Source organism: Diadema antillarum, unplaced genomic scaffold (genome assembly GCF_040938485.1).
Source record: "Diadema antillarum isolate AM-2024a unplaced genomic scaffold, OU_Dant_1.0 seq00000725_RagTag, whole genome shotgun sequence".
Taxonomy (NCBI): Eukaryota; Metazoa; Echinodermata; class Echinoidea; order Diadematoida; family Diadematidae; genus Diadema; species Diadema antillarum.
The window spans coordinates 658,318-721,395 of record NW_027271628.1 but is presented as its reverse complement, the minus strand read 5'-3'; the positions used below and the strand labels follow the sequence as shown (position 1 = coordinate 721,395).

At 37.5% G+C, this 63,078-nt stretch overlaps 3 protein-coding genes across 3 annotated transcripts; 2 read left to right on the top strand and 1 right to left on the bottom strand.

Annotated features, from left to right (window-relative positions):
• Nucleotides 1-11,271: 11,271 nt before the first annotated feature.
• On the bottom strand, nucleotides 11,272-16,588 carry LOC139738153 (neurotrypsin-like). The gene is made up of 3 exons (XM_071648814.1): nucleotides 16,456-16,588; nucleotides 13,394-13,741; nucleotides 11,272-11,621 (listed from the first exon to the last, which is right to left on the bottom strand). The coding sequence occupies exons 1-3, from the start codon at nucleotides 16,517-16,519 to the stop codon at nucleotides 11,272-11,274; spliced, it is 762 nt and encodes a 253-aa protein (XP_071504915.1). The 5' UTR covers nucleotides 16,520-16,588.
• A 4,841-nt stretch (nucleotides 16,589-21,429) lies between these two features.
• LOC139738152 (scavenger receptor cysteine-rich domain-containing group B protein-like) lies at nucleotides 21,430-47,019 on the top strand. The gene is made up of 10 exons (XM_071648813.1): nucleotides 21,430-21,483; nucleotides 21,833-21,962; nucleotides 23,059-23,388; nucleotides 29,428-29,751; nucleotides 36,570-36,614; nucleotides 37,665-37,785; nucleotides 40,546-40,832; nucleotides 42,329-42,655; nucleotides 44,698-45,021; nucleotides 46,655-47,019. The coding sequence occupies exons 1-10, from the start codon at nucleotides 21,430-21,432 to the stop codon at nucleotides 47,017-47,019; spliced, it is 2,307 nt and encodes a 768-aa protein (XP_071504914.1).
• Nucleotides 47,020-52,111: 5,092 nt separating this feature from the next.
• LOC139738146 (CD5 antigen-like) lies at nucleotides 52,112-62,151 on the top strand. Its single transcript, XM_071648808.1, has 5 exons — nucleotides 52,112-52,308; nucleotides 53,739-54,059; nucleotides 57,328-57,654; nucleotides 60,638-60,961; nucleotides 61,385-62,151. The coding sequence occupies exons 1-5, from the start codon at nucleotides 52,254-52,256 to the stop codon at nucleotides 61,885-61,887; spliced, it is 1,530 nt and encodes a 509-aa protein (XP_071504909.1). The 5' UTR covers nucleotides 52,112-52,253; the 3' UTR covers nucleotides 61,888-62,151.
• The last annotated feature ends 927 nt before the right edge of the window (nucleotides 62,152-63,078 follow it).

Here is a 63,078-nt window from a genome sequence, read left to right as displayed (position 1 = left end):
CAATGAAGTATGCTTGTGTAGGTCCTTATGAGTAAACTGTTTATCTGAATTTCAATGTTTGTATTGAATAGATAGAGGATTTATCAAAGAAAAAAAAAACACTTTTAAATAACATGGTAAATGATGTACCAACAAGAATTAGAATTAATGAACCTGGTGAATTTTAAAATACTCTAAATGATGTCTGACCTTTCTTTCTTTTAAATCAAAACTGAAACAAATTCTTTCGTCATCCTCACGAAAACAAAGAAATAGATTTTTAAAAATCATTTATCTTTATTTTCATAAAAATAAACAAATGAATAAATGATAAGTATTTTTCAAAAATTTTAAGAGCTTGCGTTTTAGCCAAATTTGTATAGAATTTCAAGTTCTTATTCATGCTTTGGTGATCTTTCCAGATAACAGAATGTAGACACTGTCTTGTTTTTGTTTCTCTCCCTTTCTTCGTTGTGCCTCTCTTTTGTTTGATATCCTGCCTATTCTGTCTCAAGTGATTATGTTCTTGTCCTTGTCATAGTCATTTTTTGATTTCCGATTGTTTCGCCTGACATCAGGATATCAAAATTTTTATACATGGAGTCTTTGACGGATCTTGAGATGTCCTCATCTTCTAGAGTAATTCACAAATTTTACAAGCTATGCTTTTGTTGTGAATTCCTCTTTTCCATGTAGAGTTACAAAATAAGTGTGCATTGCTTGCTTGTTTATTCATCGACACCAAAGTTCATATCTTATTGCTCTCAGTGATTGTTGAGTCTCTCCTACATAGAAATCATTGTAATCCTCCTGAGAACATCGAATGCCATAGACCACGTTTCTCTGCTTTTCTTTAGCGACTCGGTCCTTGACATGCACTAATCTCTGTCTTAATGTGTAGTGGGGCTTGAAAGCGGTGGTGATGCCCTGTCTCTGGAATAATCTCTTGAACTTGTCTGCGACAAGTCATGTACGTACGGAATAGTGATGGTGACTTTCCGTCCCTGCACCCCTTGAGCTCTCCGTGTGTTCTTTTGAAGGCTTTGGGGTGTCAGCTTTTGTAGAGAAAGCCCAGTCAGGGTACCCAAATCCGGCTAAGGCGTTTTTGATGTTGGTCTTTTCCTTTGTGACCTCAGATGAACTGTGAACTATGGTGTCTGCTCTATGGAAAAGGGTCCTGATGACAGCAAATTTGGGAATCAAGGGGTGATGTGACTGGAAATTCAGGTATACTGGTCTGTATGGGTTGGTTTTCTGTACACTGAAGTGGAGAGGAGACCATCAGATTCGACGTGGACCTCAACGTCTAAGAATGCCAGATTCCCATCCTTGCTCGTTTCCTGTGTAAAGGAGATGTGTGTGTAAGGAGATATGTGACTGAAGAGGGAAGCACTCTCTTCTTTATGAAGGATGATAAGATTGTCATCAAAGTAACGAAGCAAGATACGTGGAATGTGTCCGGAGTAGATCCTCAGTGCTGTGGTCTCAAACTCTTGCATGTAAATGTTAGCTACAATGGAGAAACCGGTGATCCCATAGCACATCCATGTCGTTGTATGTAATGCATGCCGTTGAAGGAGAAATAGGTTGTGTTTAAACACAACGACAAAGCTTCAACAATCTGGTCTATAGAGAGTGTAGTACGATCCTTCCATTAGCTGTTATCCCTACCAAGACATTTATTTACTGCATTTACTGCATCTGATGCGGGCAGTTCGAAAGATCCCAAGCAGCCATTTGCACAATATCGCACTATTTAAGGGCCATTTCATCTTCGGGAGCACCATTCGCCCGAAGCCAATTGATAATTGGCGAAACGTCGCACAAGTTTGTTTTCCAGTTTCTTGATTCAACTAATTATTAATCTTGTACTTCGACTGGATGAATAAGAAAAATTTACATCAGACTGAAGGCCCATAAACAGTACTTATAATGGTCTTTTGTTCATATGTAAACCTGCAATAGCTACATAAATTCTTATGTATAAATCGTTTCATTCATATGAAAGGTTTGAGAGGCACAATGAGTTCACTGTATTCCTGTCAATTTTAGATATTTGCGATTTTATAATCTCGCTTAAAAAAGAAGAAATTAGGAACAAAATATGGGACTGTTTTCATAACTTCAAGAATATCCCTTGCTATGAAACAAATAAAGTATCATTGCAATGGTTAAGTTCTGCACTATCTAATGATGCACTTACTTTAAAATGTTTACGAATGTCTCTGAGCCCGTTCTGCTATTAAACTCCCCATTGTTACGTTTAGTATGTGTACATGCATCTCAATTTATTGTACACGATGTTTCGTGAACTTTAACTGCATGTTTTTTCTCATTCATTCTGTAAGGTCAATTTGAGCCATAACATAGACTTTTGTACTGTCCAATTCAAAGCAAAATTCCTGCTCAGGGGAAATATAATTATATATCCTGGTTGTTGTTTGCAGTTGTTTGCTGACAAGAGACTACTGAATCCTGCTTGTGCGTATTCAGAGTCAGCAGTGTATGGCCGTCTTGATTTCAAACCCAGTCATCATACAATGCGTTAACAGCTGAATGCATTCGAATGCTTTGTCATGATAATAATGCTGTAACAGAAATCATACAAAGTAAGCTACTAAAAGAATAGTAGATAAACCACACATCTCTGGCAAGTATAGAAAGGTAATCAGTGTCTTAGAGTGGAAGTCAAGCTGTTAAAGATAGCAAATCTTTAGAAAAATTTTTAAGGATATTCAAAAATAACTATTATATCCATCATATTACATATCATATAAGTGTCAGTATTCACAGCGATCTGGAAGGCTTAATGATTTTTGACGTATGCAGATTTGCATGGATATGTATAAGTATGTATGTGTCTGTTGATTAAGATAACTGGCAATCGAACAACATAGCAGCATTCCCAGTCCAGAGTATACATTTTTATTTAAAAAAAAATACATATCTGCCGATCATTATAAACACCCGGAAATGAGACCGAGTTTGTTGCTAAAGTCAAAACTTAGATTAAGCGCAACCTAATACAATTTTGTTGTTTCTTGTAAGGGAAGCTACTTGATTTACAATAAAGACATAAAAAAGCGGCAATGCAACAACATACCGTCTTTTGTATCTAAATGATTTATTGAATTGACCACTTGATTTTCCTATACAAATGTTATTGAAATTTTACAAAAATCGATGATATCTTACCGGTAATTTCATTTGTACATAGCATTGAATAGAAATGAATGGTATTACCGAAATTACACCGGTGTTAGTTTTGAGACTCTCTGAACAGTTTTAGTACATTAAATTTCATATCTCACTTTACGTTGATATAATACATAATAATACCGAATATAAAAAAGGAATACAAACAAGATGTAAACTATAATATACAGTGGACCATGACAAGAAGAGGTCTACATAGATATCTATTCTCTATAAGATTCAAAATATGAGAGAACCGCATATCTGAACATAACAACACTAAATACACTTCATACTACAGTGTGTATTGCCTAATAATGATTACAACAAAATAAAATGATTTATAGCACACTTTTATTGAAGTGCACATACATAGGTGGCTAGTTCTTATGTTTTCAGATTGTACCTTTCTCTGAACAGAAATTATAATAGAGTAACACCCTAAGTTCCAATTTGCCATTTAATTAAACAGTTCTGGAGGATTGATTTAGGCGGGTTCTTTGTGCTGGAACAGATGAGATGAGTCATACATATGTATGTATGTATGTTTATATATATATATATATATATGTATATATATATATATATTATATATATATACATATATATATATATATATATATATCTTCGTATTCTTATTTGAATTCTATCATTTGTGGAGAAATCATATTCACACACAGAAACAAAAATACACACAATGAAAAATAGCAGTTAGTACTCCACTCATAATTGTAAAATGATCACGTAAATCTGTACATGCGAAGAGATCAAAATATTCCTCAAGAAGAAATACTTATTAATTATACCACGGCGTGCAACAATGGACAAAATGAATACATGTGAAACTCTTGAATTAATAGACAACTGATAAAGCTGGTTAACCGCACAAAAAATGCATACATACACAGCCAAACAAAATATTCTTGGAAACACTCTGTAAAAGTAAATTGCATAATCAAGATCACCGTTGACGTGTACTACAATAAATCTCAACATAAAGTAAGAAGAATACTGTGAATTTTGCAAAGCGAATCAGCAATTGATGAGACTAAGGAATGCAGTTGAATAAGATATTCTGAAATATATGCAAGGAAATATTCTGGGTTTTTTTATATTTTAAATGCAATTTGTCAAACCTAGAACGTTGTGAAAGTTTACTTGACAATCTAAAAAAACAAACAAACAGTGCATATGCACGACAGACTCTTTAATGTACCTTATGGAACAGTAATATCTGAAAGGAAAGAACAGAGGAATAGGACATAAGTTGGCTGCTTGTAATGTTTGGGCTGGGTGCTGTTCGTTATCCCGAAGGTTCGTTATTCCAAAGGTAAGATATTCTGAAGGTTCGTTAATCCGAAACACACAAATTCCCTATACCTAAAGGTTCGTTCATCCGAAAATGAAATAGGGCTGTTAATCCGAACATTTGTGGCGTTATTCCAAAAGGTTCGTTATTCCGAAGGTTCGTTAATCCGAAAATGAAATAGGGTTCGCTATTCCGAAGGCTCGTTTCTCCGAAAATGAAGTAGGGTTCGTTATTCCGAAGGTTCGTTAATCCGAAAATGCAATAGGGTTCGCTATTCCGAAGGCTCGTTTCTCCGAAAATGAAATAGGGTTCGTTATTCCGAAGGTTCGTTCATCCGAAAATAAAATTGGGTTCATTATTCCGAAGGTTTGGTGATTCGAAGTGATATAGGGTCCGTAACGAACCTTCGGACTAACGAGCTCTGTTTAATTTTCGGATTAACGAACCTTCGGAATAACGAACCTTATTTCATTTTCGGATTAATAAACCTTCGGAATAACAAACCTCATCACATTTTCGGATTAACGAACCTTCGGAATAACGAATCTTCGGAATAACGAACCTTCGGAATAACGAACCTTCGGACTAAAAAACCTTCGGAATAACGAACCTTCGGAATAACGAGCTGTAACCTTTTGGGCTGACTTTCTCACGATATTGAATTGAAAAATCTCCTGAGTTTCGTTTAATGTGCAATATCACACTACATGAGTCCAATTCCCTTCCTCCATATAAACTGTCATGACTGAAGCGTTCAATAAAATGCTGGTACGGCACAGAAGTCCGTAATTCCATTGACGACCTTTGTGATCGCAATGCCAAAGGTTTCCTGGAGGAGTGTTCCTGAGAATGTAGAGACTGAATGTGAGATTCTTCATCTCCACTCATCGGGATCCCTGTAAAATGATTTATTTCGATGTGGGCAGCTCTTCCGTAACCTCAGCGTAGCTAGGCGGCGCCACGACCTTTGTGTCCACAGTCATAGTCGTTGGATCGTAGATAACCGCTTGGTTCTGAGGTGATGGCATCGGAAGGTTGGTTGGGCCTTTTGGGGAAGTCGAAACAGCAGCACTCTGCTTGGGTTTCTTCCTCGAAGAGAACACGATGCATAGTACAACGAACAACACACCGCCAAATACCACAAATGATGCTACTGTAATGACAGCAATCAACCATGCTTCCATCTCGGTTCTTGGTTCTGGTATGACCACCGGTGAGGGAGCAGCTATATGAAAGCAAAAAGTACAGCCTGTCATAATGTCTTGCATCTATTGCAATCATTGAAAAGACCACGGAGATTATGTTCAAATTATAAAGACACAAGTCTTCAAAAAAAAAAAAACCCTTCATGAATGCTACATCATATTCAAACTTTATATTTTGAATATTGCGGCTTGGTGAAATTGAATCTGTTTTTTAATTACCCACAAGGTTGTATGGATGATTCTACACGCTACGGCGAACTTTAATAGACAAGGATGAATGGTAATTAGGCTGGCTTGTGTAACCCACTCACCTGTTACAGTGACATTATAACTTAACACATCTTAATTTTATTCAATGCATTGCAAAAACAACTTCCATCTCTGCAAATGTATAAACAGGTTCTCAAGGCAACAGATGCCATACACGTATCAAAAGCATGCGTAGAGCATTTGGTATTGTATAATAATATTACACGTGATGCTGTTAGAGGCATTTTCATACAAATGGCACTGAAATGAACGCAGTTTGTTTCATTTCACTCTATTTCAAATGTCTAAGTTATGATAGCTTCTATCTGTTGTGGTGTAATATTGCAATATGCAATAATACAGTTGATATTAAATCTCAATTTTTTGAACTTCTTGTATTTTTTTTACATTCTATATTTTGTTTCATAGTCAAGTGAAATACAAATTAAAAGTGAGCTGAACGGTCCACTGAGTCACGAGTGTAATACCGATGCAGTTCCAGTTGTAGTTAAACCTTATAAATGAAACTGACATGTCTTGACTGTTTATACTTACGAGTCAAAGACAAGCAGTAGAGTCCGACGTCGTCGGAATGTTGGCAGTAGCGTGTGCCCCATTCGGGAATACTGCAGTCTATCAGTTGCGCCTCTGAGCCGTTGCAAGAGACCTTCTCCAGATGGATTGGTCCTTCACCGCCTCCGTAAAATTCGTTCGCAGAACGAACTCCAAGAAAGCCGAGTTGGCGACAAGCGACCTTAGCGTCTTCCATTGACCAGCTGTAGTCGCAGATAGTACCCCACTCGTAGTCATGAAAGATTTCGAGTCGGCCTTGGTCAGGCAATGCACTGTTGACAAGACGTAGGTCACCTTCCTCTGCAGGTTGAGAGTGTATGAAATGATACAAAGTCAATTGAAAGAACACAGCCACTATAATGATAATAAGAATGCCACATGATTCAAGGAGTTCTTAATGACAACTGTTGATTTTGATTATACGATTCGTTTAAATTGTAACGGTGGAACACTTATGTCGGAACTTCGTTGAATTCGCTGTTCCTAGGCTGAAGACGTATTGTATTGCTTTTAGAGAAAAGGACCTGAGGTATTCCACCTCTTCTAAAACAACTGTTAGCTTTGAGAGCAACTCGATCATAATAGCATAGGCGTACAGCGTTTCTGATTCCGGTAACCAGGATGAGTAGGGGAATAAGCCCAAAGCGCGTCCAAGGCATCGAGCATGCAAAAAAGTTCTCAACTCCGAAAAGTTGTAATTTTCTGACAATCATGGTAAAATCCTTGGATTCGATTAGCTATTTTAATTGTCATAGAATCACTACTTTTCAGGGCTGACAACTTTCATGAGACGGGATCCCGGTTATGTGTTTTCTAAGGATACATTTGAAAATTTATGCACTTAATCGTCGTGTCACCAGCATATTATAACAGCTTCACAGTGATGACCAGTGGCTTTTAAATCAGTCAAACCGAGAAACTGTGTAGACTTTTTTACGCTTTATCAAATAGGAGAAAGATAAAAATGGACGTATAAGGTATTGGCTGCATTGCATCGTATAGGTCCAATATTCATCGGTATCAATCATAATCGGTAGAAAAAGCAAAATATTAAGTAAATAATCACATTGATATCCCTCGGCAGAATTGCGTAGGCATCTATCAAATTTTGAAATAGTCATGTCATTAAAATGATATGTTCGATGACTGAATTACATGTCAAAGTTATCTGCGATGTCAATTCATCTCACACTTTCATTAACACCACGTTTCCTTTTGCAGAAATTGATAAGTGATAGGTGCAACAGCATACTTCTTATCCCCCCCCCAAAAAAAAAAAAATCCTTTTCTAGTGCAGTTTGGTGTAATTCCTGTGAATTCTGTGACAATTTGAACACTACGACCTATTCACTAGGGCCTACTTACTCTGTTCATTTCTCGAGCACTTGATTCCAACGTCTTCTGAGTGTCCGCAGTTGCTTGTGCCCCATTCAGCAATATTGCAACTTATCAGCTGCGACTCGGTTCCTGTGCAAGAAATCCTTTCGAGGTGGATCGGTCCCTCACCGCTTCCGTAATCATGGAGGGGAACAGAAACCGAAGGAAAATCGAGCTGGCGACACGCAACAACAGCTTCCTTTGCCGACCAGCTGCTGTCGCAGATGGTGCCCCACTCGTAGTCATGGTAGATTTCTAGTCGGCCATTGTCGGAAGATGTACCACCAACCAGACGTAAATCACCTTCATCTAGACATGTCAATGTAACGGGTGTTGAAAAGAATAAAAAGGCCACTGTACGTATGTGGCCGGAACACATTCACTGCTGACACCATTCGAGTTGCCCGCGCACGGCACGCTACTATTCACGAGACAACATAGATTTCTTCCAGTCTGGTGGTTCTCTCTGGAACTCATTGCTTGCGAAACTTATAATGGAGACTTCATTCCCTCTTTTCAAGAATGAACTCAAAATCATTTTGTTTCAGAAACACGTAGTGTTGGTGGTGGTTTTTAACTTTCCTCGTCACTAATGAAGCAATGTCGAAAAGATTTAACTCCCTTTTTTAGGGGGGGGGGGGGGTGCGCCAGTAATGACGTTATGTGACAGGCAGTCTATATTAGAAGACTTCATCAACATTATTATTATTATCAATATTATTATCATCAATATATCATTATTATTGTCATTATTATTATTATTATCATTATCATTCTTATTATTATCATTATTATTAGTATCATCATCATCATCATTATACTTGGTGAGTGGAAGCTTCTTCCTCGCCGTCTAATTGTAATCCCCAATATTCGGTTATAACATAGCATCTTACCTCATTCTGCTATGCGAATAGTTAACAAAAACACAATCGCAGGGAATATAATTTCTGAGAAATAGAAAGCAGGGTGAATCAAATCTTTCCTCCTTGTATCTCCAACCACCGTCAAGACGAGGATAACTGGTTAACGTCTAGACATGTAAAGCTGCTGTTTAAAATATATGGGACGATACAAAATGCTGTTAAGAACTTTACAAAACACAAATGAAAATTTCGAAGCGTAAACGTACATTGAACATTAGTCACCAACGTAGGATCTCAGAATATGTACACGTTATGATTTCCTGATAGCACTGATTTTCATAACAAATTGTGTGTATTATCAGGCAATCGGGTCAGTTTGTAATAAGAATCGGAATGAAATGGGCAATTGCTTGCTTACAAATTTCAGTAGATGAACACTGGATCCCAATGTCGTCGGAGTGAGTGCAAGTGTGTGTACCCCATCCTCTACTACGGCAGTCTGTTAGTTTCGATTCCGAGCCTGTGCACGAAACATCGTCGAGATAGATCGGTCCTTCACCTGGCCCGTAGTAATAGCTGGAGATTGCCACCCCGGGAAACCCAAGCTGACGGCACGCGACCAGTGCTTCCTTTCTCGACCAGTTGTTGTTGCAAATGGTTCCCCACCTGTTCTCATGGAAGATTTCGATTCGGCCGCGGTCGGAAGATGGTCCGCCAACAAGACGTATATTACCTTCCTCACCTACACGTCAAGGGATAATTGAGATGGCTCATAGTTTTCAGTCACTTATGAAATGTTTGGTGTGGGATATTTCATTCTTGAAAGAAAGATATTGTGAGACTGTAGCTGATATAATGATATATATTTCTGAAGGAATATCCCGTATCTGTTTGTTGTCCGAGATACACACAAAAAAAGACTTTTCGTCCTTTTCAAACATGCTATTGTACACTCGTACACTCGAGAGTGAGTTTGTTCTACTCATCCTTATTCTTTTCTTTCAGTGTGTGCCCCTGACGAAGCATGCCAAAAGGGAAACCGTAAAATGAGTTTAGAATTCTTAAACAGAGCGACATATTTCCTTGTCTTCATTGAGATGTAAATTCGGCAGCAGATCAATGTTTGTCTTTCAAAAGAAACCAAGAGCAGATAACATTATTGGACTCTGCAGTACGAACAGCAACAAAGAAAGCCTATTTGTAAAGCCAAATAGAAAAACACAAAAAGCAAAAACAAAACGGGATTTCTTATCTCAATAAAGTTTAACAAATACAAACTGCCTTCCTCATAATGTATGTTTCATGTCTATCGTTATTTATCAAATACCAGGTCATGGAATAAACTTGCAGTACAGCCTTGTAATGACTCGGCACGCTATCATCTCACGTCTTAGTGATGGCACAATCTCTTCACTTACCTAACCTCTCCTCCGTGCACTCGACACCAACATCTTGTTCGTGGGATGTGCAGCCACTGGCACCCCATTCACCGTGCGAGCAGGCCGTTAAGGTATACTCGTCCCCCGTGCAAACCACTCCACCAAGGTGGATAGGACCATACCCTGGCCCGAAGGAGCGGTTGGGCGTTATGATGCCCGCATAGCCGAGCTGACGGCATACAACGAATGCATTGTCGGTAGACCAGTTGTCACTGCAAACCGTGCCCCATCTCTGGTCGTGGAATACCTGAAGTGTGCCTTCCCAAGCGTTCTCCCCGCCAACAAGCTTGACGTCACCTTCTTCAGCTGATGAATCACAATATTGGCAAATAATAGACACGGAAACAAAATCACTGCAACTTGTTTTTATCTCACAACATTCCATCAATATCTGATAAAATAATGCTATAACAGCAATGGCCCATAAGAAAGATGTATCTGCGTTTGCTCAGATTCTGTGTCGCAGGATAATCTAGACTACATTCTTTCGAATTAGGGTGTCACTCATCTGTTCGATATTTACCAACTTTGTTTGTGTGTGTCATGCTTTGGCAGGTATCAAGTTAAATTCGATTGGTGCATATTACAATCAAGTTCAAATTAATCCATTACACATTAAGCTTGATTGAAGAACACACAAAATGTCCACAAAAAAACCAACCAAACAAAAACGTGTACAGAATCACTATTATAACGTAAAGAGTATTCGAGCAGAGTATTCAAAACAGAATGATATCAAATGTGAGGAAAATACAAAGGCCTATCAAAGGCTTATCCCGAATAGATTACAATGAATTATGATATCACTAAAAATGCATATGACGCTTAAAACAGCACACGGATGAAGTGCAAAGTCCAAGATAATGTTGTTAAAGGCGTCACAAATAGACCTAACGTTAGATATCTATGTGATTTTTCCTTGATTTTTTTTTCTTTTTTAATCATGTTATCAATTAGCTTTGTGTACTCATGATAACGGCACATTTTAACTGAACTCTGTCAACAACACGTATAATTCTCACCATTATAGTTCCCACTCAAAACTGTAATGATTATCAGTAAAAAAAAAAAATCACAGAATGTCACAGAATATACCTACCTGAGAAATCAGGTGTGCAATCCAAATAAATGTCCCATTCATGTCCACAATCCGTGTTCCCCCAACCACCATGGGGGCAGAGAGAAAGTGCAACCTCGTCCCCAGTACAACCGACGTCTGTTAGATAGATAGGCCCAAAGAATTCTCCTGTGACCCAGAACGACGACGAACCGCTTCCCGTCTGATAACCTAATTCCCTGCAAGCAACTTGCGAGTCGATGCTATACCATCCGTCTCTGCAGACAGAACCCCAGGAGTTGTCGTGATAGATTTGCAGGAGACCATACGTGGGCGTCGATGAGCTCCCTGATAGACGAATTTCTCCTTCCTTGGCTGCAGTGTAGCAAGAGTTCGATGTGAAAAATAAGATCATTTTGTAATGATAGGTATACTTTCATAGTAGTTTATAGAGTATGTCCCCCCCCCCCCAAAAAAAAAAAAAATACAATCGGATTTTTGCATTGATAACACCTAATACGATTAAACTGTCTTAATGCTACTTCAGGGTCTTGAAAAATAACATCTTAGCTCTATTTTCCATAAAACCCCATTCAATTTGGTTAAGTGGTCACAGAGAAATGTGAATTGTTAGTAAAGCATGTCATGACCCTGATTCTTCCAAGTTTAGCACTTGGAACTGCATATTAATGTGTAAACACAATAGACAGAACTTGGAGGGAAGGGATTCCTGACATGCTCTACAAAAATCCTAATTTCTCTTCGACCACTGAAGCAAATTAAATGAGGTTTTCTGTAAGATGTGGGCAATGAGTTATAGCTTCATACCCTGAAATTGCGTTTGGATTGATTCACTGTTTTTAAAGCTATCGTTGCCGAGGGTACCGTTGTAATTTCTTTGGGGGGGGGGGGGGCATACAGTGTAACTATGTTACAAAAGAACGTAAAGTGGCATTCTAGTTTTAGTTGGGGTTATGGTGTAAAAATTGCACACTATCGTACATTGTCACTTGTGACCAAACGGTTTGCCCCTCCCCCTTTTTTCTTTTTTTTTTTTTGGCCAATTACACAAACCAAAACCTGGGATTGTATACGAGAAACACTCCTTCTCATAATATGCTGCAGGCAAATCATTTAGCTTGTAACACACTTTTACTCAAACAACCTCCCCATTGAAGACATTAACATTATTAATTTGTTCGTAACCGCTTTCCAGTAGAATTGTATACCCTATATGATTTTTTCCATCATCATTATTGTTTCATTCATTTACATGTGCATGTTTGTGTAATGATGTTTGTACTTCATTACTCACTTTTACTACTGCGCCTTGAGCACCGTACTTATGTGGAATTGACGCATTATAAGCACCCTGTATGATCATGAAATATTGTATAATAATGGTAATAGTAAACATTTTAAGCGCCTAAAATACAGGTGACATAAAGTAATGTAACAACTCCAATCTTCTATATGATATGTCTATTATACCCTTTGCACTAAGTAAGCAGTTAGACGCCATAGTATCATCTATTGAAGTTGGGTTTTTCTTTTTGTTTACTTGTTTTTAAATAATATATGTCTCACCCCATGTGTTTATGCTCTTGCAAACCAATTGTTCGTTAACTGTACCAAGATCGCTTTGTTTTCGTTTTTGATTGTGCGCACATCGTAATGTACGTATACTAACGCAGGGCATACCATGCATTTGTGACTCTGTATAGGATTACCCTGCCTTTAAAGAAGACTTGAAAGATAACATGATTAGGTGGAAATAATTATTTCACTTAAATATGTCATCTTACGTTTCAGGTTGCATATACTCACACAGAAGTTCAATCAGCTTTATTTCTGCATTCCATTCTCAATACAATACAATGTGCAAGAAAAAATAACGGGAAGAAAAAGTATCGGTATAATTGTATGAATATTTGTATGTATCAATACACGGTCTGTTATTGTATAGTAGAGGAAAACGTATAAAGAGCCACAAAAAACAGTAAAAGTGATATGACACGTATAGATAATTGATACAATTCAAGAAATAGTCATGTCATTACTAAATTTCATGATGGTTTTATCTTTGGATCGTAGACTACATTCTCTTATGGATTAATTAGCAGTGCATATTATTGTGTGTGACTTACCCGAGGGATCTGGTACTAACGAGTAACAGTCGATAGCCACGACTGAGAGGTAATAGCAATGAGTGCCACCATCATAGTAAGTGAGGTCACAGTCGATAAGTTTAGCCTCGTTTCCAATACAGCTCGCCTGGGTCACGTGGGAATAGTAATAAGGACTGCTGGTTGGCGCATGATAGTACGCTCTATTCACTCCGTCATTTCCTAGTTGACGGCAGGCCACTTCTGCCTCCTCGCTGCCCCATCCCGTACTGCAGACAGTGCCCCACATGTCAGTGCCCCTATCGTTGGTGAGGTAGATTTCCAGTCGGCCGTCTCTAGACGAACGACCATCAGCCAGTCTGACGTCACCTTTTAAATTCAAGAGGAGTCAAACGTGATATTTCATATCATATAATTATATGGTAAATCAACTTTCTTCGCAGGTATTATTGCCACTAAACGCTGAAACTGATAAAACCTATTTCATTCACACCCTTTTTTTATGATTGAATCATAAACAATTGAACTATAGTTTGTAATAAAATATCTGTGAGCTATCATGATTAGTGCCATGTGTCACAATCAATTTTCTCCACAGTTATTAATACCAATAAAACTGATAAATCTATTTCAATTACAGTATTTTACCTCTTTTTATTGGATTAAATCACAGACAATTGAATTATAGCTTGTGGCTAGTATCTAAGAGTTATGAATTATTACAATAAAACGCAAGGAAGTATTACAACATTATAGCAGTGAATGTCATGAAAGAAAGGAATTAACGGCAAAGCGAGGACACTGAGAAAAAAATGCAAAGAGGAGACAAAAGGTAATTGCAGAATAATATGAGCATATCGGATTTCATCATGTTTAGTAACCTGATCCCCCCCCAAAAAAAAAAATCAATGACTTCTCTCTAAAAAGAAATAGGAACTTATTAAAACCTTATCATAACTGATTTTCATTATTTCGTGACATTTTATCTCCCACTCAAAAAAAACCCAAAACAACACACCATCTATCAATAGGTATACAAATTTGCTGATAATGAGATGTCTTCTATTATGAACTCTACTATGGTTTTCCCGGCCAAGTTCACACTTCTGTCAGTCCAATTCCTTTTTGCTGCATTCAATTAAGCAAAACTCAGCGTATAAGATGTCATATTCGGTATTTCAATTTAATGATATCTTCATTCAAATTCATTTTGGGGTATTCAAAATTCCTTTAACCTCGTTCTAATCAACACCTTTTCAATTGAAATTCGTTAAACAAGCACCATAACGTTATTCATTCATTCAATATAGAATGATATGGTAACGTGATCACGTATATGCTGCGATCGTTCATTCGACTTCCATTTGGGGCATCCAATCTAACTTTTGCAATCAATTATTAAGCACACTTGTTTATGCTTTGTTTTGTGGGGTTTTTTTTCCCCACATCGTTATTGTTTTGGAAGGATCATTACAATTCGGTTTTTTCGTATTCATTTTAGAGGTTTTGGCTACATTTCTTTTCTATGTGCTTTGATTGAGTCTCCCAGTCCGAAAATAGTGCATGTGGCCACAACTTATCTCGCCGTTGAGCGCTTTATTCCGAGTGTGTCGGCCAGTTTCAGGAAGTCAAAGTTATGATCATCAAATGTTCCGATATTTCTTTTTTTTTTTTTTTGGTCTGTCTTTTTAAGAGATAATCATATACGTTTGTATCTACCTTGTGCAATCATGACTATAAGAAGATTAAGTTAATCTGTAGTATTGGTACATGTAGGGCTATAATGACATGTATATTATGAAAGAAAAGAAAACAACCTCGAGTTAAGGGTCAAAACTAATACTTTTACTGCTTAACAGTGTGTGAATGAAACAAAAAGTCACATAGAATTGCACACTTCAAATGTTCTCACCTTTTCAAAAAAGAAATAACATGACTTTAATTTGAATGAAAATGTTTGGAATTTGACTGCCCATTCGCGAAATTGAATGACTCAAATACCCTTTTCGGCGACTTGTGGCGAATTTGAATGAACGTACAGTACAACCCAATTTGAATGCCCTTTTTACGAATTGTAATGCCACATGTTCAAATTTCATTAATCGAACTGCTAAATTAAATGCACAAGTTACAATTTTGAAAGACAGACTGTGCGATAACGAGGGGTTTTGCTTAATTGAATGAACCTTCTATCAAATGGACTGACAAAAATGCGTAATTGGCGGGAAAACTGTCATGTATAGTATACTAATTTTTATATTCTGTATAAATGTCTTGAGGGGTGAAAAGGATGTTTGGGTCAGCTATTCTTCCCATTTGTAAGATAGGCCAGTAAGGTTGTTGTATAGGGTCTCCAAAGGACAGAATGTTTTGTGGAGGAAGAGGGTGTGAAAAGCGATTGAGAGTTCTGTTTGATTATAGAGATTAAACTGCCGAGGACAAACTGCACGAAACTCATGGCAGTCTGAGAAAAGAGTACCCTTTGATACTTGAAAAAAACTAAACTAAACTAAACACCCAAAGTTCTATACGAAGAGTAAACATAATCATGGTGAAATTTCTTCATCTCACAATCATCTCATTGGTATGTATCATGAGAAATCTCGGTTGCAGCTTTTAGTGCGTCTTAGTTCTTGCAATGACATCTTTAGGCTGAATTCATATTGGTGATCTATGAGATAATGAGATTGGTGATTGGTGATCTACGATAACATATGTCGCGATGGAATCCCATTTGTTTTGCTCATTTTCCGCTAATATATAATAAAAGCAGCAGTTTTTACATGATGCTGTAAAGCAGAAATGATTATCCATGTGGCTCGCTACGTTACCAGTGAACTAACCAAAATACTAAACAAAAAACACTGAACATAATTCTGTCTTCATGACGCTTGACATACACTGTATCCTCCATACGACGTTTTCGAAAATAATGACGGTTTGATGTCTAACCGTTACATCGCATTTTATAGTAATGCACCGCCTGACTGATCACACAGTGATTTTTTTTATCATCAGTTATTTTTGATACACTAACACGTTTAATAGAAAGCAAAAAGGTGAGGATACGTTGACTTGCTTACCAATAAGAGCCGAGGTGGTTCCGAAGAGAAATATCACAATCCATGTTACACAGTATCCCGCCATGTTGCCGGTGTAGTATTTCTTGAAACTCCTGGTGTCTTATTCTCGATTATGAACATAATGCAAGCTGCTTGGTACTAAACGCAGGGGACAGAGGGCAATCACACAACGGTTTGTACTGGGTGAGGCAAAAAATAACTCTGACGCTAGTGTCAATAAATTTGGACACACTGTTTGCTGACATTTTGCCTCGTCTGAAATTGATGACGAACGATAAATAAGTTGAATAAATTTGCTTTCAACTCCACGTACCATCAACTTTTAAGGTACCTCTAATTTGGCGCAAATACAGACATACACATACACACACATACACATACACACACAGGAAAATTTGATTCCGTGCCTGACTTTGAACCCTGCGGAGTCACAGGTTGACATATCCATATGCAAGCATCGACAGGCATATAATGGCGCCACTCCCTCCGCGATTAAGGAAAATGAAAGTAAATAAATGGTATACTTTACTAAAACAATGTGCTTTGATTCCTCATTATGTCCCTTTGTGCATGTCTTTTCTTTCTTTTTCTTCTTTTTTTTTTTTTTTTTTGGGGGGGGGGGTGGTTTCAGGATTCCTAGCAATCTACCAAACAATGGGGAATTTTTTTTTTTATTGATGTAAGTAACGTATCTCAAGAGTTCAATGAAGTATGCTTGTGTGGGTCCTTATGAGTTTATCTGCATTTCAATGTTTATGTAAGATAGAGGATTTATTAAAGAAAAAAAACATTTTTAAATAACATGGTAACTGATGTACCAATAAGAATAAGATTAAATGAACATGGAGTATTTTAAAATACTCTGAAAGATGCTCTGACTTTTCCTTCCTTTAAATCAAAACTGAAAAATCCTTTTGTCCTCCTCATGAAAACAATCAAATAGATTAAAACAATATTTTTTTGGTTATTTCCATAAAAAAACCAAATAAATAGATGATAAGTATTTTTCAGAAATTATTAAGAGTTTGTGTTTTAAACCTAATTTTCATACAATTTCAAGTTCTCATTACCTTGGTGACCTTTCGAGATGAATGAATGTAGACACTGCCTTGTTTTTATTTCTCTCCCTTTCTTTGTCACTGTGCTTATCTTTAATTTGATATCCTGCCTGTTTTGTCCCTGCTTTCGTTCTTGTCCTTGTCATAGTCCTTTTTTTTAATTTTCTGATTGTTTCGCCTGACGTCAGGATATCAAAATTTTTTAGACATGGAGTCCTTGACGCATCTTGAGATGTCCTCATATTCTAGAGTAATTCACAAATTTTACAAGCTATGCTTTTCTTGTGAATTCCGCTTTTCCATGTAGAGTTACAAAATAAGTAAGTTTGTATTGCTTACTTGTGTATTTATCCAAACCAAAGTTGACATCATTTTAATATTGTATTCATGTTTTGTTGAAACTTATGTGATTCAAAGTTCCTTCATATAACTACTACTCATGTAAGCGATATGTATGCACTCAGCAAAGAAAGAAAGTAGACACTTTTTCCAGTTCATATTTTTCATAGAAGATTTTGATAAAAATCAACGTGTCATGTAGCATATTAAAGATTATTTAATTGGCTGTCAACACGATAGGTCTATACAAAGAGGAATTTTACGCATGAGTGAACACATTCGGTTTTTGTCCTCCAAGGCACAAAAGTAAAAATTGCAGAAATTGATATATTGAAATTAATATGCAAATGCCCTTCAAGATAACAATGATAACAAAAGACCAATTTAACGCAATGAGAGACATGAACGAAATAACAGAAATAAGTTTTCATTCCCTTGTTTCTCTTTGTGTTCGCAAACAAAACATAGTTGGGAAACTGAAGGGGGAACATGACAAATTTCTGTCAACTCAAAAGTTAAAATGACATACGGAGTAAGCCGCAAAGGGGATAAATGGGCAGAATTTCTTTATTTCCTTTTTAAATTAAGGAATTTCAGAATTCATTATTTATATACCAGAACCAAATATCATTTCAAAAGTTTTTTTTTTATTTGGACTTTGTTACCATTGCTTCATCTCTTATATCTTTTGAATATGAACTTGACAGAAGATTCTTCATTTTCCTCCATTATTTTTTTTTGTGTGTGTGTGTGTGCTTTACTTTATCTTTGGAGGGTTACAGAGACATTATAGAGATCATAGCTTGATTTTTGCAAGACATATCGATTTTCCTTCTTTGAATCATGTACTTGTAATCTGCTTACTGATATTCCATGTGATATTACTGAAAATAATTTTGATTTATGTATGAAATTGTGTTGGAAGAAAAATAAATCAAACAAACAAACAAACAAACAAACATCATAGAGATCATAGGTTGATTTTTGCAAATTTATTTGCATTTCTTACTGTGTTGAAAATGTATTTTGTTGCATTGTTATATGAGAGAGCACATACTCTTGAATAATAACTTGTCCATTTTTGCAATTTTTAATTTTGTGCCTTGGATGTAAAAATGAATGTGTTCACTCATGCGTACAGTTTCCCTTTTTATTGACCTACTAGCCGACTCAATTACCTTTAACATGGTATATTCAACATTGATATTAGCCAAATAATCTATGAGAAAGGTGAACTTAGAGAAGTGTTTATTCTCTTCTTCTTCTTCTTCTTCTTCTTCTTCTTCTTCTTCTTTTTGTTGAGTGCATATTGCTTTGTAAAGTTTCTTGTTCTTGCCTCTCAACGCCATCTTAAGCTTGTACAGGACATCAAACTTGCTCTTGGCACAACTCTCATCTCTCCCTCTGATAAGGGGCACAATCTTGGAGTTATCTTTTCCTCTGATGCAAAGATGAGCACGCATGTTTCACAGATCTGTAAGTTAGCTAACTACTACATCAAAAATCTGTGGAGGATCAGAAAATTCATTGATGCTTCTACTTGTCACGCAGCAGTCCGTGCATTGGTCTTATCGCGACTCGACTAGTGTAATGCTCTTTTTGGCGGAATCAGTCAGGCTAATGTGGATCGCTTGCAGAGAGTTCAGAATGCTGCCTCTAGACTTGTGTACCATGTTCGTTCACGTTCTCATGTCACTCCTCTTATACGTCAACTCCACTGGCTACCAGTCAAAGCAAGAATTTCCTTCAAGCTTCTCCTTCTGGTCTACAAAGTAGTCAACAATAGAGCTCCAGAGTACATCACTCTAGGCGCACTCGTCTTTCATCATCCGTTACCTTTACTCAACCCACACGAAAAACTTGCTGGCAATGCAGCTTTCTCTTCGTCTGCTCCTAGGCTGTGGAATAAGCTCTCTCCTCTTCTCAAATCATCACCAACACTTGATCATTTCAAACAAAACTTGAAGACTTATTTATTTTGATGTCCCTATATGTGCACTGGACTTGTACTGTCGCTGCCTGGTATTTTGTATATATTTCATCTCCTATGGCGACCAGGGATGACATGCCATAGCGCTTTGTAACTAGTGGAAAAGGCGCTTTATGAATATCTATTATTATTATTTTTACTTTATATGGAAATAAAATCATTTGAAATTAAAAATTGAAAAATTAAATTTTGAAAAAAAGAAAAGAAAAGAAGTATATGCCTGTGTAATTAAAGCGAAGAGTAGAGCATTTGGTGGGGTCAATTTCGTGGAACACACACGTACATACACACAATTACTTATTTCCAGAAGAAGACAAGCCCTATTGCCTACAGATGCCTTCAACTTTAGGATTCGCATATCGATCACATTCTAATAGTGCTCAGCCCCTTTTCATATCGTCCAAATGGTCCAAATGCATGAAATAATGCACAATGTTTGAAAAACACAATGAGCAATTTTACAGTTTGTAAAGAAACAAAAATGCTTGAACAGCAATGCTATTTGGGTTAGATGGGAATTATGGAAGTAAAAAGAAAGTACAACTTTGTTTCTGACTGTGGGTATCATTTTAACAGCTTGACAAACAAAACTGTCGGATGTAAACATGCCTTTTGAGTGTTACCTCTCGTCTTTGCACAGTTTTGGTTTGTTTGTTTGTTGTTGTTTTTTGCAATTCTCCATTGTTGCGTGCTCTATAGATTGAATTATGACAATGGCATGTATATGTAAACATAAAATATATAGCTTTGAGAATATCATGGCTTATCTTTTACCCATGTCACAAATTTTTACATCTTTTTCAAAATCTGTTAGACAAAAAGCAAAAGTTTTGATGGCGAAAGGGGTCAGTAATGCCGGACAACTTAGCTCCCAAAGCAAATAACATTGTTGTTGTGTACTCTGGCAGATTTATACCTAGCATCAGGTGCAATCCAATTTCCAATTCCTCGGTGCGAAGTTTTAATGAGCTATGACATGACTTTTGTTGCTTTCTCTTCATCAAATATCTCTTTGTTTCTGCAGCTGAATAACATCAAGCCCAAGAAGCCATATTTCTATGATTTGATTCTGTAGTTCTGCATCATGGTCACTATTGATGATTCATTGTATTTCGTATAATGAGTTGGGCTTAGGAGAGTATCTGTTTCATTTTATTTGTACATGTATAACTGTTTCGATTGTGAGCTGCCTACATTTTCGTAAAGCCTCGCAACTGGTCAATCTATTATTGAGTCTAAAATTTCTGTATAAAAATTGGCGATCTTCTCTTTTCTAATGCTATTCAAAGACATTATCTAGTTCCAGACAATCTTCTAATTCAATTGTTGCCAATTTAAGAATACGGGAATAATTTCTTCAGCGAAAGTTGTCCGGAGATTAAAAGGTTAAACAAATTCGGAGATTACTGGGTTAAATACCTCCGATACCAGAAGATTTTGCTATTTTACTCAGCTTATTAAGACAATGGTCATAATTCTCTGAATAAAGTAGGAGAAATGTTTAGTTCAACCAACCCGGTCTTTCCTTTTGACAAAATATTTTTGACAGTGTCAAGAGCCACAACAATGCTTTATTGCTCGAAAAGCATGACTCCGTTTTATGAAGACTTCGTGGAGGGTGACTTCAACGGCGTTGTATTTGTACAATATAATTGTACAGTGAACGAGGAGTCGTTCTATTTTTTTCTATCCTGTTCTTCCTCGCCATCTTTCATTATCAGCATCCTTTTCTTCTTTGTTTTTTCTTTCTTAGCATCACCAGGTGTTTACATGGCCGTGTATGTTTTGTCATGTAAAATAGTTTGTCTCTGTTGTAGTTCAGTAAGTCGAAAGTTGGTGAAAACTTTTTATTCATTATTTTCTTTGTGAATTCAATGAGGTCCCAATATTAAGCTCGGTTTACTGGGGATCCTTTTACATGGTACCTTGATTTTTTTGTCTTTATTACGTCTCCATTCTCTGTCACAATGATTTGCTTACCTTTCATCAGCTAGGTTTCCCAGAGGCCCTAACAGCTACAAAGAGCGCCTTCTTCGGTAAAGGAAACTCTTCGCAGGCAATCGTAACAGTCTCCTGTTCGGGATACGAGAGCAGGCTTCTGGAGTGCTCGTATTCGGAAAGTACGGACTTTATAGGTGCAGACACAATGAGGATGCAGGAGTTGTTTGCAGTGATGGCATAGGTGAGCAATACAAACTCTACCTTTTTTGTAGGTCTAAAAGATACAAATCTGCTGGAAAGAACACATGTGCCCCTCAGTGTGTTCACACTGTGTTGACATAGTCGGCTATGTGAAAACGCTCGAATTTAAGAGTGTGAAGATTATTTCACACTCTGGACATTTTCAGGGATGAAAGCCTCACACAAAGTATACTGTACAATGAACATCTGCCTTAAAATTGACAATTTATACTGTCCAAGGTGTCAATGGAAACGATAGCACCAGGAATCAAACTTTCTTTCGCCATAACCTTTGAAGTAGATCAATTAAACCAATCTAAACGTCATTACTGTATCAAAGACAAAAGACAGAATAAGATAATACACATTGTGGTTCACGCCATGGCATATAAAGAGGAAAGAAATGAAGGTCCGTCATAAAGCAATAGCTATTATTTTGTTTACTGCAATAAAATCTTTCTCCTTCCAATCCACAAAATTTCCTAAATTTACCGGATATAACAAACACAAGAGGAAATCACCCCTTTGCATCCTTTGACATATTATACACAAACATAGATGATACCTACTTTCGCTGTTGCATGCCTTTATTGAGACGGACAGCAGTTGCACTGGAGTCCATTTTAATAGGAGTTATTATGACTGACCTCCATGCAATATAAGTTTCCCAGGTTGCGACTCTTTGTCTGTTCCGACAACAATTTTTTCCCTCTTATAAACCCATATACAATACTCGGGTGACAGGAAAACATGTTCAACAGACCAATTTTTACGTAAATGCCAGCTAAAGATTTTTCATGAATGTATTTCATATCTAGGCCTATATACAAAATATTACTTAATTCAATCGCTTTATCTACTACTTTTAACCAAGTTGATAATGATGATAAAGAGAAATATCCATTTCACGTTCATACATGTTATTGTCCTGATTACTAAAGATTACAGAACTCACATAAAGATATTTTCCCGTCTCTATCTCTCTTCCTTTCTGAATACCCCCTGCTCTAACCGAACTATACCTTATTTTCTTAGATGTTGAAGGCAAACTCAGGTTTGCGGGTGGTTCGACACCGAGGGGAGGTCGAGTTGAGATCTACCATGGGAGTGAGTGGGGGACAATTTGCGACGATTCGAGCTGGTTCACGCAAGACGTCGCGGTGGCCTGTCGTCAGCTCGGGTTTGATGGCGTCGCGTTCACTTTTGCGTACGTCACACAAGAAGTGGAGCAGAGGCCTAATCACCTCTCAGATGTCGATTGCACTGGATACGAATCCAGGATCCAAGATTGTTCTCACAGTAGTTGGGGTAGCACCTGTTCCACTGAAAGTGCAGCTGCCATTGAATGCAGTGGTGTCCCATATGGTACGTAGAGATTGGTGTGCGGAATGATAGAGTGCCAATAGTTGTTTTTGCAGCATATCTCTCACACGTGTACATACGCACACACACACACATACACAACCACCCATAGTAGATCCTGTACACAGGCATTAATCGCGAGAATTCCATTCAGTAATTATGCTGCTTTCCCACTGTCGTGCGACGCCACTATCGGGTATTCGTAACTGATCGTGGAAGTTTTGTTAAACTCATTTAAAATTCCACGTGCGAGTCTATCACGAGTTGGGACGCTTGGATGCGATAAGATCTCGATTGGTCTGTTTCAAGCCGATAGGATTATCCCGACTTAGTGCATGATTGGTGCTCCCGATCTAACACGACCTTTACGATCGGTATCCCCGATTGGGTATACGTGCAGCTATGTTCTTATACTTTCCAATGCGACTTGGCTCCGATTGGAGCCGAATGGAAATGTTATATCCCAGATAACAATGGATTTCACTGTTTTCTTAATTTCTGCAGAGATATTACAATTCACAACCATTGTATTGTGAAATACTATTACGTTATCATGAGAGAGGAAGAAGGCGAGCCGCACCTACAGTAGTAGACCAGCCACAACCGCAGATAGTCCCTCCTCTAGATTAACCTAGGGAAATTGACAGACCATTCATCTCTGACATGCTAACCCCCCCCCCCCACCCAAGGGAAAAAATACATGTCATTAACAACTCCTCTTCCCAAGGGAAAATAAATCTATTTAAATGTTTGCGCCTGAATTCCCCTGAAATACATGTACAAAATATGATAAAATATTAAAGAATAATGAGATCTTTTTTATTGCTTCATTAATAATCATACCCTCAATACTAGAAAAGGTTGGCCGAATTTGATATTGCTATTGTGCTTCATTTTGTATTCGCATATAATATGTCTTTTTTTATTGATGTCTATCTTATGAGGAAGGGTTTTGAAAGTTTGATTTGATTTGGCTCGATTTATTGTATTGCTTGACAATGTTTGATATAACTGATGTACACGCAACAGAAAAGTAATTGCTCCTAATCAAAACCATGCCACATTTTAATGTAAAAAATCTAAGAAAAATTATTTGGCAGTTGTATTGCTACACTTATGAACTAACTTCTGTCACTGTTTATGAGAGTGGTCACTAACAAAGGTCACAAAAGTTATTTTTGTGGGGTATGTGAAACACTCCTGTTCAATTCAATTCAACTTTTTATTCATAATAAAAAAAGCACATGCGTCTCAAAAACTGAAAGAGTTCATTTTACAAAACACATACGACATTTTAAAAATATATAATATTTGCTGCAATTAGCTATGAATATTACGAAAACGTGTACAAGTGGTGAAAACCATTGAACAGTGTTAAATAAAGATGATCACAAACCATACAATAACCTCATTAAGCATGGACTGCTTGGATTTCTAAAACATTAAATGAGTGAGTTTGGTAGCGTATTTAAGATGAAACACTGCAAAAAGTCCGGTGTTAAATAGTGAACACCGAGCTGGTGTTAAATTTTCGGTGCTCATTTATGGTGTTAAATTAACACCTCCGGGTGTCATTTCCAAATATAAAACTTTATTTTGAAGAGTTTCTTAGCAACTGCACTTCTTGTTGAATTTTAATTTAAACAAGACGATCAAGAATTTTACATTAGAATATTAGATTTTTGAAAAAATGTGAAAATAAATTTACACCACAGTAACACCACCTGGTGTGGTCTCTTATTGAAGCTGGACGGGTGTTAAACCATTGATATTAACACCAACAAATATCAAATCAACACCATGTGGTGTCATTTTTGAATTAACACCAATACAGTGTCAAAATAACACCAGGTACAGTGTCAAATTAACACCACGAAGTGTCAGGTGAACACTTTTCAACACCATCACAGAGCATTTTCTACATCTGTGGGTGTGGTCCTCTATTGAAGTTTGATCGGTGTTTTTGATCGGTGTTAGATTTAACACCCATGGTGGGTGTTAAATCTAACACCGATGTTTTTACAGTGAATGTTATTAATATACAGCTCAAATTTGTTTGGTTTCAGGGTTTTTTTTTTCTTTTAAATCATCCATTGTGCCACTCCCTTACGCATTGTTGCATTTCTCGCTCCATCTCTAAAGTGTGTTTAAAAGAAAATGTCTTAACTAGTCCAGCGGATATAGAAAAAATCATGCACTTTATGGTAAAAGCACCATACTTGGTACACATGTACATGATGCCAATATAAGTCATTTCTGATATGGAAGCCACTCTGATTCTCCCTTTGGCGGCCGTGGCGGCCATTTTTCAAAATGGCCGCCATGTGATATAGCAATGGTGTGTATTTTGGAAACTATAAGTCCGATTGTCGTGATTCTTGTACCAAAGTATAGGTTTTGAGGGTCAAGGATTCCAATAAAATAATTTTTGATAGGATAAAACCATGGCAACCTACTTATTGGCGGCCATTTTGAAAAAATACGGCCACCATGTTAGATAAAAACATATCCTTTAAACGTATGGACAAAGGGTCATGACTCTGGTACCAACTTATATGTTTTTGGGGTCAAGGACTCCCATAAATTCAACTGTAAGTGAATATGAATCGCTTCATCCTACGTTTTGGCGGCCATTTTAATGCATATGGCTGCCATACAACAGAAAATGAATATTGTATACCTTCGAACTCAAAAGATATATAATCACGATTCAAGTGTAAAAGTATAGTTTTTGGGTGAAGGTTTTCAATTTAATGATGTTTTAGCAAAGTGAATAGGTTCATCACATCCTTTGTTTTGGCGGCCATTTGATAAATATGGCCTCCCTCCAGTTATATAGCGTACGAGTGTTATGAAAGCGGGATGCCCATTGTGGATTGATTCTGGTGTAAACGTTTGTTTTAGAGTTCAACAATTACTTGTTCACTCATTTTTAGTATTCTAATGTGGAACATCTGAGCATAGTTAACTTTGGAAGCATTTTGGAAAATATGCTCAACTTCCTTTATAGGATTTATGTGTGTACAGTGTATGTGAAAAACATGATCTTCACAATTTCATGTCTGAAGTACATATTTCTCACGATTATACAGTTTCTAGAAATATAGACTCTCGCTTTCTCTGGTCCCTGGACCATGGAATGAAAATCATAGTTTCCAACCAATATAGTACATCTGTTTCCTTTGGAAATATGACACTAAGTGTGAGAAAACTTCTAAAGCTTATTGGGTCACTTACATAATGTAAACACACTCCAATTATGTATGCCTGTAAAATTCGTGATTGACCAGGCTGTTGTGATACTTACAACTACACTGAATCTTATACATCAAACGATAAAGTAAATACAATAGGTAGTATACAATACATCTTTATAGGTTTACATCTAATTGTAATTTGCAGCGTAGTGGGTAAAGAATCAGCCTCATGAAAACAAAGCAGATCTTCTGCCAAAGTTTTGTATCCTATACCAACATCATTTCTTTTAGACAAAGCTGGACATGATAGGTTTTTTTGTGTGTCATCATCTTGACATATGAATATGATGTACTTGGTCCAATCTGTTTCTTTCCTGGGAGCTGGTTTGTCTCGGTTGAAATGAGCTTTGCTTTTGAAGCCATGTTATCCTACAAATAAACCCAATTACCAATTACTTAAAAAGATAACATTTTATGTAAATGTGCTTCACAGAGGTAAAGCAAAAAACTTATGTGTACATTTTTTCTAGAAATGTGACAAACATTTTCGTTAAATGGATTTGTGGTTGTGAATTTTACCTTTTGATGTACAGTAATTTGTAAAGAACAAGAACAAGGAAAAATCAAATCATCTGTTTCTGTGTGTAGTTCTACTCTGAATACATTACTTGTTATAGTTGATCTATATGCATTAATTTTTATCTATGATTTTAGCCTCTTGAACTGAATTTCACCCTACCCTAACCCCAAAGAAACTATACAAATATATATTTGATGCATTTGCCATTCTCATATGGAATAAGCATTAAGGTTTCATAATTCAAAAGCAACTTCTACAGGTAAATGGACAGTGGGCGTTTCAACGCAATTTTATAACGTAACAGCGCCCATCCAAAATATAAACTACAAGAAAAATTATGCTAATTTATGAATTTAAGGAAAACCTCAAAGAAATACAAATTTTGGGGTTCATGATTATTGGAAGATAAAACTGCAGAATAAAATATTCAGTATATCGATCTTTCTACTTACCATACAGCACCAGTAGAAATACTGAAGACATTCTCTAAAGCGCACCTGCATCTACATAATTATGCATTAACGTTCATTACCGCTCATCAATGGATGATCAGGAACAATAATTGTTTTGGATTGTCAGAGCTCATTCGATTCCTTTATATGATTCCTTATAATTTTGAGTAACAGTTTTGACAAGGTCATACTATGAAATAATGAAAAAGAACTGAGAACTTTAGAAATCAGTAGGTCTTATAAGACTGCAATAATCATGTTTTTGTGGCTGGAAACTATGACATTACACTTATTGTGCCCTCCTGTCTATGCATCCAAAATTGGGGAGAAAGTCTTTTATTCCATTCTCACCATTTACTCTACCTAACTGATATTCAACATAATTATCTTTATAGTATTCCAGGTATGCAACAATTGTATTTATGTGATGTTCAATACCTATACTTGAATAGTGAATGTGATAGAGGTATGATCAATCAACAACAATCAATGAACAATAAAGAACTAAACGCCGCAACAACAAAGGAGGTTCATTTACCAATAAAAGGTGAACGATTCTTGTCAATGGGACAATACATATATGGCAAGTGAGGGTATATATATATATATATATATATATATATATATGGTGGCCCCTCAGAAAACGGAAAGGAATATTTTTTTCGAAACCAAAACGAAATTGTCCAATTTGGTTGAGTTCTTTTCTTTCTAGACATGTTTTTGTTGATCATTAATTTTTTGCTTTATTTTATAAAAGCTCAGCAACGGAGACTACCCAACAATTGAAGGTGAATTTTCGACAATAATCCTATTCAAGCATTCCACATTGTGATGTGCGGCCTCAATTCTTTGTTAGTCTCCCAAGGCAGTGGCTTTTGTTCGATGCTGAAATTTGTTGAATTGAGCTAAGAAATTTACGCTCGACCCGTCTTTACAAAAACATCTGTAGAATAAAAACTACTCAACCAAATCGGATAATTTTGGTGTCATTCTTCTTCTAGATAAATTCTCTATAACTTTATGTTATTCATTTTTGCATAAAGTAATGCAAATGTGCAAATTATTTGCGAAAACTCGCGTTTCCATTAATTCTATGCCACACTGTATATAATGTGTGTGTGTGTGCGTGTGTGTATGTGTGTGTGTGTGTGTGTATACTCTACGTAGTGCGGCAGTCATATTTATCAAAATGGACCTGAAAACGAGATGTGTTAGTTCTATTCATCAGCAAATGCTTGTTTAAAATCATTGACCCAATTAGTTTCAAAGACGTACAGTATAGTATTGCGGTGGCCATGTTTTAAAATGGCAGCCAAAACATATAGGATGTGATGGTTGTATACACGAAAAGATGTATCCATATAAATAATCGAACCTCAAAAACATATTTTTGTACCAGAATCATGAAGATGCATCCATTGGTTTTAAAGATATATGAATAGGCCTAGAATGTAGAGCGGCAGCCATGCCTTTTTTCAAAATGGCCGCTAATAAGTAGGTTACCATGGTTTTATCCTCTCAAAAATTATTTTATTGGAATCCTTGACCCTCAAAACCTATACTTTGGTACAAGAATCACGACAATCGGACTTGAAGTTTCCAAAATACACATCATTGCTATATCACATGGCGGCCATTTTGAAAAATGGCCGCCACGGCCGCCACAGGCAGAATCAGAGTGGCTTCCAAATCAGAAATGACTTGTATTGGCATCATGTACATGTGTACCAAGTATGGTGCTTTTACCATAATGTGCATGATTCACCCTATATGTGCTCTATATCCGCTGGACTAAACTGACTAACTTCCGCAGCGCAAGAATACAACGTTCGTCTGGTGGACGGGCCATCACCACAGGCTGGCCGGGTAGAGATCTTTCACGATAACTCGTGGGGCACGATCTGCGACAACACCTGGTCGTCAACCGAGGCCGAAGTCGTCTGCGACCAGCTGGGCTACGACGATGTCGATGTGGCGTTAGAGTACTTCGGACCAGGTGATGGCGCTATTCACATTAACAGCTTGTCATGTGACGGGGACGAGTCTTCAGTGAAGAATTGCCTGTTCGTCAATTTTAGCAGCACTGGTTGCAATCACACCGAAGACGTTGGGGTTCGCTGCGAGTTCACCTCTTACGGTATGTCTTTTGTTCATGTAGATCTTACACTTGTAAATATCTTGGAATAGCCCGAGTCCCATATCTTTTTTTCTCTCTCTCCCTCTCCCTCTTTTTAGCGAAGATATTCAAAATAAATCTTAGATATGGTCTATAATGGTAAATCCCTCTTCAAAAATGTATCTCAGTGGGTCTTTGAAATGAATATGAGCACCATATTTCATTAAATGTTTCGGCGTAGATTCAGGAAACCGTGAAATCTATAAATAAAACTGGATTATCTTTAATAACAAGTTCACCCGGCATTATGTGTGCTATAATAGTTAAGCACGTCAGTGAGAGGGAGTAAAATAGGACAAAATAGTTTTGTGTAGTCAACGCTGCATGAGAAGACTACTACGGTTTGTGATGGCACGTATGTAAAAGTAAAAAAAAAAACATAATTCCTTATCTATTTTCATTTCTACAAAACTAAAATCCACTTGACTCGCCTCTTCATGGAAACAATGTTAACCTGGCTTAGCATGTTTTTTTTTTATTTGATTTTTTTTTCATTTATGATTTTTTTCGTACATTAATGAAATACAAAGTCAGTTGATCGAAATAATTGAGCACAGTATAATTTGAATCTGACATTTGAAATAGATAAATGATTAATTCAAATTTCCAGCATTTTCTATAACACAATGCATATATTTTTCCAAAGTTTGGATCCCGCATATGTCTGTCTTTCAAAGACAAGTTAAGCAACTCTTGATGTGACAGAAATACAGGAGAGCATCATTATATTAAACAAACGCTTGACGAGGACAGTGGCCTCAAAAATCGATTGTCTAAACAATACAACATTGTAAGAATATATACAAGTCACCACTCACTGAGTGGGGATAAAGAGTAACAAGATGAGGGAATGTGCACCACCTTCCATTGAAAATGGATTCCGTGAAACTCAGTCTTTATCTTCTTTGATCCTCAAAATTGAACATCTCTATATAGTTAGAATCAATTAAATGGGGCGTGGTATTTGCTTGTGTTTGTGTAAGTGTGTATGTGTGTTTTCTCCAAAAACCTATTCCATTGCGCTTACATACAAATTATGTCACATTGGTGTACTTTGTTTGATTTTCTTTGCAGAGCATGATATAAGCAATTCTTTGCAAGAGAGACTCAAACTTTTCATTAAAGATCACGTTAGATCATTTAGGCTGTCGCTAGTAATTATCTGTTAATATAATTTCATATCTCCGAATTTTCCGTATTGAGTGTCTCTCTCAAATGGAAGTTTGGATTAAAGTTATCATCTATTGTCCTTTCTGTTTGTTTTACTTTATTTCAAGGATTTCTAGGACCCGCTGGATTCAGATCATATAAGATATATGTAATTGTGTTTTGCGCGCTGATACTTCCCTGCGCCATATTCGCAAAGATATCCGTAAGGAGAAAGAGACCGCAAAATAGTTCCGCAGACATGTCAGAAGACTCGGCAGCATTAACTGTAAATGACGCAATGAATTCCAACGGCACCACTGCAACATTTTTGAACCCCACTCAACTACCAAACCACCCGCAATCGGCAGGCGATCCGCAATCGTTCGGTGATCCGCAATCAGCAGATTGTTTGCAGTTGGAAAACTACCCGCCATCAACAGGAAACGCACAATCCGCAGGTTATCCGCAGCCACCTCCGAGCTACGATTCTGTTGCATAGATGTTGCAACAGACGGCAGAAAGTCCGTTGTTGCACCACCGACGAATTCAACGGTAGAGAATACACAGCAGACCCAGCTGAAAGATTAAAACACTTGGTCGATCCCCCCCCCCCCCACAAAGGTCGATATTTTTTTAATGGCTTTCTTGTGGCCTATGCAATTGGTCTCAAAATAGATGATGATAATATAGTCAGAAATCGCTTGTCCGCCTTATTATAGTTTATGGTTATGGTAACACATAATATTATTATAACTGTACATTGTGATTATAACTATATATTCTGAGAATTACACAGTGAAGAAGAAAAATAAAAGAAATCTCTGTTTTAATCTCTTCGATGTATTGCGTCCTCGAAGAGGGATGAATCTATAAGTAATCAAAATGTATTAAATTATTACTTTATATTGAAACACACGTTATGCAGAAACTGTGTGTAATATTTTATACATATAATGACTATATAAAATGCATTGATGTTGTATTATAGGTAAACGGTAAACTGTAAGGAATTTTATTGTGGCAAACTATATCAGTTGTAAACTCTGATGGAGAATTGGGAAGTACAAATATCAAGAATATATTTATACGTTTTTTTAGTGCAATTAAAACACGCTGGAGAATTGCGTGTTTGTAACATACTCATTGAAGTTGAGTGTCATTTGATTTTGTTTTTTGTTTGTTTGTTTGTTTGTTTGTTTGCTTGCTTGTTGTTATCGCGAGTGAGCTATGTATAGATATGTCGCGGGTGGCGTGGTTGCAAGTTACAGAGCCATAAGAGAACAACGGGAAAATATAGATATAATCATTAAAAAAACACACAAAAAAAGCACAATGACCTCCATGCACAGAAATTTCCATCCAACGCAATAGAGATGTAAATTGCGGGACAGGGTAAAAGATAATAATTATGGAAAAGGCAATAGGACAAGTAAAACTCGAAATAAAAAGACGGAGGAAACTGAATGATACACAGCACCATGATGGTAGGGTGGAAAACAACCCCGTGGCAGCTGTAGCTCATTCTTTCTTCCAACCTTTGAGACGATTGGACAGTCATGACCGCAAGGTGCATGAAACAGACCTGGTGCAAGATAATGATCGCAATCGGTTAAAAAAAAATCAAATTTTGACTCGATAAATAATAAAATAGGCCCATCACCAAATTGTTGGATTGATTACAATGTATATTCACCAGGTAAATATTGAATTGGGGAAAAAATTGTTTTGTCATCTTTTTACTTAAAATATGTGTGGGTCAATGAGTTTGTGGGTAGGTACGGAAGCCCATTCGCGCCACGCAGGATAAAACTTTCAGTGGAGCTAACTGGCAGCCGCCAGATAATTATCGATATCGATATCGCTAAACGATAATTATCTGGCGGCCGCCAGAATAGCTTCACTGAAAGTTTTATCCTGCGTGGCACGAATGGGCTTCCGTACGTAGGTGTGTGTCTGTGTGTGGTTTTCTGGTGACGTTGGTAGTTTGGTTACTTCATGCTTCCCTGTTATTACGTTGTAAATCGTTTTTTGTTTTTTGTTTTCCCGACAAAACATTGCGGAACTCATGCAAATTTCTTCGTATTGTGACACAATGATGAGTAATACCATGAATACGACCATGAAAATGCTTTCTTAGTTAATTATTTGTAGTATTCAAGAGAACTCCTTACATGTCTTTATGTTTGTGTACTTGAGCAAGATAGCCTTTCGTTATCGCTCTTCTCTGTACAGTGTTGTACGAATGAGCACCCAGTATGATACCTTGATCGTCAATATCGTGAGATGTTTGGTTTGGTATGTTTTAATTTCTGTATTTTCTTTCTCCAAATAGAAAACAACAAATGAAAACAGAGTGATACAGAGTATGCTAAAAAAAAAGGAGAGTATAGCATACAAATCAATACAGAAATTGTCAGTTTCATAACAACATCAGTCTCTAACGCTGTCTAATAACATGTGAATCAAAGTAACATGTTAAAGCATATCCATTATTTGAACAAGGGAGAAGGGACCGTCATTGTAAGTAGAGCTTGATGTGGATTGGATATTATACGAATATATTGCAACACCAATAAACATACATATAGAACTCTTAAAGGGGATGGCTAGTAACTGATCAGTAGGAATCAGTGGAAATGCTGGGGGATGATTGTTCCAATCCTTGTGGGATTCATTTAAGAGTACATTATATCTATTGTTGTGTGAAAATTATTTGCTTCAGAATGGTCTCATATTCAAGTACTGTGCAGTTCAATGTTTCCAGGTTAGCATGCCTGTACAGTGACGGGACGATCGTTAACGGCCAGTTACCGTTATAGAAATGACCGTGCTTGCATCATTAAAGAGAACGTTTGCTCATGATAGTCGGTAATTTTCAATTATTATCAGTTGCATCGCAGAACAAACACCTCTCTCGAACTATCAAATGCTGTCCCGTCTTCTGTATTTTTACCGTACTGCTATCTCCAACTAATTTCGGGTCATTATAAAATCTATCATACGTCATGCCAACACTAAGCAGAGATAAAGCTCGCGGATGACAGCAAACAATTCAAGAACAAGATAAAGCTATTGTGTCACTTTATACGCCATGGTTCCTCCTTTATTTTCCTTGGTCATAGTCTAATCGGCTACTAATAAAGGTTCGTTGTATGTATGTAAAAATAAATATGACCTTCCGTCACAATAATCATTTGGCTGAAACGTATTCCTTACGTCTCATAATCACCAGTAAAAAGAGGACAAACAGTAGTTATGCAAAACATCTTTAAACCAAAGCCATGTGGAGATTTGTCACATTTCTTGTTTTCCTAAAGACGTCCCTTGCTTCTTACGGTAAGTAGAAGGTTTCGTCAAAGGGCATTAATATCCAAGATGGTATCTAATTTATATAATATTCCGTTATTGATTGCGCCGCGAGCTCAAAGGCACTACTTACCATTTGAACATGAAACAAAAACCCAGCGCTAGAGCTTAAAAGATAGCTCTAAAATGTAAGGGGGAAATACTCATTAAACCGGTGTAAAAATTTTAATCTGTATAATCATTGTTGGCTATTGTTAAACATACGAAACGTGAACAATAGTTGTATCAAAACTATTTCTAAAATAAACCGTTTTGGTGTGTCTGTAACTCCAACATATTTTTTTTTTCTCTTTCTCTCGAGTGGTAGAATCGAGGTTGCCTGTCGACTTGTTGTATGGCAGCTATGCTCACCATTCCTTCATGGCAATGTCAGCTTCTGTTCAGCTGCCTACTCGTCAACATGCGAATTGAAATGCTAGTCCAGGCTAGGCTCCATAGAAAGTGCACCTAACCTTGTTTTTCGATATATACAATGTTTTTTGATGGTTTCTTGTCAATTCGAGGGTGCTAATTCCAAATCCGATTGATGCCACTCGCGTAACCTTGAGCATTTTCGGCAAAATGCAAAAATCCAAAATGGCCGCCAGATATGCTAATTTGGCCATGATAATCCCATTTATGTCAATTTTATGACCGATCATTACATCAAACTTTTTTAAATTTTTGTTCCTTGAGTAATTATATTTGCACTTGCTAGAAAATTTTCATTTAATGTAGGTACATTTAGTATTTTAAGCTTATTTTCAATTCAAAATGGCCGCCATTCCTATACTCATGTACTTTATGAATGGCAAAAAAATATGCATAGAAATAGAAGACGAATTTACTGCTTTTCCAGTCACATACCTACGCTGTTATCAAGTTTTGCATGTGCAATGCAAATCTGATGAGTGCCACTTGCAACACAAGCAAACAAACAAACAGAAAATATATTCTTTGTAATCTTATTATGTTCTTCTTAATACAAAAATTCAAAATGAATGCCACTCATATACCCCTGTACAATATGAACGATAAAATGTACACGGAAATAAACGAATTTTCTCTTTTTTCTGTCATGCAGCAACACTGTTTATCAATTCGGGCGCGGATTAGAAATCAGAAGAAATCAGAAGGTTGTTTAAGGCTGTTTTATTTGTGATGCAATCATCCAAATTTGCTTCCTCAATCTGGATTTTTCACAAGGAATTTGGGAAAAAGTCCAACAAAACTTGAATTGATGCCAACATCACGATCGTTTATCAGGAATTATTAGACATGAACATTTGATACCTACTTGCCTTGAGATGTTCAACTTCATAAGATATACTCTGATTTACTGAAGATAAATCTCAGATGATAACACAAATGAAATTGCCAAATAATTGTCTAAAATATCAAACTACCTAAAATAACTCTAATCTAAAAGCGATATTATACAAACTGTTCAATCCCCTCTTCCAAGAAGGAACATGAGGCAGGGGAAAGTTGAAAAAAGGACTACCCCACTTCCTTCCCTCAAAAAATCTCTGATGTCAAAAAAAAAAGTTTTTCATGTTCACCCACAGTATGATATGCTCGAAAATACAAATGACCTTCTGCCTGATCTGTATAAAGTAGATCAGATTTACCACTGGTTCTGTGATGGCGTGATTTTTCACCTATTTGCTCAAAGTTGATTAAATTGTAACAGCATGAACTTGTGTACTTGCCACTGTAAAATTGGTTACAGCTCGTTATTCCGCAGGTTCGTTACTCCGAAGGCTCTTTAATCCGAAGATTCGTTAGTCCGAAGGTTCATTTTTCCGAATTTCATTTTCGGATTAATAAATCTTCGGAATGACGAACCTTCGGAATAACGCCACAAATGTTCGGATTATCGAACCCTTTTTCATTTTCGAATTAACGAACCTCTAGGTATAGGGAATTTTTGTGTTTCCGATTGACGACCCTTCGGATTAACGAACCCTTTTTCATTTTCGGATTAACGAACCTCTAGGTATAAGGAATTTGTGTGTTTCGGATTGACGACCCTTCGGAATAACGAACCCTCGAAATAGCGAACCTTGGGAATAACGAACAGCACCCGTAAAATTGACACATTTTTGTGTCTGGAGATGAGTACACTGCTCTTACCTTTCCTTCAGTGATGAATTGTGGAATTATTTAATATTTACCAGTGTTAGTACAATGCAGGTGATTCATGATAAATGTAATGGGATGAGTCCATTTTAGTCAAGGGGCTTGTTTTACACCTGTTTGCCCCCATCTCTGCTGCTGCCCAGCCCTGCCCGACCGCGACCCCTGCAATCCTGCAATTGCCTTACAAGGTACTTAGGGGTCACTGGGTGATCTTGCCATAGAAAGAAGGTAAAGACGTGGGGACTTGCTTGAGCACTCCTTTACAGAAGATCGAAAGCCCAACCTTACCAGCAACCATCCACAGAGCTATCTGACAATAGACATGCTGACATTATTGCCTAAAATGTAGCCATGATAGGTGAAAGGCTTCACTGTTCTCGCGATAGAAGGATTTTACCACCAGTTTTCTCGGAGTAAAATGTCTTTGCGTATGATGTCCAGGGAGACTCTAAGATTTCTAAAGTGCTGCCTCATTCTGAAAGCAGTGCTATGACAACTTCACACTGCTTGTCTTTAATTTTCAGCACTTGCAGCTTCAGGATTTCGCAGACCAACTGACTTAGGACTCTGAATGATGGCCTCCTCCAGGGTGGCTGTAAACTAACTCCACTCCTTTTAACATGGTGACATGATAATCACTTCATGAAGGAAGTTTGCTCGTGCAGATGATCTTACCCTTACGTCTCATAGAATGTCCTTGGATGACATTAGCCGAATACTAACCCATCTCAAGACAATAGAGGAGTAATTCTCCTTCTGGAGACTTTGCCTCCACCTTTACATGATAACCATTAGGCCAATGCCTTCCATCTTAGCAACCATCTTGCCAATGCTATACAATGTTCAAGGTAGCCTTCTGTGGCAGGCATAGGCTAAGGAAGTCTACCCTCCTTCACTGGTGCTCAATCACTCTCCCTCCTTACGCTGGAAGGAAAGGATGGCAAGTGTCCCCAGTGCCGTCTACGCATACCCTGATCTTGGCTTCCAGTCATGATAACCTGATAACCTGACCTTTTTGTTTGACAAATTTGTTCTCAGCCAATCAGATGCAATGGTTTTTAGGCTTATAACAGATTTATGCTTATAACAGTCCCCCCCCCAAAAAAAAAAAAAAAAATTATATATATCTGACAAACCGCTTCACGAAATGCCTCCCCCCCTCCCCCGGAACCTGCCATCAATGTGTCAGAAATCCCACAAGCCAATCTAGATCTCCCCCCTCTCCCCATCACTGAAAGCTTTGACCCCAAAACCGGATGGTGCAGAAGCTGGTCTGAGGCCATGGACCATCCAAGTTACCTACAATACTGTCTCTGGCCTGGCAACAAAGCCAGACGGCTTCAACGGACTTTCATCCTGGTCCTATGGCAAATAATCACCCTCTGACCCTTGAGGAAGTCATGGAAGTGCTGAACATCATCAGATGTGGTTGCAATAAAGATAATTGCGGGTCGGACTGATATGCATCTTTAGTCCTATAATCCTGCAAATTTGAGGCTGATGTCGCCTGGTGTCAAACATCAAATTAAAGAGATCTTTGAAGACAATACAAAAAAGAACAGTTTTGGTTTTAAGACGAGAATGAATGACCTCATGATGTCAAAGTATATAATAAACACATGGGACAGAACTGAAAGAGGTACTTCACATTGGTCCTTGGTTTTGAATAGTTTGAAAGGTATTGCGTTTGGACAGGTTTTTTTTTTATACCTTCACCACTGTTTGTTGTTGTTTTTGATTCAAGAAGAAAATAAAGTTTGCTCGATAACATCAAAGCGGTACTCTTAAATCATATCATATGAAGTGATTGAAGTTATGATCCATTTCAAACTCACCACAGGACTCCCCCCCCCCCCCCACCAATTCCTTGCACCATTTCTGTCCCTATTAATAACAGTTTCAGTGAAATACATGTTAGAAGCCTTGTTTTCTAGCTTCCCCTCCATTTCAACATTATTTAATAAATACCATGTATCTAGGTTCTTAACATTGTGTAAGTATTGCATTTTTATATGCAACCTGCATGCAGAACAGGATGGTTTATTAATTTTTTTTGCGTGATGTGTAATGCACTTATATTCTTTGATGAAACAGAATAAAAGATAAGAAATTGTGTTAAACATCGTAATTAAGGGTTACCATTCATAATTCAAATAATTCAAGTAATAATCCAAATTTATGTGGTAAATAAGGACTTTTACATAACTAAAGAATAACTTTTTGTTAAGAACATCCTTCAGATATATGATAAGCACTAGATCTTAATAAACAATGTAGTTGGATGTCAGAAAAAAAACACCCAGCAAATTGGCTTTCTATTTCCACATATATTTTTGCCATTCATATTGTACAGAATAAAAGTGATCGACGACCACTTTGAAGAATAAAGATACATGTAGGGCCTTTATATTGTAAGTTGCACTCAATATATTTGCGTTGCACACGCAACACTTTATAACAGCTTAGGTACGGGGCAGGAAATACAGTAAATTTGTTCTATATTTCTATGCATTTTTTTACCATTCATATTGTACATGAGCATAGGAATGGCGGCCATTTTGAATTGAAAATGAGCTTTAAATACCAAATATATTTATATGAAACGAAAATTCTCTTGTAAATATAGATGAAGTAAATCTAGGGAAGGAAATGTACAAAGTTTGGCGGAATAATTAGTAATAAAATGCGCCTTATTCTGATTATCACGGCCAAATTAGCATATTTGGCGGCCATTTTGGATTTTTGCATTTTGCCGAAAATGCTCAAGGTTACGCGAGTGGCATCAATCGGATTTGGAATCAGCACCCTCGAATTGACAAGAAACCATCCAAAAACATTGTATATATGAAAAAACAAGGTTAGGTGCCTTCTAGCCTGGACTATGCTGAGAAAGATTCTACCTCGCATTCCCGCGAAATATAACGCTGCTTTTCGGGCACTCTAATTTTGATGATGTAAATGTTAAATTGTTTGATGGAAGTGCGAAATCAAATTGATCGAAAATCGAAAGGGAATAGCTGTCTCCATGGTGCCATGGTTTGTTTTAATTGTAAATGACACGGAGCACATGCGAAAAAGATAACAACATTCTATGATAATATCTATTTCAGTATATCGATATTGTCTTTTCTTAAGAGGGTAATGTTCGTCTCGTGGGTGGACATGTAATTTGTATTGATATTTGTATTTTCGATGTAATATGTAATTTGTAATATGTAAATTTCGATGTAACATGTAATTTGTAATGATATTTGTATTTTCGAAGGAAAAGAGCAGGCCCCCTTTGATAAGAGAAATTAGAGAAAGAATGTTAGAAAGTAGAGAAGAAGAAAGGAAATTAGCAATGAAACGAGGTACGCTGGCCCTGCACAGCAGGAAATGGAATCATTTAATGGCACGGGATACTTACTGCACTACTATTTGATACCTTTTTTGTGCTTTTTGTTGTTGAGTGTTTGGTGAACAGGTTCGATGTTTGTGGGCGTGTGTGTGTGTGTGTGTGTGTGTGCGTGCAAATATGTGTGTGTATCTGTGCTGGAGTGAGGTATACCTGGAGTATGCCTATTTAGAGGGGGAAGTGTTGTTGAGGTTATACGGGTGAGCGATGAAGGGGTAATGTTTATAGGTATGAATTATGTACAGACATTGATCATGAAGATTTGTAAAATGTTTGTATATTGGATTGTGTGTACATAGGTATGTAGGCTTTTTGTTGACACCTGATGCATAGGTATGCAGACCTTGTGTTTGACCCCTTAACAATATTGATTTCATTATCTCATAATCACTGCTGTGACGAGTATACGGACGCAGTCAATGGGTATATTTTGTAATGTGTATTGTACATACATTTTGGTTTTGCTGACCCATTAGGCATTAACAATTGATTTTATAATCATTGCGGAGATGATTATATTTGTGAAGCAGTTACTGTGTATTGTATACTAGTAGTAGAACAATCGGAAATTTACACAATGACAGTCCTAAGAATTATTTTGTAATATTTTGATATACGTTTGAAATGTCACGCTGCAAGCAACACAATTAAATATTGAATTGTAATCAATGATGGACGATGAAATCGAAATAAAATATTGTTTGAAACAAAAAACATGTAAGTCATGAGGGACGAGTCGAGGTTTACCATAGCTCCCAGTGGGCTACGGTCTGTGGCGATAGCTGGGATCTTCAGGATGCGCACGTAGTGTGCCGACAGCTCGGTTTTCCAGAGGCCTTGGCTACCATACCGCGCGTTTTCTTTGGTGAAGGAAACTCATCGCAGACAATCGTAACTGTTTCCTGTTCGGGATACGAGAGCGGGCTTCTGGAGTGCTCGTATTCGGAAAATACCGACATTAGGTGCGGACACTATGAGGATGTAGGAGTTGTTTGCAGTGATGGCGTAGGTGAGCAATACAAACTCTACTTTTTTTGTAAGTCTAAATGATACAAACCTGCTGGAAAGAACACAAGTGTCCCATAGTGCATAGTGTGAAGATTATTTTCACACTGTAGTGTTTTGTTGCTTTTTTTCAAAGGGTATTCACATGGTGATGCTTTGTTTCACACTGTGAATTGATGATTCACAGTGACTTTTGTTCACACTGTTAAAATGCTCCAATTCGATGGTGCGAAGAGATCTCACACTGTGTTCACACTGTGTTTCACATTCTGTTTCACGTTGTGGGACACTGTGTTCTTTCCAGCAGTGATGAGGGTATCGAGAGATCAGCTTCATTTTGTGGAATTTGAATTAACATAAAGCAGCATTTGTTGGGGAAGGTGTTATCTATTCCAAAGGGAAAGTGGTTATCCCAAGGAAAATGTTCACCCCAATCTAAATACCGGGAGTTAGAATGGGTCGCGTTAATTATCTTGGGAGTAATATTTGTCCTAGAACCATGAAAAGAGATAAGAATTAACGCTTTTGAAACAACTTAAAAAGCAGATACACACAAAATACAGTAAGAATCAGTAATCGGTGAGGACATTTGGAGGGACGAAAGCTTCACACGAAGTATACAGTTCAATGAAAACTGCCTTCAAATTGACAAAATACTGTCAAAGGTGTCAACGGAAAATGATAGCACCAGGAATGAAATCTTTTTTTTTTTTGCCATAACCTTTGAAGGAGATCAATTAAAGTAATCTAAACGTCATTACTGTATCAAAGACAAAAGACAGAATAATGTAACATACATGGTGGTTTACGCCATGGCACATAAAGGGTAATGAGATGAGGGTCCCTCATAAAGCAGTAATTATTATTTTGCTTACTGCGATAAAATCCTTCTCTTTCTGATAAACAACGTGTCATAATGATTTCACCAGATAATTATATGTAAAACTCAAAAGGCAATCACCCTTTTAATCTCGTTTGACATATTATACACACGTGGATGATTCCCAATTTCGCTGTTGCATGCCTTTATTGAGATTGATAGCACTTGCACTTTAGTCTATTTTTATAGGAGTTATTATAGTGGACTTCCATGGCATATGAATCCCTGAGGTTGTGACACTTTGTCTGTTCCCGACAACAAAAGCCTTATTTTTTTTGTCTTGTTTACAAGAAAAATATATGAAGTCCCTATAATGTTTAATTGAGAGGAAAGCATGTTCAACAGATCAATTTTTACGCGAACACCAGGTACTGATTTATATTTCTTATCTATCCCACGAATACAAAGTACTTCTGAAGTATTCAGTCACTTTATTGACTGTTGTGAACCCATGATAGTGATGATAAAGAGAGATATCCATTTCACGTTCATACATGTTATCGTCCCGCTTACTTGCCGAAATCACATAAAGTTAATTTTCCATATCTCTCTCTTCCTTTCCGACCCCCCCCCCCCTTCCCTGCTACCTCCGAACTATACATGTTAACTTATTTTCTTAGATATTGAAGGCAAACTTAGGTTTGCGGGCGGTTCGACACCAAGGGAGGGTCGAGTTGAGATCTACCATGGGGGTGAGTGGGGGACAATTTGCGACGATTTCTGGCTTCCGAAAGAGGCTATGGTGGCCTGTCGTCAGCTCGGGTATGATGGCGTCACGTTCACCTATGTGTACATCACACAAGAAGTGGAGCAGAGGCCCAACCACCTCTCAGATGTCGATTGCACCGGATACGAATCCAGGATCCAAGATTGCTCTCACAGTAGCTGGGGCAGCACGTGTTCCATTGAAAGTGCAGCTGTCATCGAATGCAGCGGTGGCCCGTACGGTACGTAGAGATTTGTGCATGCGGAATGACAAGGAGTACCGGTAGCTGTTTTAGCAGAGTTTTCCCCACATGAATACAAAAATGCACGCACATACAAACACACGCACGCGCGCAAACGCACAGGCACACACGCACACACGCACACACGCACACACGCATACAATGTTAGCACAAGCACCCACAGTAGACCCTGCGCAGGCGAGAACTCCACACAAACACGCACACATAAAGATGAACACATTCGCACATTCAGTATAGGGCTCACACCTGTAAATGAAATGATCCACACCCCTTCACATAATCGTACCAAAGATACCAAAATAAATGAAGAAAAAAATTAATTAAAAATCAATAATGCAGTTTGGCCAAAAAAAAAAGAAGAAACTTAATAGCTGCAGATATTGAGTATGAATTCCTCTACAAAGTGCAATTGGTTGGAAGATGAAAGCTTTTCTCATGGAATTTGAAGGGACTATATGTAATTGGGTGTATGTGCAGAAAATAGGTGATTTTTCTTTACTTTTTTTTTTTGCGTGAAAAGAACTCGTAGTCTGGGTTTCCGGACCCTTGGAGAGAGTTTGAGCTGAAGAACCCGCCTTGGAAATTTGATGGATGAAAGGGTATCTCTCACTTATCCAGGTTAGTGAAGGTGAAATACCTCATTTTTTCCCAGCTATTTTACAGAATTTTTTGAATTTTGAATTTTAACACGCTTCTCTCTGGGGAATTATTTTACCCGTGTGAGCCCTATAATCATGCTGGGTCCCCACTATCGTGCGATCCGTTACGAACGCCACGATTTGGCGTTCGTTACTGATCGTGGAAGTTTTGTTCAACTCATCCGGAATCTTACGTGAGATGATGCGAGTCGGTACAAGTTGGGACGCTTGGATGCGAAATGATCACGATCGGTCTATTTTATGCCGATAGGATTGTCCCGATTGAGTGCATGATTAGTACTCGCCATCTGACACGATCATTGAGGTTGATAAAAGTTGCACTAAAGGTCACTGTTGCCAGGCAACAACATGATTACAAAAATATTTGGTCCAAAGTCATGCATATCCATACCATGTCATTACAGAAGAGATAAAGAATACTTACGTACACATCAATCAGAGCAGTTTGATAATGAGATCACTATTATAATCTCCTCTAATACACAATAATGTGGTAGCAACTGATCAATAACACTCTTTCCTTTAAAAGAAAACATGTGGGGAGATCTAAAAATCCCTGACTTTTTTTTTTTCAATTTTTGTATCATTCCGGCTCCGATTTTGACGAATCTTCTTTCCTCCCTATTTAGTCTCTACCATTCTGTTTTACTAGAATACTTCCCTGGTTTTACTGTTCTGATTTGACTTTGTTACGATCAACCTGCATAAGGTTTATGGTTATGTCTCCATACCACGGATCAGCTATCACAAGGAAGCTGTATTTTCCTGTGGAGCACTAGGACACACATGAGGGAAAGTCCTCTTCACAAGAATCAAATCTCTAAGCCTTACGGTGCTTTGAGTACGTAATGGCATAGAGAGTCACGTAACATTGTACACACTGTTCAGAAAGTCCCTGGTATCGAAAGGGTTAAAGGAATGGTATAGTTTCGGTTGAGATGGGGCCTCAGGCTCCAAACATTTTTTGATGATTACATTTTGAGATAATGAAAAAAAAAACAGTGAAATAATCAAACGATATTTTCTTTTTATTCCTACGAGGAATTTAAAGTTTATTTGATGAAAATTGGTTTTGAAATGGCTGACATATCCAAAACAAAGCGATCCGAATAAAAGATGTGACCCACCTTTTTTAAGGAACGCCTTGTTTTACTTTGTAACTTGATATCGTAGTCATTTCAAAACCAACTTTCATCAGATAAGCTTTGAATTCTTCTTAGAATTGTATGCTCTGTAACACTTCTTACTAAGTGATAGTGGTTCCTAATATCTTGCAAAAAGTTATAAGCTGAATCTTCACATGAAGCGATACTGTACCATCCCTTTTTAAAAGAAAATGTCCTAACTGATTGACTTCTGCAGCTCAAGAATACGACGTTCGTCTGGTGGACGGGCCATCACCACAGGCTGGCCGGATCGAGGTCTTCCACGAAAACTCATGGGGCACGATCTGCGACAACACCTGGTCGTCAACCGAGGCCGAAGTCGTCTGCGACCAGCTGGGCTACGACGATGTCGATGTGGCGTTAGAGTACTTCGGACCAGGTGATGGCGCTATTCACATTAACAGCTTGTCATGTGACGGAGGCGCGTCTTCATTGGAATTCTGCCTGTACGTCAATTTTGGCAGCACTGGCTGCGACCACACAGAGGACGTTGGGGACCGCTGCAAGTACGACTCTGATGGTATGTCGTTTATAGGGCTCACACGGGTAAATAATTTCCCATAGAGACGTGTGTTAAAATTCAAATTTCAGAAAATTCTGTAAAATAGCTGGGAGAAATGAGGTGTTTCATCTTCACTAACCTGAATAAGTGAGATATACCCTTACATCCATTAGATTTCCAGTGTGGGTTGTTCTGCTCTAATTCTGTCCAAGGGTCCGTAAAGCCAGACTACGAGTTCTTGTCACTCAAAAAAATCACCTATTTTCCATACACGTACCCAATGAAATATAGTCCCCTCAAATTCCATCAGAGAAGCTTTCATCTTCCAACCAAAATGCAGTTTGTAGAGGGATTCATACTCAATGTCTACAGCTATTCAGTTTTTTTGCCAAACTACATCATTGATTTTTAATTAATTTTTTTCTTCATTTATTTTGGTATCTTTGGTACGAATTTGTGAAGGGGTCTGGGACAGTCCGTTTTATTTAAAGGTGTGAGCCCTATATATATTACACTTGAAAAATCTTGGACTAGCCCTAGTCCCATAACTTTCTTTTCTTTTTTTAACGAAAGATATTGAAAATAATAAATTTTAGATGTTGTTAATAAAAGTAAACCCTCTTCAAAAGATATAATCTCAAAAGGATGCTGGACAAGCTTTCTTTGAAATTTAGAAACTCCATTACTGCGTCGGCGTGGATTCACGAAAACGTGAAAATTATGAGTAGTTAAAAGTGTCGGTCTTTATTGATTAGTTTGAACAACTTCATCCAGTGTGTGTGCTATAGCAAATTCGTAATTTTTATTGAAACACATCAGTGAAAGTGGGGGAAAATAGGACAAAATAGACTTTTCCAGTAAAACACAACAGTGAAAGTGGGGAAAAAAGGACGAAGCAGCTTATATGTAGTCGGCACCGGATGAGAAGACTACTACAGTGAGTTTGTGATAAAACACATGGTTATGTAAAACTAGTAAACATAATTCCTATTTCATTTCTACAATCGAAAATTCTCTTGACTCGCCTCTTCATGGAAGAAATATACTTTCCGTATTTTCCCCATAATAACAAGTGGAGGGAATGTGTACTTTTCATTGAAATGTATTTCGTGGAACTCGCTCTTTATATTCTTTGATCCTCAAAACTGAACATCTCTATTAGAATAAATTAAGTGAGGCTTGTCACAGTATTTGCAGCTAGTCCTAAGTTTCTGTGCGTTTGTGTGGGGTGTGTTTGTGTGTTTGTGTGCGTTTTCTCTCCCTGCTTAAAGTTTTACAAGCAACCTATCCCATTCCGTACACATACAAATTATGTCAGAATGGTATACTTTGTTGGATTTTCTTCGTGCAGAGCATATTGGCAATAGTTTGCAAGAGAGACTCAACCGTATGTTTAAAGCTCACATTAGATAATTTAGACCTAGTCATCATTTGTTATGATTTCATATATTTGTTTTCTCCGAATTTTCTTATGATAAATTATAATGTTTCTCCTAAATGATTGGATTAAAGTATCATCTCTGGTGCTTTTTTTTTTTTTTTTTTTTTTTTTTTTTGGGGGGGGGGTTTCTATTTCTAGGATCTGCTGCACTCAAGGCGTATACGATATTTGGAATTGTGTTATGCTCCTTGGTACTCGTTTGCTCCGTAGTCGCAGGGGTATTCGGAAGGACAAGGAGACAGCAGAATAGTACCGCAGCTGCAGCAGCGGCAGCACTAACTGTCAGTGGCGCAATGAATTCAAACGGCACCACTGCAACAGCGCCCTCAGTGACTTTGAACCATTCTCAAATACAAAACCATCCGCTACCGGCAGGCGATCCACAATCAGCAGATTGTTCACAGTTGGAAAGCTATCCGCAATCAACAGGACACGCACAATCCGCAGGTTATCCGCAGCCACCTCCGAGCTACGATTCTGTGGTAAATGCAGCAACAGACGGCAGAAAATCCGTTGTTGCAACACCGACAAATACCTCGGTAGAGAATCCACAGCAGATGCAGCTGGAAGATTAAAACACTTGTTCGATCCTCCACATAAGTCGATATTTATTATGACTTCCTTTGGTGGCAAGCGCGACGGTCTTGGGATTGAAGTAAATTGTATGATGTCATAGCATTCACGCCGTTAAGTGAGAATCAGAGAATTGAGAATCGAAATCATCGTTGTTTTAGTGGGGGAAAGAATTTGCCATGTACAGTGCAGGTTCAAATCAGGTTTCCTTTTTATTTCACTCATACAGAGTAATGATTCAATGTTCACAAATAGGACATTAATGGAACTTGTAAGTTCTGTGTGTTTTACAATACAAATACAGAACCTGCATCACAAAACCAACATAAAGTCTCAAGACATGGATTTTTAGTTACGAACAGATTCTGAAAGAGCAGACTTCAAGCCTTAAGATAATGTATAAAACAATTCAAATGGCCTCCCCTAACCTATCTAAAAATTGGAAAGAAAGCGCATACTCTGGAAAAGAGGCTCTGAAGTACAAGGTCTAAGTGGTTAATCTTTACCTTGTTTACCAAGCTGTGCTAGCTGTGTGATTAAAGGGATAAAACACAGGATGCTACCCACTGGAGAAACAACAATGAAGGGATTATTAGATTAAGCTGAAATTGAGCATGCTCTCTTAACACATTCTGTCCACGATTAATGCCAAATTTCAAAGTAGTACCATTATCCTGTCAAAAGTTTAGAGTTGAAAGTGAAGAGTGTGCAGAGTATTTTCAAGAAATGAAAAGGGACCTCTGAGACATACCTGATCATTCTACTTTCCCCCCAAAAAAAAATTGTAGAAAAAATGCTGAAAACACACTTTCCAACTAATGTTATGATCCCAAACTCAGGAATAATGTAGAAAAATGATAGCTCTTCTTTCAGAAAATATGAAAATCTCAAGATTGACTTGCTTGACCCATTTCAACTTTTCTGAGTCATCACTATCATGTGGATTATGCACTTAGTCTCAAAATAGATGATGTAGTCAGAAATCGTTTGTCCGCCGCTTTCCTAATAATGGTTATTGTAATACATGATATCATTATAACTGTACATTGTGATTATCACTATTATATTCTGAGAATAAACAGAATGAAAACATATAAGAAATCTGTTTTTTAATCTCTTCCATGTATTGCGTCAGTGAAGAGGGCTGAATCTATAAGTAATCAAAATGTATTAATTTTTGTTACTTATATTGAAACACGTACACGTTATGTAAAAAAAATTGTGTGTAATATATTATACATTATATCATTAATAACTATGTGAAACATGCATTAATGTTGCATTACAGGTAAACTATTAGTAAAGAATTTTATTGTGGCAAACGGTCGCAGTTGTAAACTCTGATGGAGATTTGGGAAGTGCAAATATCAGTAATATGTACATTTTTTTTTTCAGTGCAATTCAAACACGCTGGAGAATTGTGTGTTTCTAATAAACTCATTGAGTTTGAGTGCCTTTTTTTTCGCGAGTGAGGCTATGTTTTGATATGTCTCGGGTGGGGTGGTTGCAAGTTACAGAGCCAAATAAAAGAGAAACAATGGGAAAATATGGATATAGTCATTAAAAACAAAAGAAACGCACAATGACCTCCATGTACAGAAATTACCACCACCCCCTCCCTCAACGCAATGAAGATGTAAATTGTGGGACACGGTAAAAGATGTGAAAGAAAAGGCAATATGACCAGCAAAACTCGAAATTAAAGGACGAAGGCAACTAAATGATATACACAACACCGTAATGTTAGGGTGGAAAACAACCCCAGAGCAGCTGTAGCTCATTCTTTCTTCCAAGCAGTGAGACGATTGGACAGTCATGACTACCAAGTACATGACCGCAGTCGGTCAAAAATAAATAAAATTTCGACTCACTAGAGTGTACAATAGCGCCATCACCAAATGGTCTTATTGATTTTAGTCAACAGGTAAATATTGAACTTGTGAAAATGCGTTTTGTCATCTTTGTACTGAAAATATGTGTGCGTCAATAAGTGTGTTTGTGTGTGGTTTGCGGGTGACGTCGGTCGTTGGTTACTCCATGTCTCTTTGAAATGGCGTCGTAATTCGGGTTTGTTTGTTTTTTATTCTTTTATTTGACAATACTTACTTACTTACTTGAGCAAGACAGCCTGCCGACATCGCTCTTCTCTGTACAGTGTTGTATGAACGAGTACCCAGTATGAGAATTCGATCGTCAATGTAGTGAGATTTTTTGGTTTGGTTCGGTTTTATTTCTGTATTTTCTTTCCCCAAATACAATTCGATCATCAATGCCGAGAGATTTTTGGTTTGTTTTGGTTTTATTTCTATATTATCTTTCTGCAAATACAATAATTAAATGCCAAGTAATGAAATGAGCAACGAAAGCAAAGTAATGCAGAGTATGCACTTGCCTCCCTTGCCCCCCCCCCCCCCTAGATACGCAACTGCTGTATTCATTTTGTGAACAAAGGAGAAATCAATACAGGAGACCTTCATCATAAGCAGAGCTTGACGTGGATGAGGTCTTATCTTACATATGAATAATAAACATCAATATACCTACACACAGAACTCTTATATCTTAACGTTGTATACCAAACACATTTTCCACAGAACAAAAACAACAACAACAACATCATCATCAGAAACAGTGACTGGATGATTTAAAGAAGAAAAAAAAACCACGCAGCACCAGATGTGCACTTTACATATAGGTATAGGTGAACTAGGTAAAGGTACCGCAGCCAGTTTAACTCCTAAAGAAATTCTACATGTCTATACGTATTCAAGAGAATTTGAAACTTTCATGAATCTAAGAGTAAAGTTCTGTGTAACTACATTATGACCCGGTATGTTCATGATACAATGTTGTACGGCACGTGTTCATGTTCCATACATAAAGCCCAGAAGTCATTCCTTGGAATCATAATGCTGTATATCTGTGTCACTATTTTTATTTATGAAAGCAAATCATTTCCCTGCATGCCACGGACTAAAATGCATAATTTACCATATGCAGATGAAACAAAAAACCAAGCATCAGTGCTTTCAAATAGTTCTAAAATGTGAGTTAGGGATAGAAATAACCACTGTAAGAAATTGAATCTGTAGAATCGATGTTAAATATTGTTAAATACACAAAAATAATGTGAACAATAGTTATAAGTAAAACATTCTTCAAGAAAAAACGTCTATAGTTACAGTTTAAAGAGAAAAATACAGATATCTCCATTTATTTTCGGCTTTATTGCGAAATTTTTATAAAATAAGATGTTTTGTGTTACAACAGACCTACACATATGCATTAAATGTCATATCTTTAAAAGATATAAAGTCACTGTTCCCAAAGGTAAATAGGACGTTTAAGGCAGTGTGTACAGTGCTATGGTATTCGCTCTATGTTCCAATCGGCACTAAAAGCACACATAGGTTTAATGTTGTCGTTGGTGTTGTTGTTGTTGTTGTTGTTGTTGTTTTTTTTTTGTTGTTTTTTTTTTTTGGGGGGGGGGGTTAAAAAGTCTTTCATCCTATTGTTTGTGTTGCTGGCTATTCTTGCTTTCCCATGATGATGTGCAGAGAAATTGGTCGGTCCCAGCCAAGTTTCTTCATTGTACTAAATGTAGTGAAATTTGAGGTTGAGAAGACAGGAAAAATCTCCCGGAAATTAATAGGTTAACAATTTTCATTGGATTAATTGGTCGAATACGGTCGATTATTTTCCGTGATTTTATATAAACCCATTAATAAGTTTTAGCCAAATAAATACAATGAAATTCAGGGGCCGATTTCAAGTTAAGAAGAAGATTAATGCAGCAATAACTTCATGGAGATTAAGAGGTTAACAAAAAAAATCCACAGATTTATCAATTCATTCATTCCATTTCCAACAGAACCATGTAATATAATCTGTAAGTTACCTGGTTCCATAACGAACAAAGTCTGTAATTTTGCAAAATTTGTGAGACTCGTGGATTAAATACGATCAAATCATTTATATTTTGCTATTTTACTAAGCTTCTCAGGACAGTGGTCGTATCTCTCGGTGGAAAAGAAATGTTTAGTTAACCCAACCTAGTCTTTCCCTTTGAAAAACCAAAGGTATTTTTGACAGTGTAAAGCGCCATGATCATGATGATACAACTGCATCTTTTCCCTGCAAGATTAGTTTTGTTGCTCTCCCATTCTCGTTTTATAGTTGTTCATTTGTTTGTTGTTCTTTTTTGTGTATTTCTGTATCTGTCTGTCAATAGTGGGCTTCAAAATTCTTCTCTGTTGTTGTTTTTTTTTGCACCTACTCTTTCTAATAAAATGTATTGAACCTTTTTCTTTTCCACGAGAGGCTCACACTCTACAAACATTGTCTTTGCAGTACGTCCGTCCGTGTTTCGCATGCACAGTGCATATTGATATTTCACTTTGATTACTTCATTCCCAATACTATTCATCGTTACTGTTAGATTTATCTCTGTTCAATCCACATTGTATTGTTTACATTATTTTAGTTTCTATAGGAAGTGAGATGCATATTACGTTATTGTCGGAAAAAAGGACATGTTTTTGAAGTTAAACTTAAACTTGAATTCTTTATCGCTCGGGAAGCATAGCTCCGATCTACGGTGACACAATGGGATCATATTCAAAAGTGATCGTAGAAGACGAGAGAGAGAGAGGAAGAGAAGAAAGAAATAGAGGGAGAGCTGGATAGAAGGAGGGCTACCATTAATGGTAATTACAGACCATAAAACTTCAGTTTATTTATGTCTAATTTTCGTGTTGATTTGACACTGCTGTGTCAAATCATTAAAGAGAATGTTCGTTCATGAGAGTCGGTCAATGTGCATCCAGTTGCATCAAAGAAAAAATTGCTTTCCCAAATGATGTCTCATGTTCTTTTTACTGACCGTGCTGCAATCTCTTGAAAAATTTACGGTCATTGCTAAAATCTATCATACAAAAACGTCACGCCCAAACTAGCAAACATAAACACGATAAAGCCCGTGGTTGAAAGAAAGGTATTCAACAAATGAAAAGGCTTTTGTGTCTCTCTACGCGTTGGTTCCGCTTCCATTTCTCCATTTCATTTGGCAGGGATCAAAGTCCAAAAAGCGTAGGGATGTCGCGTACATAATCAACGCAAAAGAAGAATATTACCATTATCGTCATCACATAACTCGGTGAAACAGATTCATGACGTCACACCACCAGTGAAAAGGGGACAAACAGCAGTCCAGCACAAACATTTCTACATCGAAATCATGTGGAAATTTGTCACCGTTTTCGCTTTACTGAAAACAGTCCTTGCTTATTATGGTAAGTACGAGGTTTGCACAGGGGGCAGGAATGTCCACGCTAGTATATTCTGTGTATTGATGAGTAATGGCGTCGTTGAGCATAATGCTTCATATCGGTAAACCCGATAAGACGACTAGCTCTATCGAATCGTTCGAGAACAGTAAGGGTTGTATTATACACAAAACAGTTTCTATTTTATATTTAATTCATTTGTATTTCAATTCATTTCTCATTATATCTCATGATATTATCTACGTGCAAGTATTCCAGTTCCGTAAAAGATATCACACCGCTTTGAGTAGGCCTACTATAGAAAGCACACAAATGAAAGACAGAGATAGACAGCCACGACGGATGAGGGATACTTATCTTTAGGTAGACATATATATATATATATATATATATATATATATATATATATATATGTGTGTGTGTGTATATATATATCAGAAATCCTGTGTTAATATTGGAATAATTATCCTTGATAAACAACATAGGTCCAAGCAAAATGGACGCGTGAATAATGGTAAGCATGCATACATATACAATATTGCAAGGTGTGTAAAAGGGCGAGGGGTTCCATGTATGTATATTCTGTGTGCATAATGGCGCCATGAGCTGCATGCTTAGCTAGCACCGACACCGAGCACGGTATACGGGCAACGGGTCGGGTTTTTGCTGTGGTGAGCCAAAAGGAACCATATCTGGTTTTAAACAAGAATCTGTAATTTGATACAAAATCATCCAAAATATTTTTCTTGTGTCAAAATTAAGAACAACAAAATCAAGAGTAGAAGATTAATTTTGTAACAAAATACAACGGGGAAGTGATATGGTAACAGAACCGGACATGGTTTCTTTTGGAGCACCATAGCAAAAAACCCGTTCTGTGACCCGTGCCCGATTTGGTGTAAACGCAGCATAAATAATCCAGAGAATATTGACGTCGTTGCATTCAGTTGGATTTATTTTCTCAACTTAACAAATTACAAGAAACTTCACCGAATGATCATTTATATCGAAAAAAATTGGCTGATCAACGTCTGTACACATATAATCACTATTTGATTTCATGTAATCAACTGCAGAAAATGGATTGGATCATTCTAGCAAAGGAAAGTTTATCAGTGGAAAGGTGGCATGTGAAAAGATTGTCAAGGAAGTCTGTCACAAATTGCGTAATATCTACATTTATTTCTTCAAGATTTTGATTTGTGTTCAGATCACCCATCATGCGTAGATAATTTTTCTCTGCACATAAAATATTCCACTCTTTGAAGGTAATCATACTTAAATCATCTGTAATCCCTTGACCAGGCTGTTCGCTCTTGATAGTTCTAACGTTATCGCACCACTATCTAATAAAGTATGGCAACGTGACTCAATAAACGAAGGTATTGCAGTGGTCGTTTTGTACCGCATTTCAAATCACTGTCTTCTCTTTTTAGAGGGTAATGTTCGTCTCGTGGGTGGACACGTAAGTCATGAGGGGCGAGTCGAGGTTTACCATAACTTCCGGTGGGCTACGGTCTGTGACGATAGCTGGGATCTTCAGGATGCGCACGTAGTGTGCCGACAGCTAGGTTTCCCAGAGGCCCTGACAGCTACACAGCTTGCTTTCTTCGGTGAAGGAAACTCATCACAGGCAATCGTAACATCAATTTCATGTTCGGGAGACGAGGACAGGCTCCTGGAGTGCTCCTATTCGGAAACTCACTTCCTATGCGGACACTATGAGGATGCTGGAGTTGTTTGCAGTGATGGCGTAGGTGAGCAGTACAAACTCTACTTCGTTTTAAAATAATCTGTGTAATCATACAAAAATACGAGTGATCATCTTACTTTGTGGAGTTTGAATTGACCTAAACAGCACCTGCCCCACACAGCAATAACCTCGGCTACCGGTTTGTGATAAATTTAGAATGATGATTAGAGCTAGGACTGGGATCTGGATTACTTTGGATTAACTTAGAGTTACATTCATGGGAATTAAAGGGTCAAAGTAATTGTTTTTATGTAGTAACTGTCTTAAAACCAGAGAAGGACACAAAATGCCTTCCAAACAACTGATAGGGAAGATCTATAAAAATACAATAAGAATCGCTAATTTGTGTAAACGAAAACTTAGTCCACTATAGATAAGAAGGAGAAAAACCTTATTCTTATATTTCACAAGATTCTAAGTGTTCATACAATTTCCAACAGTATAAGGGCTTACCAAATATAATGAGAGAGAGAGAAAATGTGCCTTGGGGGAAATCTACGTGTAAAGAATTAACTGGGGTGTTATGGAGGATATAGCACCTTTTAGAACATAAAAAAGTAAGCATGATGACTTACAGCATTCAAAAGATGTTTTAGTAGTTTCCAGTCTCAGTCTTGCATGATATATTCAATGATTATTTTTCTTTTCATGCCATGAAACATTCTTCCAATACTAGAAACAAACAATGTTATATTTTACCATTTTATCGTCTGATAATCAGTCAGTCCAACTCAATAAAGTTCAAAGGGGTTAAATTATGAAATTTGTTAAGCACGAAACTGAAACCTGTTAATACATTGAATCTTTTCATGACTCATTATAAGCAGTTTTTTCTTAATCAGTATTAATTAATGTTTATTATATGAATGAATGATGAAAATTATGCAATTTCCATACAAACCTTTGACAATTATCCTGCGTTTTTATTTTGTTTTTCATTGTATTTCAATTTATTCATTGTTTTGGTTCGTGTTTCCTGTTTCTATCAAAATGAATTGGTGATTTTTTAACGGCATCTAATCTAAGTTCTCTTTTAAGTTCATTTTGATGTAAAGATATGTTTGATTCAAAACTGTGATTTTAAACCATTATTGTAAAGGAAATCTCCATTCCCAAGCCCTGGGCTATTGCGTGATTTCCTCCTTTGACTCACACATCTATGTAACTACTTTGAATATGATTTTATGAAATGAATAAATTGAATTGAAATAATGAATTTAGGAAATGAATTAATTGAACTGAAATTGAATTGAAGTCAGTATTAGTTTCTGTAACCCATGCACGTTATATATATATATATATATATATATATATATATATATACCCTGTAATATATAGGATAATTTGTTATCTTTACACATTATCTTATGCTGGTTCATCCCTTTCTCCGTGAAATTTATATGGATAGAAATGAAACATCAAGCTCACAACTTGTATCAAAAATAAATACAAAATATGACAAGCTAGACTAGTCTTACTCTTGCACCTTTAGGAACAAAACAAATGGATTTAACACCTTTTTTTTGGACAAAACTACTTTATCATTCCCCGACTTCTCCATTTTTTTTTCTCAAAATACTTGTAACAACAAATACATACGAATACAATCTGTCTGTCAAAAAGTCTAATTTGATGAAAAAGGATTTAGCACCATTTTTTTTGAAAGACTCGTACAAAACAAGAATCATCTGTCCATTGTGTAATCAAAACTTTTGCCTTCAAATTAGTCAAAATGCTCTCAAAAAGGTGTCAATGGAAATGACAAACTTAGAACAAATTTTCTGCCAGGATAACAGGTCGATCAAAAAAGTCAACAAGTCAGTACTGTATCGAAGACAACTTGAGAAGTGAAGATCCCTCATAAAGAGGGAATTTCTGTTTTCTGTGCTTACATTGACAAATTAAGATTGACAAAATGTTGCAAATTTCAGAAACTAACAAGCAATAAGTCCTTTCTATGCTAATAATTAACGAGTGATTTTCGCTGTTGCATTTTTTTTTCTTTTATGGACAGTATTACGAAGGGGAGGCATCACTAACCCACTTGTACCGGAGTTACATCTATTTGAATTGACATTGACATTGGTTTCTTTGATTTTGTTTCATTTATTTGTTTGTAGCTTCATGAAGTCATTATTCGTTCTCGAGTTATGCATTTTTGAGGGTCCCATATCTTACAAGCTTGCCTTTTTAGTGGGACCCTCCATTTCCATTCACATTCGTGTAATATGCATATGTTTATACCTTATAAATGCAATTATGTTGCTACTCATCATCACATGTATTTTGTTAATGTACGTTTTCGAGATTACTACAAATTAATGCATTGCGTATAATTTCCCCTGTTTATGTAATGGAAATGAAAATAAAGTTGAAGTGAATTGAATTGAATTGAATTGAATTGAATTGAATTATAACGTGCACATAGTGAGCGAACAATCACATATTGACTCTCGGCATCCTCAACTTATGCACTTGGTAATAGGCGGGAAGGGAACACATAGACTGTTCCAGCCAAATTAAAACAAAGAGGGTCAGTTACCTCCATGTTGGAGCAATCCCTAATGTTAGAACAGTATGCCTGCTCCCGAAAACAAAAGCAATCACTTGTTATATCATATAGTATCATCTAAGAATGTTCAACCGATACTCAATGGATCGAGTTCACGTGATTATACTTTTTACAATCGCTCATTGGGCTATTGAAACGCGGACAACGATGATTAAAAGTGATGTCCATTTCACAGTCCTACATTTTATGGTCCTCCATACGTTCAGCACACACATGCACTTATCTAGTTACATCAGGCCATTTAATTATATCGTGCACACTTAGAGAATAATATGTTCGATTCAATAGTTTATTCATTTCCATCATCAAAAAAGAAAAAGAGAACATTATTCAAAGCGGTACATGTTGTCGATTTGTCTTTCATTCGTCTGATAAGGGCAGTTTTTTTTTTCAGATGCATAAAGTATATGCACGAATGATGTCATAGAAAAGAAACAATGCACTTTGTCATGGCAACAAAAATAGTAAATAATCATAACGATGGAAAACAGTGTTCCACTAAAAAGCCAAGCTTGTCAGACGTGGAACACTGGAACAAAACAACGACAGTTCCAATTTGTTACACCAATAAGATATATTCATATTCAATTCTTCCATATGCTATTGTACATTTACTCATTGATATATGATGCTGATATATTCATCTCTCCTTCTTTCCCCTTCTCTTCAATCACTCCCTCCCCCTGTCTATATTCCCTAGATGTTGAAGGCAAACTCAGGTTGGCAGGTGGTTCGACACCAAGGCAGGGTCGACTTGAAATCTACCATGGGGGTGAGTGGGGGACAATTTGCGACGATTCGAGCTGGGCCACGAAAGACGCCATGGTGGCCTGTCGTCAGCTCGGCTTTGATGGAGTCAAGTACACCTATTTGTTCTTCTCTGGACTGGAAGAGAGATCTAACCACCTCTCAGATGTCGATTGCACCGGACACGAATCCAGGATCGAAGATTGTTCTCACAGTGGGTGGGGCAGCACCTGTTCCATTGGACTTCAAGCTGACATCGAATGCAGCGGTGGCCCGTATGGTACGTATAGAAAGAGATGTGGTTTGTCGTGAACATGAAGACCACCTCTCTTATCTCCTTCCCTTTATTCTCTAGTCGATTTTTCTTAAACTGTTCACTCGGCAGCTTGAAACATTACTTCATATAGCAACAATTTACAATTCAAAATTTGAATTTCGGTAGTCAATCATGCTGTAATATTGAGGTCTTTTATTGATATGTACCTTACTAAAATGCATCATCCTGTCCGTATTCGGAAAGCAGGCTTACTAGCACAGCAGCAATCTGTACAGAGCACCGTACAATGCACTGAACAATCGCATTCATTTTTAGGGTCTACCGATCCTCTTTCACCAACAACATCTTTATTCTTCAGTAATCATCATAACCACCATCACTACCATCATCACTATATTACCATTACCATCATTATCTTCATCACCATCACCATCACCATTACCATTATTATCAGTATCATCATCATCATCACCATCTCAATCACCATCATCGTCATCATCATCACCATCACCATCACCATCATGAACACCATCATCATCATTATCATCATCATCACCATTATCTTTGTCATGGTTGATTTAGTAGTTTCATGGCATTTCATACGCAAAAGTACGCTGCATCGATTTTCCCTAACGTTCCGAACTGAAATCCGTGCATTATCTGTTTTATACAATTGTTAACCTAATTTGGAGTATGGGTAAATACCGCTTAGCTACATTAAGAACGTGCGGCGAACTTGCTTTTGAAATAAAGATCTCTGAAGAATTGCCTGAAGCATGCAGTCAGTCAAGATTTTTCCTACATATGGCGCGAAGCTTGGCGTGTCCTTGAAAGTATTTTGTTTGCATTCATAATATAGAGCTGCCAGCATTGAAATGCAATTATCAGGGAGATTGTTCAATGACATGCTTCTGATTCTATGCTGGTTCATAATTGTTCATTTCCAGAGAGCCTTCTGTGGAATCGGGAGTCCCCCCCCCCCCCCAAAAAAAAAAAAAAAAAAAGAGAGAAGGGGAAATTAACATTTTAGATAATCACCCTGAAAAGAAAACGAAACTGCTTGCTTCATGAATCCAGGCCTTCGGGCTCTAGAATAATAATGATAATAATAATAACAATAATAATAATAATAATGATAATAATAATAACATGCACTCTTAAAACATCCGAGTCAGAACTGACCCGGAACTGGGTCCGTTGGGGTCACACACCGTTTCGGGTCAGAAATGACAAGGAATGGGGTCAGATATGACCCATTCAGAGTCATGAATTGGGTCAGGGTGACCCCATTCGGGGTCTTCATGACCAGATTCCAAGTCATTTTTGACCCGGAATGGTGTGTGACCCCAACGGACCCAGTTCCGGGTCAGTTCTGACTCGGATTTTTTTTAGAGTGTGTGGCATGATTAATAGTTCATCAGATTATTTAAGATTAACATTCATGCAAATCACCAGTAGTCCCCAGTTGCAGCTTCCAAGTTCCAGTTAAAAAAAAACGATTAAGATAAAAAAAAATAAATGGATAAATCATATAATCTAGCGGACATATCATCAAAACCAGAAATATAATTTGAAGGAGTGAGAATGTCCAAGGAAAAAAACAGACACAAGGTTATTTTATTTATTAAACCGTAACTTGCAAGACAACTTGATGTGAAACTAAACATGAAAAGAAAATCACAATGGAACATTTCAGAAAAGAAAAGGCATGAGAAACATCGTAACACAAATATTAGTATACGGGACTAAACCCAAGTGTTTTTTACGACGTGTGAAATTGCTGACGTGCTCGTATCTGCAAGTAGTCAAACAAATTACAAATCCATACGAACACAGAGTGGCGATAACGAATCCTTAAATAATTATCTACGAAATTTTGACAGAATATGACAGTATAAACCTATTATATACACGTTTATGCAGAGTTTCAGTCTTCGAGACCCGACACAGAAAGTAAAAAAAAACCACAGTAGCAGACGATGTGATGACGTCATGCGACCGTCGTTTCTGACCAATCACGATCCAGCATTGTACGAATTCGCTAATGGACGATTTCGAACAAAGAGCGATGTGACATACTGTTGTAATTTGCTGGATCCCATGAGGTATAAAAGATAGAGTGACTTGCTTTTCCCATATTTTGAAAATGAGATGATCAAGTATCCTACTTATTTAGTTTGAAAGAGATGCAAGGTGGTTAAGAACGTATTTGACCAACTTCTTTCGGGTTTATATTTTATATTTTCAACGCGTGAAATTACTCGTATTTTTACCCTAATTCCCTTTCCAGTATTATCAAATCATTGTCATTAAATTAGACCTTGAGCTTTCTTCTTTCATTTAATGTAAAAATGAGCTGTAAATGTTATGCTGGGGCTGCACAACGATAGTTTAAAAAGAACACTGCACAGCTAATTATGTATTCATGCCCGCTCAGAGCGTGCATACGTCCTCCGCACTCTGTGCGAGATTCGCACGCCGTGACGACTGACTGCATACGCGTACTGAACACAACCTTGTTTACGGTATAATTTAGATGTTTTAGCGCGCGCTTGTGTCTAAATGACTGCGCATTGCTAAAAGCATGCAATTGTGATGTCATCGAGTGTGATTACGGCGAGCCGCAGTCATACGCGTATCTATCTCTGAGCGGTCGTTACTACCCTCCGGTCATAGCGGTCAAAATACGTGGGCAATGGCGAAACTTATGCCGGCTGAGCAGATGTTTCACGAAAACTAAAGACTTGTCCCTTTTGCCATCAGGAACCATACAACCAGTTTATGAACTCTTTTACTGTTCTCATTCTACTCTGTCACAAATAACTTGTATATGCTTTGGAATCGCTCTTCAACACTTATAATGTGATTATGTAATATTTCCTCTGAGCAGCCGTCACGAGAAAGCTGTTAGTTAACATTTTGGACACATGAGTGCACGTTCTCACTAAAAAAGAACTCAAAATGTTCTTCTGACTACCTTTTGCAGCTCAAGAATACGACGTTCGCCTAGTGGGCGGGCCATCGCTTCAGGCTGGTCGGGTCGAGATCTTCCATGATAACTCGTGGGGCACGATCTGCGACGACAGCTGGTCGTCAACCGAAGCCGAAGTCGTCTGCGATCAGCTGGGCTACGACGAGGTCGATGTTACGTTGGAGTACTTCGGACCAGGTGATGGCGCCATTCACGTTAGCAGCTTGTCGTGTTACGGGTACGAGTCTTCAGTAGAGAATTGCCTGTACGTCAACTTTGGCAGCACTGGCTGCGACCACACTGAGGACGTTGGGATTCGCTGCGAGCACACCTCTTACGGTAAGTCTTTTAAAGGTGTGAAACCTGTAAATACGGTGGACCAGCCTGAGCCACACAGGGTTTTTTTTTTTCAAGATATTGGAATAGATCTAAAAAGAGAAAAATTATAAGCCATCAATGAATTATAAAAGAATAATAATACATAGATAAAGATAATCCATTCCAACACTTTTTTCATTGTTGTAGGGCGAAAAATATTTTGGTATTCATATGTCAGTATCATGTCAGTATGGTGCATTTTTGTTAGAATTTCTTTGTATACAACAAATTAGCACCTCTTTCCAAGAGAGATCCAACAGTACTATTAAGATCGTGTTATGTTTTTACTCATCATATGTTTGTTTTTTTCCCTGAATGGTGTGTTTCTTTCAAGAGATTAGATTTAAGTCTTCAGCATTGGCGGCTTTTGTTTTCTGTTTCTAGGATACTCTGGATCTGGACTCTCAACGTATGTGATAACAGGAATCGTGACTAGCTCGCTGGTAGTCTTCTCTGCCATGGTCACTTGTGTCGCGGTGCTAGTCGGAAGGATGAGGAGACCACAAAATCCTACTGCAGGAATAGCAGCATTTACTGTCAGCGGCACAACGTACCCCAACGGCACCACTGCAGCAGCGCCCTCTGTGACTTTGAACCCGACTAATCCTCAGGTACCAAACCATCCGCAACCGGCAGCAGGTAATCCGCAATTCATCGGTTATCCGCAAGTGGCAGGTTATCCACAAGCTGCAGGCTATCCACAGGGGGGAGGCTACCCGCAGTCGGGAAGCTATCCGCAATCGACGGCATATCCACAATCGGCGAGTCCTCCGCAATTACCTCCGAACTACAATTCCGTGGTAGGTCCTACGAGTAACGGCGAAAAAGTCGCCGTTGCACCATCGATAGCTTCCACGGCCGAAAATCCACAGCAGCCCCAAGCTTGAAATGGAGCATACGTCAAGAAATTCGTGTTTAATGGCAGCAATGGCCTTCCATAGGTTGCTACATGATGACGTATCTTTTGGACGAAGCGCACACTTTTGATACCAGAATCCACTCTTACTAGGATCAAGAACAAACCAGACGCCTTTCGTCATTGCTTATCCATTCCTTTACATGGCCGACGCCTTACACGTTTTCGCAAGTAGGGTGTCGCAAGTAGGGTTGGGGGCACTTTAAACTTTTGGTGCCTCTTCTGGAAAGCAACTTCTGGTGCTTTGTACTTCCGGCTTTCTTCAGCTGCCCCCCCCCCCCCACACACACACATACACACACAATGTCTTTAACCGCCAAAACAAAGCCCCCCCCCCCCCCCCCCCAAAAAAAAAAAAAAAAAAAAAAAAACACACACACACACACATACACACACAATGTCTGTAACCGCCAAAACAAAGCCCCCCCCCAAAAAAAAAAAAAAACATACACACACACATACACACAAAATGTCTTTAACCGCCAAAACAAAGGCCTTACCGCGCTCACATTCCAAGGTTTCATTTTATTTTCTTGTGCCACTTCCGTGGTTTAAAGAAAAAATGGGGTGGGGGGGGGGGCTAAATGATGGCAAAGGGGACTTTTAAATCGTCTACATGTGATTGGTTGCTTTTATACAAGCATCTAATGTTTCCGTTTTATCCGCCACGTAAAACAATAAAATTAGTGCAAAGGGCAGTATCATCCTTTTTTTTTAATCTGTGTCAATAAAAGAATTTAACAGGTCAATAAAAAGTTGTAAGGTGACGGCATCACCTCTTCAATTATGCAAGTAAAACTATTGTCAAGACATGAATTCATGAAGACATATTTTGCTTCCTTCAAGTCAAATCACACTGAATATGAACCTATGTAATTTTGAGTTGCACGTCTTTCACGGTGCTCATAAGTGCTGAATTATTGATAAAGAATAGCGTTATACTTATAACCGGCGCACGCCCCCCCCCCCCTTTATTTTTTGTTGAAACAAAAGAAATAAAAAGAAAAAAATGGGGGAGGGATGCGTGCCCCCCCCCCCCCCCTTTAATTTTGTAAACGCGCCCCCTCTTTACGGAATTCCTTGATCCGCCCCTGGGAAGTTATAGAAAGTGGCATATATCTGCGTAGGCCTTTACTTCATTGTCATCAGTAATACAGACATA

What these genes read in the sequence shown, in the direction of transcription:
- LOC139738146 (XM_071648808.1), top strand. Translation starts at nt 52,254, where the DNA reads ATGTGGAAATTTGTCACCGTTTTCGCTTTACTGAAAACAGTCCTTGCT. An exon ending in TGTTTGCAGTGATGGCGTAG is followed by an intron (nt 54,060 to 57,327) that starts GTGAGCAGTACA and finishes TATATTCCCTAG; the next exon opens with ATGTTGAAGGCAAACTCAGG. An exon ending in ATGCAGCGGTGGCCCGTATG is followed by an intron (nt 57,655 to 60,637) that starts GTACGTATAGAA and finishes TACCTTTTGCAG; the next exon opens with CTCAAGAATACGACGTTCGC.
- LOC139738153 (XM_071648814.1), bottom strand. Translation starts at nt 16,519, where the DNA reads ATGGCGGGATACTGTGTAACATGGATTGTGATATTTCTCTTCGGAACC. An exon ending in AACCACCTCGGCTCTTATTG is followed by an intron (nt 13,742 to 16,455) that starts GTAAGCAAGTCA and finishes TGAATTTAAAAG; the next exon opens with GTGACGTCAGACTGGCTGAT. An exon ending in GTTAGTACCAGATCCCTCGG is followed by an intron (nt 11,622 to 13,393) that starts GTAAGTCACACA and finishes GCTACACTGCAG; the next exon opens with CCAAGGAAGGAGAAATTCGT.
- LOC139738152 (XM_071648813.1), top strand. Translation starts at nt 21,430, where the DNA reads ATGACTCCGTTTTATGAAGACTTCGTGGAGGGTGACTTCAACGGCGTT. An exon ending in TGTTTGCAGTGATGGCGTAG is followed by an intron (nt 40,833 to 42,328) that starts GTGAGCAATACA and finishes TTATTTTCTTAG; the next exon opens with ATATTGAAGGCAAACTTAGG. An exon ending in CTGCAAGTACGACTCTGATG is followed by an intron (nt 45,022 to 46,654) that starts GTATGTCGTTTA and finishes TTTGCTCCGTAG; the next exon opens with TCGCAGGGGTATTCGGAAGG.